Genomic DNA, 70,546 nt, shown 5'->3' on the forward strand with positions numbered 1-70,546 from the left:
AATGGAGAATTGGTAGCTATAGCAGCAGCATTTGAGATGAGATCATCATATACTATGAAAAGGGGTGGTGGAAGAGGAAGATAAGATGCACTGTGATTGTAAACCATGAGATAAAGATTTGGCTGATGACTTGGCTTGGTTCTATTGGATTGTTTTGGATCACAGATATTTTCTGGTTTCTCCCTGTGGTGTTAAATTGTTGACCTTAATCTACAAATTGAATGTCAATGTCTTGGTTTGATATTAGTTTTTGTCAAGTATAATTAACGAGTCATGATATACTCACACTTCACATTCTCTTACAATTCATTTTCATCTTGTTTTCTTTGTCTCTTCTGTTTTCATCACATCATATATCATATCACTCATTTATCTTTCTTATGTTTTTATATTTCTCTAAACGTGTAAGGTGAAGAGGTGTGATGAAAACATAATTCATAATTAAAATCAGTATTGTAGTTCAATTTTCATAAGTATAAACACTCATTAAAAACATATTTTTTTTTCTCTATCCCTCACTTCACATCATATATAACATTCATTATTTATCTCTATTCTCGCTTCACATCATATATAACATTCATTATTTATCTCTATTCTCGTGATATTTCTCCTTCTGAGAGTCTAAACATCTACCAAACACTTTACATGTTTTATTTAGCAACAAGTTAAATTATCATTGAGTCATGGACTTAAAAATGAGTTTATTAAAAAAAATTATTTACACCAGTTATAAGTGGATAAAAAACTTTTTTGTCTCCCTCTCACACATAAACAAGATATAAACCTGCCTAACCGGAAGGCGCCTTTACTTAGAAAAACGATATAATTATATAATTGATAGCTTAAATTAGCATGTGAAAAATTTCACTAACAAATAACATGAATTGAAAGTGGTGAAAACATTATGAAATGAGATGAGAAAGAAAACATGAATATATTTACTATATTGGTGGTCATTTATTCATGCAATTAAAAGGAACTAAACCACTAATATTCATTTAAATAATAGTAGAACTTTTGAAGAAAAAGTTAAGAATTTCACTGAGTTAACAGGGTTTTAATCGGATTGACCCACTTTTTAGGGGGTTTTTAGATACTGGGATTTTTTGTTATTCTGGACCCCAAGGATACCGGTTCCGGTTGAACCGTCCGATTCTAATAATCATAAGCAAAACATGACAGAAACGTTATGATTTATATGATCTCGCCAGAATGAGTTTCCACAAACAGAATTTCTAAATTACATACAGATACAGCATGTCATGATCAACCATTCAAAACATATCTTACTTTCCAGCCCATTTGCAGCGCGCCGCCTTCAAGCCTCTTGATTCTGTACATCCCCCGCTTTCCACACACTGAATGAAGTAAACACACCACCAAATTGCAGGATATACTGTTCAAGTGCACCAACTACCATGATACTCACTACTACTTATACCTCTCCTCGAATATTCAACTAAATCATTGAATCAAGGTATGAATAGTTCTGGCGCCGGCCATACTCAAGAAGGCTGCCATAAGTGCGATCCCAAACCCCAATGAAAAGGGATTCAGTGTCCGGACTGAAAGAGATGCCAGATATCTCACCAAAAAAATCAATTTCCTGTTCTCTCTCGTACCCGCTTTTCACATCATATACATGCACAAAATCTGCTGGCTCGGCCATAGCCAAATACTGGCCATCTGAAGTATACCGGATTGAACGGATAGCTCCGAGGTTTCCCTTCAGCACTGCCACTGACTTTGATAAATTTCTCATGTCCCAAATTCGGCAGGTTTTGTCCTGGTTTCCAGTAGCAAAAGTCATACCATCAGGATGCCATGCTGATGCAAATGAAAAATCCAAGTGCCCACATAAGGAAATAATTGTCTGCAAATAAAGCAATTCAGATTAACAAAATTTCATCAAAAGCTCTCTTAAGATCAAACTAGATACAAAATTGTTCGCCCAAAAAGGGAACAGAGTACACTACCTTTCCAGTTTGGGAGTCTACCAACATGCTTTCAGGATTGTCTCCAACAATTAGAAGTAGCTTACCATTTGGACTGAGAGACGTATGCTGCAGCAAAAGAAGGGAACAAAGACAGGAATATAAATAGAAAGCACAGTAATGATAAGATTACAATAGTATGATCCAGCTGAAAGATTATCCTGATTACTATGGCTGGTAGTGCTCATATTCCAAAGGAAAAATTATAGGCAATCCTATTCTTCCATTATTTCTTAAGATTGTTTAGACATTAATAATAAAAATAGTAAGAGCGCAGTGAAAATAGACAACTAAGATTGCCAATTGCCTCATCCGTACAGCCAATGCATAAGCAATATTTCCCCTAGAAAAAATAGCTCATAATGCAAGACGATAAGGTCAAGTAACAGTAATGCGATTCTGAACAAAGTATCTAATTATCAGTCTTGAGTGGAAAGACAGAAATAAAATCTCAGGGACTCACGTTCACTGGCCAGGGAAAACGAAAATGCTTAGAAAGCTGAAATTTCTCCATATCAAAGTCTCTGACTACAGAATCATTATTTGAGGCTGTGAAATGAACTGCGCCACTGAAAATTACAAAAAGCAAACAAGTGCATTAAACTCGGTACCGATATCCATATACCTAGGAGAAGCAACTGATGAAAAATATATACCTGGGAGAAGCATAAATTTCAAGGGCATTAGTGATAGCATTATCATCATAAGTTGTCCTTGAGCAAAAGCTAACACCAGGTCGGTCTAAGTGCTGCATTCCAGTAACAAAGAAAGTAACAAAATCAAGATATTAGTTGATGGTTCTAATACAAAGAATGAATTCTATGATGTTTCTAAAAACAAGAGCATGTGGAGCACGATGGAACAATATAATACTCCCTCCGTTCCTAAATATAAGCCCTATTCCAAAAAATTGCGCTTATTAAGAAAGCACTTAATGTGACTAATTAGTGTATTGATTTCTTAAAAATGCATACATTCTTCCCTATTTAGCCTTTGTCATTTTCTCTCACTAATAATCATTGCATTCATAGTTAGTTGGATTAGTAGTAATTAATGGTAGGTGGTAACTTTGGAATTGAAAACATACAATTAAGGGTTAAATATGTTTTCCGTCCCTAGACTTTTAGCGAGTGCTGGTTTCCGTCCCTCGCCGGAGTAAAAGCTGACTTTAGCCCTTGAACATAAGGAAAATAGCTGGTTTTCATCCCTGCTGGAGTGGTGGCGCTGACCACCGTGGCCACATGTCACGGGAAGCCTATGTGGCATTGCCACATCAGTTAATGAACATAGCTGGATTTTTTTTCTTTTTTTTTTCTTAATCTCAAATCACTAATAAGTAATAACGATAACTAAATCTTATCTAATCTAATTCTTAAATTATTTAATCTTATTGTTTTTTGTAATGATGAACTTTTACATAAAAATTGTTCAAATTTTTTATCTCTTCCTCTTCAACCTCGTCTGCATCTCATCTTCTTTTTTCTTCTTCTTCTTCTTCTTCTTCTTTTTTATTCTTCTTCTTCCCACCACCCCCCATCTCCCACACTCTCCGTCACCCCAACCCCAGCCCTAATCCTTTTCCCTTCCAGAAATTGAAAACCATCAACCCAAAATCACAAAACTAAAAAACAACCTTAACCCATAACACCCAAAAACCCAAAAAACACTATCTATATCATGTATGATGAAACAACCCAAAATTACCACCCAACCCCAACGTGCACCGCAACCCCCACCCCTTATTCCCCAAAACCCCAATCCTCACCCAATAGCAACCCCAATCCCTAACCCAGACAAAAGTTATGAAACCCAAAAATCCCAGAATCCAGCAAAAGGGGAAGAAGAGACGAAAAATCAAAAATCAGATCTTGATGATGGGTAATTGGAGAAGAAGAAGAGGAGAAGAAGATGAACCATAAGCCCTGCTGTAACACCCCCCACCTAGAACCAACAACCACCGCCCTCCACCAGAAACCGAGCCCCCACCGCTAAAAAACGCAACCACCACCGCCCAAAACGCAACCACCACCACTGCTCATATACCATCAGATCGGCACCACCTTTACCCAGATTCGAAACCCAAATCCAACTAAAGTTCCTTCCTTTTTACAGAAACCAATCATCATCTCCCAAACTTCTTGTATGTTGGCATTCAGATCTGAAAGGGAAATAAACTGAGGTTAGGGATTTGGTGTGTTGTTAAAGATGAAGATGTTGATGATGATGGATGAGGTAGATGTTGATGGTGGGGGAAGATGCTGATGGTGATGGGTGATGAAGATGTTGATGGTGGTTATGAAGATTAGGAAGATGTTAAGCGTTGAAATGAAGATTTTATTTTAAGATGTTGAAGGGTTTTATGTTATAATTATTTTGTTATTTTTATTTAATATTTTTCATAATTTAATAATTAGTTAATTTAATGTGGAATTAAAAAAAATAAAAATCCAATTAGACCTCATTAACTGATGTGGATGTGCCACGTAGGATGGCCGATACATGTGGAGACGGTGGTCAGCGCCACCACTCCGGCGGGGACGAAAACCAGCTATTTTCCTTATGTTCAAGGGTTAAAGTCGGCTTTTACTCCGGCGAGGGACGGAAACCAGCACTCGCTAAAAGTCCAGGGACGGAAAACATATTTTACCCTACAATTAATGTGAGGGGTAAATATGGAAGAGTACAAAACATTTTGCTAGATTATTGTAAGAGGTCTTATATTTAGGAACATGAAAATTTTGAAACTAGGTCTTATAATTAGGAACGGAGGGAGTATAATATAATATGCATTTGCAAATGCATAATTATGAATAACAACTTAACAAGAATGAAAGATAATCCAAATTTCAAACATTGTTTGCAGAGAGGGAAAACAATGCAGACCTAGAACTCCACAAAATTTTGACTACAAAAATTATATTTACGAGCTTTGTAGCTCTTAGAATTTGATCTAGGCTTAACTTTACCCTAAAAGCTAGCTTAGAGGTGAGGAATGCCCTACCAATTGCAAGGGACTTCTTTCTTTGACCATACCTCTAGTCAATGTAGAACCTTAACACATCCACTTAATGCCCAATGTAGGATATCTGGAGTGAAGTTTGCAGGACTAACTGATCTAGGATAGGCCCCGATAACGTCTTAGGATTCAAGCTTGACCTGACTCTACCCCCAAAAGCTATTTTAGAGGAGAGAATTGAGCTACCTTTTTTAAGGACTTCTTTGGCCATATATGCCTATATCTCTAGCCAGTGTGGCAACTTAGCAATAACTATTTCTTTTCACACAGAAATAGGACAAAAATCAATTTCTAATAAGACTATTTGAATTAAGTGACAAATCTCAATGCAGAAATTGCAATGGCTAACAAAATCCTAAAAAGAAACCATAAAATATATATAATCCTCAAAAATTACAATAAACCACCATTTAGACCTCAAAAGGTTATCAGTATGTCAATTCGGTCAAAATTGTTTTTCCAAAAAATTCTCAAGGACCTAATTAGGAGTTAACTATCAAAATTTAAGATAATGTCAAAATTGTGAGAAACTCCTGTCTTCAAAGATGGAAATTAATTTGGAGACAGTCAATTGGTCCTATTATCTACATTGTTTTCTCTTGAATAAATTGTGAACGCTCATAAAACTAGTAAGATAATATTCACAAAATCATTCTTCTACTCAACCAAACAAAGCTTTCAATCGCCCCCATAAATTCAAAATATCTTCTATTCAACTGGGTGCATAGTCGCATTGAAATCTCATCTAAACCATTCTTGCTTGCAACATGTGACTATCCATTTTTACAACAATCTTCAAAAGGCTTAGTTTAATGATGGTGGTAATAACAAAGCCACACCATGCTGAACAGAGTTTGAAGAAAATTATAAAGTGGGTGGTGCAATTGAAATAGCAACGAGAGAGCTAGAGTTATAAAAGAATATGCATGTTATTCACATAGAGGAACAAATATAGCAAATGCACACAAATAAAATAAGAGGACAGTGTACACCTCTACATAATTTATAATATTGTTAACATTTCTAAATTTTCAACATGTAATTGTTCTTGTAGATCCATTAACAGCTATTTGTTGACCTGTTACAATCTATAATATTATGCAAAAAAGATACTCATCACAATATTCAAGTCTATATGTATGCGTGAGTGAGCTGTGCATGCAATTGAAGCATTGCACTTTTAAAGTTTTCTCAAATGTTCCATAAAAAAGCTCAGAGGTCCAGGAGCACAATTTACTGATGTATCCACTACAGATTCCATAAGTTAATATTACTAAAAACACAAGCAAATGATACATTTACCTTACAAATAAGTTCACCCTGAAATCCTCCAGCAACTAGAAGCTTCTCTTTCACTGCAAGTGTACTAACTTGAGTGTGTGTAAACCCCTCCAACAGACTTCCAGGATGTTTCTGATAATAAAAATTGATAACTTGGAAGATAAATACAATGATTGAGGCATTTTCATCATAAATTTACGCAATGAACAATCAGAAGCCAGTGGCATTCACTTGGGGAAAAAACACTATTATTACTATAAGTGACATTATTCACCTCTGATGGTGCAACATGTCCTGAAACGTTGAGCACTTCTGACCTTGTACTAGTCAAAGAAGACCAATGAGTTACTGAAAACTGTGACATAAGATACACATCATGCTTTGATGTAGCCCAAACCAAATTCCTCAACTGCATAATCATTTAAAAAAAGATATCAGAAAAACTGCAAAAGGAAGATGCTATCTCTACAAAGGCCTATGTCATGCCCATTACTGCTCAGGATTTGCATCCTATGAACAGACTTTCATAAGGATGCAAATGATACTACTTTGAAATAATAATTATCACATGTTGCAGCTTTATGGACGTCCAAAGCTCCCTCTTCCAGACTTAGGCTGATTCCTAGACAAGCAACGTAGTGTTTTTACACTCTCCAGCAGTTAGATATCAGAGGTGTGGACTATCTGGCTTATTGACTGTTAAGTTTGAATTTATTCAAAGATTTTGAGTATCTTCTCAATGCATCCATTCCGAGGACTGGAAGGAATAAATAGGTCTACATTGTTTAATTGAAACAAGGGAAACCAAAATGCAACTTTTTGAAACCAGAGCATCCAAAAGTGCAAGCTATTTGTTTTGAAAAACGAACTCTAGTCCAACTAGCCCTAGACCCTTCCTTCTTTCCCTACTCTTGCTACCAACTTTAACATAAGGTGTATCTGGTATCGGCAATCGGTAATACTAGTACTAATAAGCTCATGCTTTGTTCTTGTTTCAAGTCCAGCAGGCTTCCATTGCAGGTGGAGGGTTAAATACACAAGAGCTCTTCTTCAGGCTTCACATATAAGTTTGAACTTTAAGTTTAGTTTTCTTCTGCCAATAATAAGTTGTCCATAACCTCAAATATATGGAATGAACACACCCAAAATGCAGAACATGTCAAAGTTCACCCTTAAAACATCATAAAAACCAGAGTACACTCAGCTTACCTGAAAATGAAGAATTGTTGACTTTACAGATCTTGAATTTTTTTGGAACTCGTAAAATGAGAATCCCTTCTTGGTATTTATGCAATCCTGTTTGTGATAGAAAATAATAGACAGACAGGTCAACATGGTGTTACACTTCTGACAAGTTATAAAATTAAAGAAAATATTCTCTGAAATATCAAAAAGAAAAGATATCAAATAGCTACCTTCCCTGACTTCTCCCCTGAATGGGGGATATTTTCATAATTCTTGTACTGCTCAAGCCTAGTTTGCCGATACCTTTCTCTGGTGATGCTAAGGCTATCCCAAGGAATTCCCTGGATGTCTTGCCCTCTTCTGGCATGAGCAGCTGTAGTGTCTACCACCTTACTACTCTGCAACATAACTACAATATTACTCCTACAAATATAAGCGCAACTGTATACATAGTTGACATTTAATTGATGAATCATTCGAGTAGGAGAAAGACAAACCGAAAACACAACAAATTGCAAATGAGCAATCATAATACAAATACAAAATATGCTGATAAACATCATATCCATATCCATAAAACAGCACAGATCGAAAGATAACAGAAACAGCACATCACTGACCGAGTAATCATATTCATCACCATCAGACTCTAGGTCGTCAGTTTCCCTATTAACAATCACATCATCCATATCATCTTCTACATCTTCCATTTCGTATTCATCCGCCATGTATTCAGCATCACCCTCTTGGTGATAGCACATGTGTTGCCCAACTAACTAAAACCCATCATAACAACAGAGAAAAAATTAGAATATCAGAGCCACAGGTAAACAATAGTCATCCAGTACGTGCAAAAACACCCGCGGCCAAAAAGTTAAATTATAAATAAATAAAACCAACCCCAACAAACAAGACCGCGTAAAGGTGAAAACACAAGCTCGAATCCCCGGAAAGTCATTTACACGGAGGGACCGCAACCATTCTAACCTGCCTATAATTTCAGTATCACTTAACAAGGATCATGATTGACATGTGCAACAATTAGCTATTCCTGTAAAACCTGTGAAAGGAAGCCAAATACTAAAATTGAAAATAATACAACCCAGAAATTAGGGTTTCATTGTTCCAACTTCCAACAGAGAATTCCCTTTAAAATCATACAAATGAAATCAAGGGCATCATTTTAAATAGGAAAAATCATAAAAAAATCCAAATTCATCTAGAATATCAACGATAATTTAGGGTTCCAATAGAATAAAGTCCAAAATTATATAAATAAATTGGGGGCATATTTTACCGATAATTTCTGAAATTCATCGAGAATTTGGCGAAGATTGAATAAGAATTTAACAATGAACACGCAAAAGGCGTTGATAATAAAATAGGATGATAAAAAAATTATGAGAAAACGAAAAGAAAAAATGAAGAGATTGAAGAAACAAAAACATAGAATGAGAATTTGAGATTTCAGATGATGATGCGAACCTTTGTTTGTTTGTTTGTTTGTCGAAAGGAGTCGATCTCGTCCGAGAGAGATGCAAATTAACGAATAAATACAAATAAATATGATCATTACTCATTACCCATTACCCTTATTATTATTATTATTATTATTATTTATTATTTATTTTAATATGAGTTAAGACAAAACTACTCCACTGTACCAACAAACTTGTTCACAACTTTGTCCGCAAAGTTTTAATTCCGAGAAAGACATCTATTTAGAGGGATATGCAACTATTTTTCGAACAGGCGATGACTACTCTATTGTAGCATTGGGTAAACAAAGTAGAATGGGACGGAACATGACATATTGATGATATTATTTGTTTGTTACCCGAACATAACATAATTATGCTCAAACGATATAATTTAGGCTTAAATAACCTTTTGGTCCTTGAAACTGTAAAGGGAATCAAATCTGATCCTTGTAAAATTTTCGCATCAAATTGGGTCCCTAAAATTGTTTTTTTAATCTAATTAACTCCTTTTGCTCAATTTTGACCGGTCAACGGTCCAGTGGCAAGCCTAGTCAGCTAAGGACGGCCACGTGGACTTTTTCACATCAGTTTTAGTCCCTTGAAAAGTATTTTAATCAATTTTAGTCCTTGTTCTTCCACCTTCATCTTCTTCCTCTCCCACCTTCTTCCTCTTCCTCCATAACTCAAATCTCATAAATTCAAAAGTAAGAACAAGGTGAATATGATGAACATATAGTTTTTTTAGGGTTTTGAATTTCTGGATTTAAGGATTTGAGTTATGGAGGAAGAGGAAGAAGGTGGAAGAGGAAAGTGAAAGAACGAGGACTAGAATTGATTAAAATATTTTTCAAGGGACTAAAATTGATGTGAAAAAAGTTCATGTGGCCATCCTTAGCTGACTAGGCTTGCCACTGGACCGTTGACTAGTCAAAATTGAGCAAAATGACTTAATTAGATTAAAAAACAATTTTAGGGACCTTATTTGATGCGAAATTTTTACAGGGATCAGATTTGATTCCCTTTACAATTTCAAGGACCAAAAGAGTATTTAAGCCTATAATTTATTTTGTGAAAAGGGGTGAAATCGATGAGGGCATAATAGAATGCTCATTTAAAACTTCTACTTGGAAAAAGTAGACCTAATTTATATTTGAAATCTTTTAGTTGTATAATTATGACAACGATTAGGGTAGTCTCTTTATTTTTAGGACCATCAGTGATCAACCATTGAACATCATTAAATCTTGGAATCTGTGAATATTCTTTCGATGAGTGGTTATGATTGAGTTAGAGATAAAATTTAATATCTCCTCCCTTGAATTATATCATCACTTCTCTCCTGAATCCTCTCACCATGCTCTCGTTCCCTTCCTCTGCTTCATGAGAAAGGCTTTGCATGTCTCACAAAATTCATTTCTTTCCCCATTTTTCGGACGAACCACCGCCACCAAGGAGAATGATCAAAGGCAAAAGGGAGGTCGTTACGAGCTCCACCACATCCTTCCATTTTTTGGTGAAGCTTCTTATGGAGCCACCAACCTCAGCTCTGGGCGATCTCAACCCAAAATGACTCGAGGATGACGTTATTTGTGGCCATCTCGATGCGTTTTAAGGGAAATAGACACCACCATCGTGGTCTTGACATTATCTATCGCATCTCTGTCGTGAAGCACCATGATCTGATGAGAGAAGTAAGCGACAACGTTGTTCGATGGAGAAGAAGGGATGACGGTGTCTGGGTGGTGGGAAAATGTGGTGCATCAAGCGTTTGATATTGGAATACTTTCAAATTTTGCATATCGTAAATTACCAAATAGGCATGGGACCACTGGTGATCCCAAAAAAAGATATCAACCTAGTCTTTGCCTCATATTTGGTATGTTACATAAAATTAGTTGTTTTTTTATATATGTAGTGTTACTACATTTATTGTAAATTAAAATAATTGATGGTTTTTGTAAAATAATATATATATATATATTTGAAAAATATATTATGCTTAATTCAATTCTTTATCCTCAATCAAATATTAAATATGCAATTTTATATACATAACTAAATTCATGGTTTTTTTAATGGCATGAAATTACCAAACACAATACACAAAACATTATTGTCTTGTTCCATTTTGGTACGTTATGTTCCTTTTTTATTATGTCACTAAACGTTTCTCATCTGTTCCTAATTTCGTTGATTTAGTTTTTCACATATTTTCCAAACTTGTGTTGTTTTAGAAATTTAAAACTATTTTCTCATCATAAATGTTAGGAACACATTCCAACATAAAGTCTTGTTATTGGTTTATTTTTTGAGGTCAACCAATCAAAGTGGGTGTTTTGGAGAGCGTGTTTGCTGCTAGCATATATCTTATCTTATTTTCTTTCATTTATATTATCATTTAATATTGAATTTTCACATTGGGTATCTTGTAACAACTAGAAGTTGTTCGGTTGATAAAACATGAGTCAAGTTTAATAAAAGGCTACTAGTCGTAGCTGATTGGAAAAGGTTGGTCATTGTACTAAACAAAGCCCTATCTAGAGAAGATAACATATTCAATACATTTTCCCAGATTCTAGGGTTTCACACATTGAAAATTAGAAATAGGTCAACCCATTAATATTAAGAGTACTTGCCACAACGTTGGAACCCGTGGATACTTAAAGAAGACCTTGTGTTCAAGTTGACTAGGAAAGAAAGACACGAACCAAGTCAAGATCTTAAATGGAAGCACGATTTGATGACGTGGGCAAGTGGTTAAGCGTATTGTAACCATTGTAGTTAGTTGAGATTCTCCCTATAAATAAGGGATAAAGCCACTTGTACAAAAAGACATTCAAACAATCAAATCAAAATATAAATTTCTCGTACTTATCTCTTTTTACATCGTTTTTTGTTTATTTCCTGCCTTTTAATTTACCTTTAAGCCTTTTATCTTAAACTTTTTACTTTGAGTGCACAATTGTTTTTTAATATTACTTTTTTTAGTTGTTTTCTTGTTACCTTAGTTACTATCCAGAGGTCATACATTTTCCCACTTCTCAATAGTGAAAAATAATAGCTTTATGGAGTGTCTTAGTTACCTATATTGAGTAACATAATCAATTCCTCGAGTAATCTTTCGATTAGGAAATCATTGCGTTGGTTTCTTTGCCGACTCGCACAGTTATCCTTAGTCCTATTTATTTGAACCAACAAATTAGCACGCTCAGTGGGACTCACATTATTGTTGAGAAATTTCCATATCCCAATCATGATCAAAGTTTTCATATGCAATTAAAGGTCTAAAAGAAAATGAATTCTTCAAAAAATCGCAAGACTAGCAATAGTTGTGTGCCTACTTCTACAACCTCAAACAGTGACTTAAGGGTCACTATATGTTGAAGTTGCATGCAGTGTCGTAACAATAGTAACCGCCACAACCGTACTTGTTTCCACGGTGGAAGCCGGGTACTCGATTGATGAGATTGGAGACCGGGGGAGGTCTACCACAACAACAACCACCTCATTCACACGACAAAAAAATAACATTGGGATTAGTGATTTATTTTCCAAGTTTCTAAGAACTTGGTTGAGATTGTGAATCCATTGGTTCATAAAACAACTCAACACAACACAGAACAAAGCTCCGCCAAGATAATGTTTAAAGAACTAATGTTTTTGGAGAAATCAAAGACCCATCTCCCACCTGAATCGTGACACACACCACCACAACCTGTGGAAGACAAGGGTCCCTTGATTGAACCATATGTGTTGCACTTGAACCAGGAAAGTGAAGGAGGAGACCAACTCACTTGGATATGCCGATACACAGAGTTGGAGGACATCATAGAGTTTTGGAGCACATTGCGACTTTGAATAAAATCTAGGTGAGCACGCAAAAGTGAGATAGACATTTCTCAAAGATCTTAAAAGATGAGGTAACGATAAGCTACATTATTGTCAAAGTACACATATTAAATTGTTTTTATATTTCAAACAATAAATATTATTTTTGTATTACGATATAAACTTTAATTTCTATGCACCGTCAACTAATCAGATTTCAAGGATGTGAGAAAATCTTTTTTTTTTCTTAATTTCATTAGTTGACGTGACACATCCTTACAATCTGATTGGTTGACGGTGTAAACAAAACTTTACACTGTCAGTGCATCATCCATTTTCTCTATAATATATTAAAGAGAAAAAGGTAAATACATCGTGAGTGTAATTTTTTTTACAGAGACACCCAATTATCTTTCGTCACATCATAACATACAATTTTAATTTAATTTAAATAAAATATGACTGTAAAACTTTGCCATATATGACACAAAATGATTGGATGTTAGTGTAAAACTCTTTTACACTAAAAACGCATATCCATTAAACTCTATATTAAAAATGTTTAATTTATATGCAGTAGTAGTATAAAATGTTTAACACATGCTTTTAATTATTGGCTGTCTACAACTCTTCTAGTGTTGGAGGAGGCAAGATTCGGGTGGTTCTTACTTGGCCATGGTGGTCAAAGATTGTCGTCGTTTGCTTTCAGCGTTTAATGTTGTTTCTATTCTTTTGTTGGAAGGAGCTATAATTGTGTTGTTGATTTCTTGACAACGAATACCGCCACCTATCCTGATTCAATTTAGGTGGAGGACGTGCCCGCCGGAACTCATATCATTAGTTAATACTGATGTACTTACTTCTATGCCTTCCGTTTAGTGAATTCAAGCTCTCTTTAAAAAAAAAATTCATCTCTCCATTTTTTGTTTCTAAATGATATTTGCCTAAATGACGTAGACAAAGTTTGGTTAACTCGATCACCCTAGAAACAGGTGTATACATGATAATTAAAGATGAAAAATTGATGGATTGTAATATTCTATGATGACTACATAAACTTTAGTAATAAATAGATTTTTCTCATCCACCCAAAAAAACCTTGAATAAATAGTAGTTAAACTCATATTAAAATACTAGAAAAAAAAAAAGATAGCAGCAGCGCGCACCAAACGTGGAAAATTGATGGCTGATTATAACGGCTCATTATCATCATGTGTTCATTTTCATGATGCTCCAACTCAACTCACTTCTTGTCTTTGTTGAACCAGTTGTTGAAGTTCAACCAACAACAACAACCGACGAGTTCATAGGATGTCTTTTGTTCTGAGGAAACTGTGGGAAATGATGATGCTGCCGGCAAACAACAACAACAACCCATCATCATCATGGACCACCGGAGGAGGAGTTTTGTCGCGTGCGGATTTGGGTGTGTTGGAGAAGCTGCCATGGGACGTGTTGATGCAGATTCTGAAGCTTCTGGATCCCAAAGAGGCTGCGAAAGTGTGCGTGGTTTGCAAGGTTTTGAGATCTTTGGTTTCTGATGATAATCGCCTCTGGCTTCACTTCCTTCAGACCCATCAGGCTGATCCTTCTTGGGATTCTGTCTTCTTTGCTGAGACCACTTTGGCTTCTGGCTACCCTCTTCCGTGAGTATTCGATTTTTGTTCTCAGTTTCATGTGGGCTTGTAAGTGAATTTTCATGGGTTTTGCTAGTGATTGCTATGCTTTTGATGGGTGTTGTTTGGTGAATTTCTGTGCTTTTTATTTGGGTTGTGCAAGTGATTGTTAGTGGATGTTGTTTGAGTGAATTGATGGGTTGTGCAAGTGATTGGTATTGTCATATTGTGTGCTTTGATGGTTTGTGCTAGTGATTGGTATTCTGTGCTTCTGATGTTGTTGGTTGAATGGGTTTAATGGGTTGTACATGTGATTGGTATTGTGTGCTTTGATTACTTTTGTCAGTGATTGTTATTTTTGTACTTTAAGTGTATGGAATTCCTAAGTTCCAATTTATTTTCCAGAGCTTGAGTAGTATGTACTGTACTACTTGTAACATTGCCGCTGCTTTGTTTGGCTATATATTCCTATTTTAATTTTTTTAGAACAAAAATGAAAAAAAGATTATATGTATTTGAGATAGGGTGTGATAAGTCTGTTGTGTTACAGTTGTACTGAAGATTTGCTCCTCAATTACAGTTCCTTCATTGGCCACAGGCCCCAGCTGTCATTCAAGCATATATATGGCCAGAGAGCACAAGTTCCTGGTGCTATTATCATCGATGGTTAGTCTTGCAATTTTGTTGTGGGATCTTATTTTCCAGTTGCTCGTGATGGTTTGATTATATTTTGATGTTTGAACATTTATTTTTTGTGCGCTCAAGGTGGTTCTGGTTATTGCAAATTTGGCTGGAGCAAATATGCTTGTCCATCAGGGCGATCAGCCACATTTTTGGTAATGATTTTGGTTGGAAGTAGTAGTAACTTCGGCTATGTTTGGTTTCAATGAAGATAGTAAAATGATGTGTGCCTAGTTTTTGCTGTGTTCATACATTGTTATTTCCCCGTATGGTTTTGATTTCCACCAAGGAGAGCCTCAAACTGCAGAAGAGACTCCTTGCAGATACTAGGCATTGTGGTTTCTGTTTTTTCAGTTTCCTTTCACTTATGCTGCGCTGCAATCCTGCAACCTTTCTCTTCTTTTTTTATATGCAGGAATTTGGCAACATTGAGTCACCTATGTATACTAGGCTTCGTCATTTTTATGCAACTATTTATAACAGGTATCGTGTCATTTTGATTCTCTCTTCTTGTTGGTTGAACAGTACCTGACTTACAGTTAACGCTTGATAATCTTTTAAGTGAACACCTGTTGGTCTCTCTTTGCACTTGTGTAATTATATATCTATGAACATATAAACGTGAATCGTACTAAAACAATAAGTTTTGGAAAAGGCATTGATTTTTAGTGATTACTTAATTATTGTTACTAAAAAATATTCATTCTTATTATGAGTGAAGGCATAACTGTTTTATGTTGTTTACCTAATTCTTTTATATTGTTCTTGCTATTGGCTGGCTTCTCGGCAGGATGCAGGTGAAACCGAATAAACAACCAGTTATTGTTTCGATACCAATAGTCCATTATGATGGTCAGTTACATTTTATGTTTGCTTCAGTGGTGCTAATAAGAACAGAAAAAGAAGTACATTGACAAGACTTCTTGTTATTATTGTTGTTCTATGGATCAATATGCCACTAGTGTTCAAGCTTTGACTAAGGGGTTTCAATTCACTGATTTCCTTCTGAAGATTTCATTTGGTTATCAATTTTAGTAATTTTGATTAAATACCATTCCAGGTGTTCACTCAACCAACCATCTGCTATAAGTTTTCTGAAAGGCAAAAATTTCATTGTTTAAAATTAAAAATTCTTGGTCTATTTAACTTCTGTAGAATGTAAAATTAATAATGAAAATATACTACCACTTAGTCACTGGTTCTTATTGCGTTTTATACATCTAATGGTTGTGTGTTTGTACTTTGTAAGGTGATGTCTGCCTTGATGATGCACATAGGAGGGAGAAACCTATTTATTAACTCCAAATTTAGCTTGGACCTTTTCACATTACCCACCACTTCCCATGCATATTGTCTTCATGTAATTTAAGTTAATAATACTTAGTTTTCGTACACAAGTAATTCTCAGACTGTACAATATTCTGATTCATTCCAGATACTGAATCAGCCAAAGCATCAAGACGACAACTTAAAGAAGCAATTTATACTTCCTTGTTTGACATGAATGTTCCTGCTGTTTGTGCTGTCAGCCAGGTAATCCATTTTGATATGGAAAAAGGAAAAAAAAAAGACCCCGTCAGTAAGTTGCCATTTTACCAACTATAGTGATAAACTTACATCAGAGGACTGCTTAATGAAAATAAGTCACCCCATATTGGCATATCCTTTTTACTGCTTCTATTGCCTTTATATTTCCATCAGTTTTACTGAAGAGAACATATTTGTCCACTCTCTTTGGGTTTATTTTAGTTCTCTGTTTCTTGTGGTTAAATAAGTATGGATTCTAGCCTCATCTGGATTCTAGATGTTATAGTAATACATTCCTAGCTAACTCCAACTGGGTTCTGATGTAGTACGTCAGTAGGTTTCAACCAATGATTGCTTTGTCATTCATGTTGATGAAAATAAAAAATTTCTGGTGGGGGTTGTTAACGTAGTAAATAATTCTATTACCTGGGTTTGTGGGGCTGGCACTAGGGATGGAAATAGGTCAGGTCACGCATTGGGGGGCCTATGACCTAGCTTACACTATGGCCAGGGCAGACCCATTATTAAAAAGGCTTGAATTTGAGCCATCTAAAAATTCTATTTTGGCCTTTCAGAAAAATGGTCTATATCGGACTAACAAACCACGCTTGGGCCCTAAGTTTGGGAAGTAGGCTATGCTTAGGTCTTAAAAAACTTGGTCTAGCCTAGCCTATTTCCACCCCTAACCAAGGTTGATCAAGACGAATAAAGTAGCATGCCCAAGGTTTTAAAAGTATGTCTAGTTTTTTGAGAATCTGCTGTAACTTTTCCATAACATTTTGTTGCGAGGTTGCTTAAGTAATTTGGTAAAACTAATTTTGATGTTTCTATTCTTTTCTATACTGTATAATCAAGTGTACAAGATGTAAGAAATGTTCTATAAATAAGATTATAAATTTGAATTGGAATGATGGAATTGAGGTTGCAAGAGAAAGCAAAGTCAATTGAGAAAAAAAGCAGACAAAGTGAACTCAAGGGGTATCTAAAATTTTCCATCTATCTGTGATAAATTGGTATCCCAAGGGGTTAACTTGTTAGCAACTTGGCAGCTCCGGAAACCCAGTTATATAGACAGAAACTTTCAAGAACCATATCAATACAAGTAACATCTTTCTGAGACCAAGTTGTATGTTTACTCATTATTTTCTGTCAACTTAAGAGTCTACACCTAGGAGCAAAGACCTTAGTTACAGCTATTCAAATCATTAAGGTAATAGATAAATGTAGTCGTGCATGTCTTTTGGCTAGTGAAGCTTGAGTACTTTGTCTATTTCTTGTTATTTCCATATTTACTTACATATTTTGTAAAATGTAGGCAACTCTAGCTCTGTACGCTGCAAAACGAACTTCTGGAATAGCTGTTAATATAGGCTTTCAAGTCATATCGGTAGTTCCAAGTATGTCCTTTAGTTCTCTCGCTCTTTCCTTGCATAAACATAATTCGTAATTTATGCATGAATTTAAATTTCTTGCATGAAGTATCTCAATTTGTTGTTGGAAGTCGGTTTAGTTGTAATCAATGTTCAAACATCATTTCTTTGTTTTAATGTATAAATCGTTTGTAAATCAGAATAAAGTGCCTATAAGTATCTATTTATTTTATTTTATTTTCCTGGTATGAACGTGACCTGCATTATATTTTTCCAGTTTTAAATGGTAAAGTAATGCGCAAGGTGGGTGTGGAAGTTGTGGGGCTGGGAGCTCTTAAACTTACAGAATTTCTTAAGGAGAAGATGCAACTGAACAACCTGAATTTTCAATCATTGTACACTGTTCGCAAATTGAAAGAGGTGTTGATACTCTCCTTCATGATCTGAAATATTTATAATTTTCTAATACTGAGATTTTTCTCATTGATTTCAATGAGGTAGTATGCTTTGGTGCCTGAGTAGGACAATAGTGGACCCTTTATTGCTTATGAAATGTAGTATACATTAAAAATCTTTCAAATTTTAATAGGATAGTATGTGGTGCTCAAAGGGGTTGGTCATTGACATGAAATCAAAGCTTCAAGCTCAAAGGGTTTGGTCATTGACATGAAATCAAAGCCTCTAGCACTTAGTGATCAAGAGTTTGATCTTTGTTACTTCTATTCTTGATATTTAAGTCCCTTCTTCAAGCAATCAAGCTAAAAATGGATCTTGTGTGAGGGCTAAGGAGGCATGTTAAAGATATAAATCCATCTTTGGCCTTTACCTAATAGCTTTAGGCTTTTAGGGGAGTTTGTACTTGATACCTATTGTTGCGCAATTTCATCTCTGAAACAACTTTCCAATGGAGCACAATAGGACTATCACCAGCAAACCTGTGTTGAAGCCATATGGGCCAAGGCTACTGTGAAAAGTAGCTTCCATGGTGGTGTTAATTGTTCTATTGCTGGCACATGGATAAAGTCTTCAACAATAGCAAGTTAACAACAATTAAAACATTTTTTCACTAGGCGGTGTTGACTAAATAGGTCAAATCCTGCCATTATGTCCTATCACAATTCAAGTCTGATGATAGACCGTTTTACATCTAAATCTTTCTAAATGGTTTAAACTATAGTCTATAGTTCTCCTTGGTCTCTCTTCCTTTAACTATTGAACTGTAGGTTGTCTACGAAATTGTGGGATTCTCTCACGGTAGAAGTTTCTACAGAAAGTACCAAGGAAACTGCTATGTCCTTCGTCAAATCAGTAATTGCTGTCTCATTATCATCCCTGTTATAACATCAACTGTGCCCCTTGCTTTTTCTTCAAGGAAAGACGTCTCAGTGTTCACTTGTAGAAACCTTAGGGCTTGGGGCTCAAATGTCTCGAGATATAGAGAGGGTCCTGAGGTCTGTGTCTAGCATATGCGAATGCTTCAGAGTTGTTAACTTGCTGGCGAGTAGTTTTCGTGCAAGTCTATAGCTTTGTAACAAATGATAGGATCTAGAGACAACCTTGTCCCTTGGTCATTTCAAACACTGATCTTTTGTCAATTCATAATTGTCTAGTACCTTACTTTTTAAGGTTATTTATAATTAAAGACGACAGATGTTTACCAGCTGTAGTACACATTTGAAGTACAACTAAAGCTGCTGTTTACAGTAGATACATTGAATATAAATAAATGAAATAGTATCACATGAGGACCTTGAGAGACTTTTTCACTTTAGTGTGTTGAGAATGATTGGTAAGTATTGAAGTTATAGAGTTAGTCCTTTAGGTATGGATGGATAAAAAGGAATACTTGTAATAATAAAATTTTATTGATATTGATGTGAATGATATCCTGGATATTATTGCATAAGATAAAATATTAACACTGATACTTAATTATACTAAGTCTAGACTCTTAGTCATGATTAAATAGGAAATAAATTATGATATATAAGGAAAAGTGGAAATCAAAATGAAGAAATAATCTACATACTCGGACAGTCGGACGTACTTGTAGAGTTGTAGTTCTTTACTTAAAAAGTCTTATCACTGAAGTTATGTGATGTTCTGACGGTTGCATGACATCAGAACCTATGCTATGTTGCTCTGGATTATGAAGCTGAGCTTTCAAAAGATACAACAGCATCATTTGAAGCTATAGGAGATGGATGGTTTACACTTTCAAAAGAGCGGTTTCAGACGGGAGAGATCTTATTCCAGCCTCATCTCGCTGGAGTGTAAGTTTTTGTTTCTTGCAATATGTTTATGACAAATTGACTGTGCGTATTTGCTTCGACGGTGTAATTACTTGTCTTCCATGATTTTGGCCTGACCTATAAATTAGCATTTCACATTTTCACCTATCTGGACGAACTGATTGCAAAAGTGTATTAAAGGCTTTAAGTTGAAGATAAAATTCCTTTTTTTTTTCCTTTACTCCTAGATCCCGGTGAACATGGAAGTATCCTCTTTGCACTCTATTAGTTTATTAATTAATTTGTTAATATAATATAACAATAAACAAAACAATTCTTTTTTTATTAGTAGTCTCAAACACATGAAAGTGAGGAGGTTTTGTTAAACGCAAATAGAATGGGCATAATGTGAATTATGATAGTCATCTTTCATTGATATCTCTGCTTAAGAATTAAGTAGACCTTTTCTTTTCATTTCAGTTTTATTTTTTTCCCAACTTCCCAACTAATGCCGTGTTACACAGAAAAGCTCTTAACTATGTTTGTATTTGGTTGATGCTACCAATATTTATCTCTATTTTATAGTTTCAACTTACATTCTTCTAGAGGCATTTTAACTTTTAAAAAAATTATTCATATAAAAAACATTTCTATAGAGGGCATCTTTTTAAAGCTTGCACTAAATTGCATCTTCGGCCGAATTGTTACTGAAAGAAATTCAAATCATTGGTTTATGTTCAGTGAGTTTCCATTCTGTTTAGATCTGTAAGTTTAACTGCTTTTAGTTGCATTTAAAGGTCTCTGTAGTTCTAAGTTGAACAGATTGAAATTTATGTCAGTTGATCTTCGATAAACTCTTGAGACTAGGTCAATAATTTAATATTTGATTGAAATGGCGGAAACATTGATGGAGAAGAGAATTATGACAAGAACATTATTAATTATGCTTGTATTAGGGTTAGGGATTATAATGATCTGACGATCTGTACAGCATGATTTTGATTGTTAGGATTTACTGATTTAAGGTGCTAGTAGAAATGTGAGAGGGTACTAATTCTCTTTTAAATTAGAATTAGTTTTTCCTGGGTGTGAGGGTATACCTGTTTAGGTGATCAAGGCTTTTCTCCTAACTATGCATTTCCATGGGCTTTAACCCCTAATATTGTATAGGCTCTTCAACCACTCAAGTCAAACTTGCTTACTATTATGGAAAGAGAAAGAAGGAAAATGTAGAAGAGAGAGAGAGAGAGAGTTTCAGAGAATGATTCTGTAACTGAATTCTGTATTCAATTTTATGCTGGAAGATCAGCCAAAGGTTCATATACAAATGTAGGCTGCATAACTGCAGCTTGATGTGATCAAATAACAAACTCTTAACTAAAACTTAACTACATTACAACTGAAACATTACATGATATAACCAAAACTATAACAGCGGCACAAGCATGTACAACATGTATTCTCACACTAACTACTCAAGGCTCAGACTTTTGATGTACTAGGACTGCTTCGGGTTTATCCATTCAAGTTCTTTTGTCAATAAAATTTAATGTATTGTCAACAAAGTTTACCATTGAACTTCTTACCTCATTCTGAGTTTGTTTTTATATTTTCCCTGAATGGTAGTTAAGCTTATGTTGCGCTTCTTGGTATAGGCAAGCCATGGGTTTGCACCAGGCCATAGCTCTTTGTATGGACCGTTGCCATGCTGCAAACTTACCCGCTGACAGTGATTGGTACAAGACTGTAGTTTTATCAGGGGGGACAGCATGTTTACCAGGCTTGGCAGGTAAATATTTTATGTTTTTCGGGACATGACATTTTATATCTTTGCAACAATGCTAAAAGATGAAATGGAGGGGTTGATGGAGTTCTACTTCTATTTCCTTTGGGACCATTCTTTTACAGAAAGGATAGACAAGGAACTTAATGCCTTACTTCCTCCATACATGTCCAATGGAATTAGAGTCGTACCTCCTCCTTACGGTGCCGATACTCCATGGTTTGGAGCGAAGATTATTGGCAATGTAAGTTCTCCACTACTTCTATGATAAATATTCTAATTTAGCTTGCTGCTTAGGACATTGCTGCTTAGACCTTAAAATTATGTTAATCCATAAGCTCTTCGCTGACGTGGTTTAGAGTGTGTATTCAACACACATCCAAACATGTTATATTGTTTCTGTTTGATCTTTAGTTTCATTATGAAATGGCAAGGCTAAGTGTTTCTAAATTGTGTGCAGTTGAGCACCTTTCCTGGTCCTTGGTGTGTGGAAAAAAAGCTGTTTCGCCAGAAGCCTAGACTCAACCTCATATGGTGAATATTTCATCCATAATTTTATTTTCTCAATAATGTAAATTATTCTGCACCCTCCTCCAAGGGGGCAGGAACTATAGGAGTGAATTTTTATCAATAGTTTTGTATGTATAAAATATGATGATTTGTTAGGTGATAAGAAGGCTACAATAAAATACTGTCTGTAAGAATAATGTAAAAAATAAAAAAAGGCATTATGTTTGGGTCATTATATAATAAAGTGTGAAGAATTTGCTAATTGCTATGAAGAAGAAATAAGCTGAGGGGTTTCATGTTATATAAAATTGCTGAGATTGTAATGCATTCTCTGGTTTGATTTTGTTTGGTAATTCATAGTGATGATCACCGAAGTAGCGTTTTGTCAACTAAAATGAAATCAAATAGAATGAAATGGATTATATTATGTTTTCATCTGTTCGATTATTTTTCAATAGAATTATAATGTATAATTTTAACTTTTTAATTTTGGTAGAAAGGATCTGAGTTAACGAATTAAGATTTTATTTTGCAACTAGGTTTAAATTAAGGTGATTTACTCAAATTTGTTATATATCATTTTATTTAAGAAAGTATAATAAACAAACTCTTTCAGAAAGAAAAAAAACAATAGAAAGTTAAAATTTTTTTTTCGATGGATTGGAAAGAAAAAAGTCAAAATGAAAATTGGTATATATCTAACAATATGAAAATCTAGTTGCAAAATAAAATCTTAATTGTTGAAACTTTGGCAGAAGAAGGTGTGGGAAATTGTTGGTGATGGGTGGTGGGGTTTGAGTTGCAGAGAAAGGGGAAGTTTCAGAATCTGGGTTTGGGTGGGGTTTGTGGATGTGGGTATGGTGGGTTGATGATGATGATGATGAAGGAGAAGATGAATGGTGATGATAAAGATGAAATTATGGATCTGGGTTGTTTTGGGTTGAAGATGATGGAAAGGATAAAGATGAGATTAATTTCTGAAGCAAGGGTAAAAGAGACAATTTTATAGCTGTGCAAGGTTACACAAGCAAAAAACTTGTGTATATTAGGGGGACCCGTATTCTGGTTTTAAAAAAAGTTTCAAAGTGATATTAGTAGTTTCATTTTGACCTAAAAATACAAACACATACATATATATTGTTCAGACCTCTAGCAAGAATGCAGGCCCATGCAAAGAAATAAAAATGGTAAATCAGATTGAGAAGTAATATAAAATTCTTCATCGATCCAAAAATGTTTAGGCAGATACCGTTTTGTTCAATTTTTATGAAAAACTAATACACACATAATACAAAACATTTTTTTTTTATCTAATCCCTCCACCCACAAGTTTATTCTATCACCAAATAAGTAAATATTGGCACATGAATATTTTTCAGGGTGTAACAGAACTGCACCCTATGATAAATAAAAATCCATTTAGAGTGTAAAAAGTTCCAAGAGAACTACCAACCTTTTAAACAAACAAGAATCAAATACAGCATTGAGCTTTAACTATTCTAAGTGTATGCAAATGTTACAGCTCTAGTACAATATCCGCAAAGGCATCAACGAAGAAGATGCATCCAAAAGTGGTCACTGATTATACAACAATGTAATGCAAGCAAAGAATGAAACGTGGGATACTGAGATATCAGAATAATAGGATTAAGAAGCAGGCTGTGAGCACCAGCACTAGAGATGGAAAATGCACAACTTGACTTGAAGTATCATCAGCTAAGGCTGATGGGGGCAATGCAGGACAGGCGAGACCTTCCTTCCCTTCACGACACTCATGAGCAAAGAGGCCGGGAGGGTATTTTCCATAGAGATTAATGTAACTAAACATGGTTGATGCGCAATCGTTTGTTAAATCATTTAACACATCGACATAAGGGCATGCAAATTCCTTAAATGCCCCACAACAATCTTTAGGAGGGTAGCTGGGTCCTTTGCATTTGCTTGTGATTATTGTGTAGTTCAAAAACTCGAAATTCACGGAACAACCTGCAGGTGCAAGGTGAAACAGTATCATCAGACTACGTCAAAATTGGATTTGTGAAATTATGCCCCAAGAAGAAACTAGTAATCAGTGCATCCCTTCCCTCTTACAAACAAACCAGGACACAAGTGGTTACCATGAATATAAATAACATCCTGATTCATGATTCACACATGATACTGGATGGAACCTAAAACAAACAGCATACTATGGTAACATACTTTGTGCATTTGATCAAGTTGATAATAGCAAACTCTTCTTGATATAGATAGACACATGCCAGTTCAAATATTATAATCAAACCACATGCTGCACAACCATGAGTTAAATAAGGAATGTATAATAAAGCATCCTATTAAGCAGAGATAGATGAAATAAATAATAACATGCATGGAGTTAATGTCAATTCCTCAACTGTTATCCATAAAGGATGCGTGATAGGTATAATTAGTTAACTCTTAACAGAATAATAGTTAGATAGTTAGTGGATTAGACTGTTAGAGAGGCCTATAAATAAGAATGAGGATTGTGAGGGATGCCTGTCTGGTCATTTGAGAAAGAATAGGGCCTTCGGGATTTGGGAGGCTTGGCACATCCTCGAGGTTCTGCATTTGTGTAATCAAGGGGAATTCCCCAATTTTCAGCAATGAAGATACTAGTTCATATCAATGTGCCTAATTTTCATCCATATTTGTGTTGCATGTATACAAGAGCTTTCATGATAGTTATCGGCAAGAGTGGCATCTAGTCACGTTGAAGGTTACAGTGCTAGTTTTTGATAAACAATCTGCACCTAAAGTCCGCATTTTTGTTGGATAAAGCTATAGAGCAGCACCATTAAAAAAGCCAGACCTCCTATACTACTGCTAATTTGGAGCCTTACTTCTCTCCATTAGCCTCTTTCCTGATGCTAATGTATGCATGTGAACATACGTAGAAAGCATATTCCTTTGTGGACCAAACTATCATTTTGGTGTTATACCTTGGATCTCAATTTGGTCCTCCAACAATTAGTAACATCAAATTAGTCTTCCACAGATTTGACATGACTTCGAAATTGTCAAAATTGATTTCACATGGAGTTTCATGGAAGAATCCTTTGGGTGTCATTTTAAATATGTGAAGAACTAACTTGATGCCTGGAATCTTTAGAGGACAAATTCAGGTTAAGTGCATAGTGGAGGACCAAAATCCCTGCTTAGCCTTTCCTCAATCCTCCTGGTTTAAAACAAAAGACATTTTGATGGCAAACCAAGCTTCTTACTCTAATTATTGCTTTTCTGAGCAATAGTTATTGTTGCCTAGTCAAACTCACATATTTGAAACTGAAAAGATCTTTCAGTGTTCCCCATCTTCTACTCTTAATTCTAATGAACTCCATTTACTTCAATCACAGTAATAAAAGATGTGACAAAAAAATCCATAACAAATACAAAATTATGCAGATGGATTTAACATACATCCTATACCTACACAACACAAATACATATGAAAAGAACAAATAACAAGAAAATAGTATCAAACATTTGAGATTTTTATAAAAAGTTAAAAAGAGAAAAAAATAAAATAATATGTTGGTAGATCCAAAAGCAAGAGCAGATAAAAGACATAAATTGTTTGAACAGATTATAAACCTTTCTTAGCCTGAAGAAGATTCCGACCAGTATGCGCCTGAGAACCAAAAACAGCATCTGCAAATTAGACAACCCCAGATATAAAAAAACAAACTTTTGATGATTTATGTTACAAACAACAAAAATTGAAACCAGTAAAGACAGTTTCAGCTGAAGTTGGGAAGTTACCTGAAAGAAAAGTGGAAGAAGAAGAAGAAGAAGAAACAGAGAGAGCCAAGATGAGAAGGAGAAGTGAAGAAGATAGCAAGAAGCGTTGATTCAAAGAAAAAGCCATTGCAATATTGGTAGATCCAGTTCAATTCAAGTGTTGCTCTTCCTTTCTTAGAGGAAAAATGGAGTTTTTCCTTTTGAGGAATGAGAAGGAAAATTAATAAATAAATAAATAAATATGGCAGGTGAGGTAGAGCAACAAAAAGATGATGGAGGTGAGCTAAGAAATGGAAATTGTGAGTGACAGGGAGGAATGGATACTTGACAATAATATGTTAATGGTTGCCAGCAAAGAATACGCGCAAAACTGCTATTGTGGGTGTTGAGGTTGATGTCCTTTGCCACTGTCAATGACTTTCCTTACTTTGAATAAATAATGCATTCATACTTCAATTACACACTTAAATTCTTGATTTTTTTTTATGGATGTTATCACCCGTTCGAAATAGTTATTCATTCTAACAAATGATTTTATAGGAATTCTTCGGAGGATATGAGTCTGCTTCCCTTGGCTGATGCAATGGGCATCACCTTTGTGAGACCTTAGTCCCGAGTTTTTCGTCTTTTGTTTATCTTTAATTTCTTTATGAGCTGTACACAAAAAAAAATCTAATTTACTTTACTAGAGTAGACAAACACACAAGAAGATCTAAACAAAATTAGTCAAGCAAGTGAAGCAACAAAATCGCATTTTACTAACCTCTTCTTTTTTTTCCCCTCTTTTCTTTTTTTAACGATTTTTCCCCTCTTTTCAAGGTTTTAGATATTTAATTCTGAATGAATAATTTAATGGAAAAAAAGAGAAATCATATCTATATACTATATATGTGTCCCAACTCGCTTCATATGTTGAAACTTGGTGCTCTCCGGTCGTGACTCCTCACTACACAGTGGTTATCGAGCACCCGAATAAAATATATTTCTTTAATTGTTAACTTATAGTGTTCTTTCTTTTAATATTTACAAATTGTTGTATTTCTCATTTTACACAATACATTTTTAACAATCAATTAATAATTAAATAAGAAAAATATGAAATGAATCAACAAAATAACAACAGGAAACCATGAGGTGTCATGTTTGCCTCGTCCACTAACTATGAGATTGAAGATTCAATCCCCACCCATGAGAAGAAAATATATCTCGTGACTAATCATTTACCATTTAGTACAAGTATCTGCTGTGAGGAAATTAATCACTGTTGCGACTATGATACTCTAGTCTCAACCAAAAATAGTAACAAAATACAAACCAATAAAAATGTTGGAAAGTTACTTTATTTTATCTTAATTATTTTGTTTCAATTTAGTTATCATTATATCATATAAAAAGAAAACCTAGATTTCATAAAAAAATAGTTAAAATGGAATTCATTACTATTACTAATTCATGCTTGAAGCTAAGATCTTACTTACAAATTATTTCAAAAAAAAAAAGATCTTACTTACAAAAATCCATGCCTTTCAAAGTAGCGGTATGATTTAGATTTTGATAAAGTTAACTTTAACAGAGTATAAAAATATGATAATAGGATGGTGACACATGTATGATCACCCTTAATTTTATTCTATTTTTTAGAAAGTGATGAATCTATTATTAACCCAGAAAATTGGCAGTTGCCTCATTTTTATCACATTTTTTTAGCTTAGATCTTAGTGTTATTTCTTGATAAAAATTATCGCTATAAAAAATTCCACAGGCAAATTACAAACAATTGTTGCAAGTGGACTTGAGTTGAGGCAACCGTATCATATTACTAGTGAAGAATGAGATTGTTTAATGCTGACATGCCATTGAGTTGCCTAAAATGTACAACAAATTATAGATGATTTAGATTTCTCATTTTTGGTAGATGAAGATAAAAAAAATCACTCTGCATTGATTCTTTGTGGACACACAACATATATGCCCGATTTCTCACTGCTCAACATAGCACTTATTATTAGCCTAACTTGGTGCACTCATCAATGTCTCTTATTTGTGATAATCAAATCAATTCTTTTGGTCTAATCCACAAATATTCAACATTTAGACAATCTTGTTGATCTACGTAGTAATAGTCAGATCAGTTTGAGTACTAACCAAACCTTACACTTGTGGAGTTGTGGATAGAGAAAATAGACAATTGTCACACACTATCTGCTGATTTATTATTTCAGTGTCAGCCAAATATTTTTCAAAAACCTTTTTCGGCATTATAAACTTTTCTATTATCTTTCTATTCTCTACATTAAAAACATATCGTCCAAGCAAAACTACAAAGTTTTTGTCACCTATTTACTGTGGAATATGAGGGGAAAGCATTTGACATGAAACCTAAATTATATATTTATAATACAAAGTGAACTCTGTACTGTGTATGCTCCCCAGGTCTCTGTGTTATTAGGCTTTGATTTTGTACTCCCTGCCTCAGGCTTCCTTGTGTCCAATCTACGTGTAAGTAAATCTGATATTTAAAGGAAGTATTCTTGTGTGGTGTAAAGAGCTCTTGTCTCTGAAACTCAGATGAGATGATTCAACAGAATAGCCTTCTTTGCTGCAAGAGTAATTGTTGTTAAAATAATTTTAAAAAAGCTAAAGATATGAACTCATGTTAAAAAATAACAAAATTCATTAAGATGAAGTCCTCATAGAATAAGTAGCCTTGATAAAAATCAAATATGTAAAATATCGTACAGTGACCAACTTACTCGACAGTTTGATTTCTGCAAGTTCTCCACCAAGTCAGCAATCTCAAGCTGCTGCTTCACTGCAGAATGCAATACCTGCAGTTAAAGTGCAAATTTTAAACACCATACCATCAGATCAGCATAATCAGAAGTCATAGATGATTGATGAAAGATACCCGCTTTGTTTTTTCAAGGTCAAATTCAACAGATTTGATCCTATCCATGGAATCCATTAGCATTTTCTCCTTTTCCAGGGGCATACCATAAGGTTTGTTGTTCAGTTCCTCAAATACTTTTTCTAGTCTCTGAAGCCGTTGTGCACAAGGAAGAATATGATCTCTTTCAAAAGCTGCTTCAACAGCGGCTGAATGGTTATTAATGTTATGTTCCGTGGTATTTGATGGGTGAACATTGTTCTGTGTTCTCCAAAACTCAAATCTTAAACTGCGGATGAATGTAATGAGTCTTTCCATGAAAGATGCGAGCACTCTAGTCACATATAAATGATTTGTCTTCTCTACTATTTCCTTAATGATGCGGAACAAATTGTTGACTGAAGTACCTGACAAGAAATTGAATTACCTTGAGTTCAGACGATAATACTGAAATACTTGCACCAATAATATCAGTTAAACCTAGCACGGAAAATAGCCAGCATGTGTTTCCAACTTCCTCATCTAAATTTGACGAGGTATATGTGCAACATGGGTTCTAATCAGCATATATAAAAGGAACATTCTACACTACAACTGCCCCAGCAATTTTCTAACAATACCTTCTGAAATCGTCCTATGAGTAACATTCTCCATGTCGTTAGTTTGCAATGATTGCTTCTGAGAAAGGTGAAACTGACCATTTTCTACTACTTTCTCAGTTGTGGGAGCACTATCGTCACAGCTGTAGTAGCCATTTAGATCTGGTACCCTGACCTGAAGAAGGCACAACCTGATGAATGATTACAGGCTCAAGACACAACCACAAATAATGTAAATGCAGTATGTAAAGACAATATTGAGGATTATAAAACAAATTAATAGTCAATGTTTTAAAACTGACTTCTTCATCAACTGGGGCTAAACGAAGATGAGTACTGCTCCTTTGTCTGGTCGGAGAGGAGTAATCATTAATATCAGACCCTGATTCTGCTGTTGATGAATCACTGCATCGACCCTGAGAGATGAGTAGAAGTAAGAAAAATATGAGTGTAAGTATTATCTACAGTAAAGCAGTCAACACTTCTGAAGTGTTAACTTTCTGATATCAAGACGAATAAGACTTGCCTTCAATGAGTGTACTTGAAAGGAGTCAAAATTCTGTTGTTCATTGGACGCTCTAGAGAGTTGCCTAACCAATGTTGCCTCAGCACTATGTACCAGCTATAAGCAGAATATCTACATTAGTTGCCCAAATAATAGGTTGACAAGGTAATTCTATGCCATGTAGGCATGTGTATCTTCAAAACCTGACACATGTGAAGACTACGAAACAAGATAACAAGGAAACATTACCTTAATGATATCAGGATCATTCCATGGACCCTTGCTAGTCTTGAGACATCCACCTTCAGTGGGACATGTACATGAACCACCCAGAAAGTCTGGCAACTGACTGTACATATTCAATTACAAACTCTAAATTGATTAATAAATTGAATAGAAATTACAACTAATATTCCAAATTAATCAATAAATTGGATAGCAAGTACAATGCAGCACGATGAAAGCACAGATGCATACCTAGAGTCAATGACTTCCAGTAATTTATATAAAGACTTAGAGTCAAGAATCTGAGAATTTGGGAAATGAATGTAAATGAAATGAGTACCATCGCAGGAAAAAAGCATGTGAAATATTATTAGCTGTGAATTACATCCTTGACCTGTATCTTTGCAATAGTTTTGGGATCACAAAACTTCTGTGCAGCAGGCCAGAGCATCTTCTTAAAGCCAGAACCAGCATTGACAATATACATTTGATGTAAAGTCTGCAGATATACATGATGAAGTTTAGTAGAGAAAGGAAAAGGGCTGAGAAACAAGTTACTCTGGGCAGGAACGACACCAAACCTCAGGATAGTAATTGGTATCTATTTTTGTCATAGCAGCCAAGAGATTGGCAGCAGTACGAGTGAAATTTTTCATTCCCTGCATCAAACATGAAACATGAAATAACAACTAAAATCAAAGCAGAAAAATGTTTCAACAACTTAAAAACAAGGCAGTTCCTAAAATACAAAAACAACTGAGCAGGATCAACCTCCTCCCCCCCCCCCCCCCCCCCCCTCTTCACTGAATAGATTGGTTATCAAATTATTAAGGCAGATACCATATTTGATAGAATTCTTAAAGGACAAGTACAAAAGGAGTCTACTATCAACAAGATGCAAAGAGAAAAATCAACAGGATTGCACCTGATATTAGTGATGAGGTCCATAACTTATAAAAAAAAATATTCAGTATAATGCAACATACCAACCCCTGTACATCCAATATTGTTGTTGTTGAAAATATCCGTCTCTTTGCTGCAATGGAACATGCAGGAAATTTCTCCTGCAGAGCCCTTTCAAACTCCTGGACATGGTACTTCAAATATCGATCTATTGTGGTGATGCGCATCAGGCGACTTGGATGAGCTTTCCCAAGCCTCTCAATGTAAACTGGTCTACCTTCCTTATCAACTCCATGGTACCCTTGAGGATAATACTGCAATACTTCTTCTAGCTCTTCAAACTCAAATTCCTTCAGAGATAACAATCGCATTAGAGCCAATAAAATATGTGTCAAACATCTTCAAGCACAAAATATACGGACACTGAAATACTCCAAGATTATAAAAGCAAACAATTCTGTTCTCAAGTTCTACCAAGGACCTATAATCCTAAATAAATGCTTAAGCTATCAGATACTTTTGGAGGGTTTACATCTAATATGCCCCTCAAACACGAGTTATTTTGCTTGATATTGTATAGAATGGGGGTAGCGAGCATGGAACTCTTTAAGATATAGAAAGAGGAAAAAGGAATACAATAAATATTACTGAGTGTAATCTTACAACACAAAATACTAACTCTTATTTATAGTAATGGGTAGACTCCTAATTCTAGTTAAATAAGGAAACTAATTAGGATTCCTAGCCCTAACTAAATATAAATAAGAAATTAAAGAAATCAATCTAAAGAAAAATCTAAACTACCTTAATTGCTCTAAGATAAGATCAAGGTATCATTAGATATCATTTTCATATTCTAACAACATCTCAACTCTTGTAAAAGCTTAAGTTGTTTGGTGGAGGCTCATCCATGAATTTATATCTAACACATCTCACATGAGAGCTATTTGGGAGTGTAGACAATGCATACTTTTTAGCTTGCAATGAAATTTAACTTTTATTACATTGAAAATTCTACACTTGCTATCAATTGCTTAACATAACCCTACTCTTCTTTTTCTGGACTTATAACCAACTATGTAATGCACATAGGAAGAGACTCACAAGGTTGAAAAAATAAAATAATAATGGACATGCGTGTTCTTTGAACTCTTAATAGACTTAACACTAGATAGGATCAAAATTAGTCCTACTGTCGAAGAATTCAAGGTTCTATGGTTAAGTGTTGAAGAGCAAGACTAATGGTAACAGAGTTGGACCAGATAATACTCCTCCTTAGGTACTAATTGAGTTAGGAGAAAGGTTTTGGATGGTTAAAAAATTGTTCAAAAACATTATGAGGCCTAAACGGATGCCAAAGGAATGAAGCATTACCTTAATCCCTATCTTTAAGAACGAAGGTGACAAATAAAACTACAAAAATTCTAGAGGAATTAAACTCATGAGTCATGGTATGATGCATTGGGAGAGAGTAATTGTATAGAGATTACAACACGATACCCACATCATGGAAAATCAATTTGGTTTTTATGTCAGAGAGATCAAGCATATAACCTACATACATGGTAGGAAGATTGATGAGGAATCAAGAAGACTAACACATAGTTTTCATTGATTTGGAAAAGACGTAATAATAAACTAGATAGAGAGGTTTGGTGGATGACTCTGGAAAAGAAAGGAGTTTGGATTTCTTACTTCAAGAAATCAGAAAATATACTAGGAGGCCATGACTAGTGTGACTGTGAAGACACAAGATGTCAATAAAGCACACAGGAATTTCCCAATAACTTGAGGTGTGCATCGAGGGTCAACATTGAGCTCTTAACTTTTTATCTTGGTTCTAGACGTGCTTATTGACCATATCCAAGAGACAATGTCACAATGCATACTTTTCCTAGATGATATAGTCTGAATTGGAGAGTTGAGAAAAGAAATAAATGGAAAGTTAAAAATATGGAGACAAGCCTTTAAAAGCACAGATTTTGCCTGGGTAGAAGTAAAACAAAGTACACGGAATGAAACTTTAGCAAAAGACATACAAATCCTAGCCGAGCATAGAGGTGAAACTAGGAGAGCATACCATACCATAAATCTCATGAGTTAAGTAAGTACCTTGGATCTACCATACATAATGATGGGAAGATAAAGCCACAGAGGGAAATGTCAACCATAGGATTCGGGTAGAGTGAATAAATGGAGGAATGCTTCGAGTTTGATTTGCAAGAGAAGAGTGCCTCTCAAGCTCAAAGGAAAATTATTCTCCACAACTATAAGATTAAGACATGCAACGTTATATGAGATTAAATGTTTGATGGTAAAAAGCCAACAAAGTAAGCTCAACGTCGCGGAGACAAGAATGTTACAATGGATGAGTTGTTACAGATGTTCTTAGAATACAATCATTAGAGAGAAGATTGAGATAGCTCATATTGTAGAAAAGATGGTAAAGTCTAATCTTAGGTGGTTTGGGCATGTGAAGAAAAGCCCCATAAAAGAACTGGTTAGGAGGGTTAACCAAACTAATGAGATTAAGGATGGTTAAATAGTTAGAGGTAAAGGGAAACCGATGAAAACTCTGAGTAAAACAATTAAAGGAGATTTAGAGTGAACAGTCTATCTTTGAACTTAATATATGACACTGTATTATGGCATTGTGTGATCTCTGTAGCCAACAAATCCCCCTAGTGGGAAAAGGGCTGGTTGTTGTTGTCAGTGATGATTACGATGAAGAAATTTAACTTTATGGAGATGGAACTTCTGACCACTTGCTTGGTCATTGAGCCTTAATTCCATGTCAAGGACTGGTTCCTTCAAAAGTTTAAGATGCAAGGTGTGGAAGCTCATGAATTTGAATGACTTTATATCTAACTTGTTCAAATTAAAGAGGAAACAAATTTGATTTGTAATCTATGAAAGTGGAATAGAAAAGGAAATACTGATTGTCCTTCTGACACACCTAAGCATTTTGTGGTTTAAACTCTATAGCAAACTATATCTTTTATGGATAAAACATAAATTACAATCCTTACCTCAAGGATGGTATCAGTTCCGTATTCCTTTCGCCACAAAAGCATTTCTTCCCACATCTGAATTGTCTTCTCAATGTTAAAATCCCGAGCTTTAAGAAACCTACAAGGAAGTAGAGTGCAACATGAGTGAGCGTTGGTAAAAAGGAACGCTTGTTTTATATGATAACATACTTGAAATCAGATAGCGTGCTTTAAACCAGAATAGAAAACAAGTGAGCAACAATTCCCCAAGGGTTGAATGAAGTGAGGAAATACCTTAACAATGTATAGTAGTCATCATGCCTAGGTGGTAACAATCCCCTTTCAATAAGTCTTTGGCGCAATTCATGGACCACAGTCTCCTCTCCCTCATCTCTTACATCCTCAATGGATACTGCCGGAACCCTATAATCAATTTTCCTCTTTCCTCTTTTCTTAAGGGAATGGGTGAATTTAGACGAAGCATTCATTGCCTTCTTCCTGAGGGTTCCAATTTTAGACGACCGCCTCTCGTCTTCTGAGTTCTCAACATCCGATCTCCTCTCTCTAATTTCATCAGTACTACATTGCCCTTCATACCCTTTCCCATCACATTTTAAGAACAGTCAGTGAAACACTAGATCAGTTTTCTCACATTCACAAAGCCATGCCAATCAGAAAGCACAGAGACATAGACAGATAGCAGAGCATACCTGACATTATAGGCCAACAGAAAACCAAAGACAGTTGATCCTAATTTCAGAATCAGGGAGTCGAATTCGCAGCAAACTCCCTCATAAACTTCAGCTCCAATAACTATAACACACCAGGCTAAAAATTAATAAACAAATAAATCAAAACTGTATCAATTTAGAAGAAAAAAAGCACTACCTTTAATCATTTCATTTTGCTAAGTAGTGAAAAATAAATAAAAATAAAAATTAACCAACGAAAAATCGCCAAATCGCTAATACACTACTTGTTCATCACCAATTCACCATCAAACTATTTAATTAAGATCAATGCTAATATGCTATTGCCACACAAACTCTTAAAAAAAAAATTAAAAAAAAATTAAAAATTCAGAGTAATTGAATTGAATCAATACAATAGAATCACAATAGAAGAATCAAGATGTAAATTTTCATAGCTGTATCATCATGATCACTGATTCTAACTCTAACCTCAATCAAATGCACAAAATCCAACCTACCCAGAAAGAGAAAACGAAAACAACCTGTCGTTTGAGACAAAAGCAAATCGAAAGTTTCGATCTTTGATGAGAATTACCGAGAAGAAAGCATTTCCGTCCCGATTCAGAAAACGTGAACGATGAAAATTGAATAATTGAATTGAATTGAAACACGCAGGGTTTTTATTTATTTATTGAAGTGAGCTTGAGAGAGATGTGAATGAAGTTAATTAATAATAATAAAAATGAAGATTGAACAAGAGGCATTCGTTATGAATATGAATATGAAAGAGGATCATATTCATATTTCATAGCATAGGTTAAAAATAATAATTAATAGAGTATGGTTTTGGATCCGTGGTTGCATTTATTTGTTCAACTCATTCATTGGATCTAACAGAGAATTGAGTTTGGTGCCCCACCCCTTAGGCTTTGCACCCCACTTTATTAAATACGGAATTTAAAGTTCCGTATCAATACGGAAAATAAAATTCCGTATCTGTTTTAGTATATAATGAGTGGTTGAAAATGTGACACGCATGCTTAAATACAGTACGGAATTTTAAGTCCCGTATTCAATAGGGAGAATACGGAATTTTAAATTCCGTATTTGATAAAGCGGGGTGCCAAGCCCCATAGGTGGGGTGCCAAACCCAACTCCCGATCTAACATAGCATTACATAATAACAACATAGTAACATAACCAAAACTAGCCTTTCAATTTCTGACTATAACGTTTTTGCATTTATTATAGAAACACCAAAACGTAGTACTAGTAAAAGCTTTCATACATACCTTTATGGGTTTTGTGAAGAAGGGAAGAAGAAGAAAGGAGAAAGCTTTGGGTGGCTTTGGATCCCTCTGCTTCCTTCAACTATTCTTCTTCTTCTCTCCACCTTTTTCTCTTTCCTTTATTCTTTTTTATTATTATATTATATTATAATTTTTATTTTTATGTTTTTTTTCTTCTTTTCAAATTAACATAATCTAATAAGCTCCTTTTAAGGGTAGTTTAAAATCTAAATCACGTGATTTTAACCTTTAGGATAGGTAAATAAGTAGTTTCATAACACTTTTTTTATATATAAATGATTGATCTTATTAGCCCACTTAGATGAGGTTTTAATTCAGTTTCATTGGTTGATTTTCGTTAAATTTTATTTAGTGTAAATATGAAGATTTTTTCTTTGATAATCATAAATAATTAATTATTATTAGTTTATGTTTTTTATATAAAAAGATTTATATTTTAAAAACTAACATGTCAAAAGTTTGGTTTAATATAAATGAATTAAGTGTCTGATTGGATTTCTGTTCAATCAATGTGGATTCACGGTAGAGTTAACGTGTTAAAATTCCACTTTTATAAAATTTAATGCGTCAACCTGTAACTTTTTCGATACTGTATTAACATGTGTGAAATCACATTGACATTAGCTCTAACACCAGATCAAACGTGCATTATGAATGTGCAGAAACTCAGTAACCAAGCACATCTAAAATTAAATAAAAATGTTATGATAACACCTACTTTCACCAACAATTAGTGGGAGATAGAAAAAATAGATAAATAAAATGTTTTGTTAGGTGATAGAATAAGAAAAAATACATGAAAACAAAAAAGATAAAAATGAGATAGAAGATAATTAAGATGTGGTGCTTAAATGAATTAAAATTAAATTTTAAAATACTAAAATAATGGATATTTAGGTTACCATGTTTATCCATTTGTTTTGAGGGTTTGTCTTTTTCAACGGATTATTTCCTACCAAAGTCCGAAGGTTTTAATTAGCTTGGGTTTAACTTTTTCCCACCAAGATAATATGATCAAAAAGATTTTAATTTGATGGGCAGTTTGTGTTTGTACTAAGATATGTAGGAGGCTTTTATTGGACGCATATATATTGTTATAAGTTAACTTATGCAATAGTAATAGTAATATTTTAAATTATCAAGGTATTAAATTTTATATAATAATATCATTAATCATAATAATAATATTTTAAAGCTATTATTAGTTTCAACATCTCATTTGAGAAAGTGACTTCATCAGATGTTGGAGTCTCCTCCTTTGACTTCGCACTTTAGAGCTTTGTTTGTCAAGATCATTGTTGATATATTGTTTGTGGAGTGTTTGCTTCCCGCATGTTCCGTGAGAAACTAATACATGTATTGAAAAACTTGCTTTATTGGGGCTTCACTTTCAGTTTGGACTTCAAAATTAGTCATTGTTCCAAAAGAATTGAGTCTGCTTCTTACTTCGGACCAAGAATGTTGTGTTTTGTTTAGTTTTTTTAGTTTCATTGATTCACCAAAAATGTAATATTAATTATGTTGGGGGAGATAGAGGAGCTCATGGGCCGAGGAGCAAGACACCAATAGATATCGACGCCACATCTTAACTCAAAACCTTAAGGCAAAAAGTTTATGGGTCCATCTCCTTATAAACTCTCTCTCTTACCCTGACTTCTCCGATGTAGGACTTGACTCTAACACTTGATTCCAACAATCTCCCCCTCAAGTGTGAGTCCCTCAACCACATCATCCATGGTCCACCTGTCTGCGGAAGTTATCAGCCGTCACTATGGTTACTAACCATCGACCCCTCTGCAGAAGTTACCTGGCTGTTACCATGGTTACTAACCATCGGCCCCTCTGCGAAAGTTATCAAGCCGTTACCATGGTCCCACGAACCATCGACTCTGATACCACTTGTTGGGGCAGACATGGGAGCCCATGGGCCGAGGAGCAAGACACCAAGAGATATCGACGCCACATCTTAACCCAAAACCTTAAGACATTAGGTTTATGGGTCACGTCTCTTATAATGAATTCTCAACAATCTCCCCCTCAAGTGCGAGTCACCACCACATTATCACCGCCCCCTCCGCGGAAGCTATCCACCTTGTACCGACGTTCGCTGCCAACGGAACCCAAACTTTAAGGCAATAAGTTTATGGGTTCATCTCCTTATAAACTCTCCCTCTTACTCTGACTTATCCGATGTGAGACTTGACTCTAACACTTGATTCCAACAAATTACTAACATTATTTTTTATTATGCTAACAATTTCAATCCAATTATGGTAAATATCAAAGACTTTTATAAAAATATGTGACACATAAGGATTGAACTTTCGACCTAAGTTCAAATAGCAAGTTTAACTATCGAGACCGACACTTATCGTGTTGCATATAAAATTATTTCATAATGCATTATTTTTTTTCCTAGTGATATATTAAAAATTAAATTAAGGTGAATTAAAATTTTCATTTATTAAGAGAAACTCTAATATACATAACATATGTACTAATTATATGATCGGGTTTTTTTAATATTACCATATGATTAATTTATGATTTTGGTAAACTTATATTTCAGCCACTTAAACATAATTATAATTGAATTTGTATACCATTAAGTTAGGTCTACAATCAAAATTGAGTCAATCTAAAATTAAAATCAGATAACCAGGAAAAATAAGGTAAAACTCATCCCAATCACCACCCTAGCTTCTAAATGGGTTGAAGGTTGAACAAGAACTCAGCTAACACATTAATTAAAATAGAAAGGGTGAAATTAATTCAAATTGAGTGGAGTGTATGAGTAGAGAAGTAGTGTGATAGTGATGTGAATTTTGAAGGTTCCAGCATCTAATGCAGCATCTAGCACCGAGAATTCGTGTCATAGCATCTTTGCTCGGTGGACTTTATTTTATTATTTGTGGTTCATTATATTTGCTTTCTATTTTTGGTGCTCCTCGTACGTGTCATGCATATGACCCTTTTATTCCTTTCCATTCCTTTTTCTTCGTATTTTTCCTCCCCAATTCCTATGCTATTTTGTATTAACGGATCCATTGCAATTTGTTTGTACTTGAAGCAAGTAGCAACTACGGACAAAACTCTAATCCCACTCCCTAGATTAATATGGATTACACAATGTTATTGTGTTTTATAAAGGCTTAAATATCTTTTTAGTTCGTTTATTTTATAAGAAGAAATCAAATTGAGTCATTGAAAAATAAATTATTTACAAGTTATCTTTGAGAAAAAAATCAAATTAAGTTTTAAATATACATGTCAACAATTTTAACCAATCAAACATCCACACGTAACGAACTTAGTCAACTGATCGTAGCCACGTAAACTTTTTACATCAGTTTAGACCCAAGAATTTACTACACAATGTTATTCAGTTTGATAAAAAGCCATATTTTGACGTATATTATTAATAGTGAGCTCCTTTTTACAATATCATTTAATGCTTAAGTCTTTGATTACCTCCTCACATGAGTAAATACTATGTTATCATTCATATATATTCAGGAGTGCCTCCAAATGTCTTATAGGAATTGTTATTCAGACCTCCCATAACTATTTGGACCCATGAAAAAGTGTAAAAATACTAAAATACCCTTAATGAAAAAAATATAAAAAATTCCCATCCTCTCTCCTCTTTCTTCCACCCACCACCACCACCCACAACCACCGCCGCCCCCACCACTGCCGTTGCCACCACCACCACCACCACCACCTCCGTCTTCTTTCATTTTTGAAAATTTTCAACTGTAGGGAGTTGTTTCTGTCGTTTTTAATTTTTTTCTGAAAATAAACACACTTTAGAAGTGCGTTACGCACACACTTTAAAAGTGTGTCACTCACGCACTTTAAAAGAGCACGCACTGTAAAAGTGCGTATTTGAAAGTGCGAGTGAAAAAATTTTCTAAGGGGTCTTTTCGGATTTTACGAATTTAACATGGTACGAATAGATGTGGGGGGTCCGAATAACAACACCCTTGTTCATATGATTACTTGTACGCTTGATTAATTTTTTATTTTTTTTAATATTCTTTTTTTTGTACATCAGAAAGATAAGTTACACCCTCCCAAATTGATTTCTGGATCTCCCCCACCCAACCCTTATATCCTATAACTCTTATCACTTCAGCTATCATTCTTCTTTAAACATACATTAACATATATTATTTTATGAATATATAAATTTTTTTTGAACTAATGAATATATAAATTTTTTTTGAACTTATGAAATACTTATTAGTTTTTTTATATAACTTAATATTATTGAATTCTTTCACATTAAGGTGGAATAACTTTGTGTCAGTTAACTTAAATGTTTCATAGTTATAATGTAAAATTATAGGACATCATAGTAAAAATTGTATATTCTTGATTTTGTTGATAGGTTGATGCGGTAAATCTTTCTGTGGATGATCGATAATGTTGTTCTAATTTTAACTTGGTTGTCTTAAAAAAATATTATATCAAATTAATTAATATATTGATATTTAAACCAAATTTTAACCAGGATACTTGCATCAAAGCAAGAAACAACGCACACTAATCTAAACATTGGGTCAAGACTCAAAACCAAAGTCGGCCCACCATTTGACAAACTAAAAGCCCAACTTTTCTCTTTAAATTTCTCACTTGCCTTTTCTTACTCCTCACAAACACATAATTAGGGTTCTCTATTGAGCTCTTCACCAGCGCCGCCAGCAGTGAGATTCATTCCACTATCATTCAATCCCTCCAATACATGTGGTGTTATGACTTACTTGGTTTAAGTACTTCTCTTCTCTTACATTTTAATCAACTAATTTCACATGTTTATCATATCTATTTCTATGATTTCATGTATTTGCTTAGGTCAGGTTCTTTTGATCTCTTATTCAAGGTTGGTGTGCTTCCTCATTTGCTTAGATCGATATGTCATGGAACGTTGAATTAGGTTTCTTCTGTAACTATGTGTTGGATTTACGCTATTTCAGAAGAAATCTTTCAACGAATGTGATTGATATTTCCACAATTAGCCACATATTGTGGTTGCGGTAAGTCGTCAATTACTTGTGTTTGTTAATTCTGTTGTATAGTACGAAATAATTGAATTGAAATTATCTTTTGCTGATTAAAAGTATATGATTTCATATTGTGGTTGCGGTAAGTCGTCAAATTTATGATTTCATTGTGATGTGATTTGATCATCATTCTTTATTTCCATGAGTTCGTCTTACACTTTTCCTATTTGATTAGTCAATTTCATTTATATGTTAATAAAAGGTTTTCTCAAGTCAATATGATATGATTTTTCAGTTAACTTGAATTGTCTGAAAAGCTTGGGTATTCTAATAAGTTTTAGATATATCTACTAGAAAACTTCATAACAACACTTAGGTTAATACTCGGCGAGATGTATGACTGCATAGATGTTGAACCTCCAAAGGTAATGCAAGCAAATAGAATCTTTAATAGGTTATGGTTGATTTTCAATTTTGTTAGTGAATAAAAATATGAGCATTTTCACAGCTACCCCTCTCTTTCCCTAGACTTGATAAAAAAAATTATGATATGATATTTAAACGTTGCAATATGTATTGAAAAACCATGTTCATTTTCAATTAATGCAATTTTAGATTTGTCTTCAGGAAAAAATTAAATTTAACTGAAATCACCTTTGGGCTTGGTATGTTATCCCCAGAAGACAAACTTGCTATCTAGTTTGAAGAACCACCTTGAAATGGTGCTTGCTCTTTGTTGTTGTTTCAATGAACTTGGAGCAATGCAAGAAAACCGGCAAAGTTTTAAAGGAAAAAGGTGACATTTTCTTCAAATAGGTTGGAAAAACTCATCAACCAAATAGAAGGGGTTGATAGCTCAAGTTTCACATCAGAGGATTACATGCCCTACTATAAGTATCCTTCACAAATTTTGCTGCTTAATTTTCTTTGATTTTTGTATTTTTTTCTTCCAATTTTACACATTTCTTTTTTCTGTTTATGTTAATTTATTTAGGCATGACTTGCATCAAGAGGGAAACTTTTGTTGTGTCTTGTGCTTGGGGAGAGTTTAAAATATGCAATACTTGAACTTCAAATTTATTCCTAGATCCTTTTATGGTCATGTAGAGTCTATCTGGTTTAATAGTAACCTGAGAGCATCTATAGTAAAAATACATCTAATCAATTAGGATGTTTCTTATATTACATCTAAATAGTTTCTTTTTCATTCAATTTAATTTCACCAATGTTTGATTCAATATCAACATTGATTTTCCTTCTCTGTAGTCATATAAATTGTAAACTTGCATTGAGAATCTGATATTTTCTTGTATATCTCAATGCAAGTTTACAATTTATAAGGCTATATAGAAGGAAAATCGGGCTGACATTGAATTAAACATTGCTGCAATTAAATTGAATGAAAAGAACTATTTAAATGTAATATAAGAAACATCCTAATTGATTGGAGGTATTTCCTTTATAGATGCCTTAAGGTTACTATAAAACCAGATAGACTCTGCATGACCATAAGAGAATATAGGAATAAATTTAAAGTTCAAGTAATGCATTTTTCAAACTCTCCCCAAGCATAAGACATAACAGAAGTTTTCCTCTTGATGCAATCCATGCCTAAAGAAATTGAGACATACACAAAAAAGCAATGGATAAAATTGGAAGAAAAAAAAACAAACAAAAATCAAAGAAAATTATGTAGCAAAATTTGTGAAGGATACTTATAGTAGGGCATGTAATTCTTTGATGTGAAACTTGAGTTGTCAACTCCTTCTATTCGGTTAATGAATTTGTCCACACCTATCTAAAGAAAATGTCATCTTTTTTCCTTAAAAATTTTGCTGGTTTTCTTGCATTGCTCCAAGTTCATTAAAACAACAGCTAAGAGCATGCACCGTTGCAAGAAGCCCAAAGGTGATTTCAGTTAATTTTGTTTTTACTAAAGACAGATTTAAAATTGCACTAATTGAAAGGGAACAAGGTTTTATGATAGAAAGCTAATCTGCATATTGCAACGTTTAAATTTCAGCTCATAATTTTTTTTTATGAAGTCTGGGGAAAAACAGGGGTAGTTGTGGAAATGCTCATATTTTGATTCAGTAAAGAAATTGAAAATCAAGCACAACCTATTAAAGATTCCATTTACATGCATTACCTTTGAAGGCTCAACATCAATTATGTCATACATCTCCTCGAGTATTAACCTAAGTGTTGTTATGGTTCTAGGTTATGAAGTTTTCTAGTAGATAAAATAAATATCTAAAACTTGGCAGAATACCCAAGCATTTCTACAATTCATGAAAACTGAAAAATCATATCATATTGATTTGAAAGTGCGTTACCTACGCACTTTGAAAGTGCGTTATGGTCGCACTTTGAAAGTGCGTAGGTAACACACTTTCAAAGTGCGAGCGAATCGCACATATATTTTTTTTTCCTATTTATTTTCCGGAAGGAATATGCTGTCACTTCTTTGTTAAGGTAATATGACCATTCTGAGCTCAAATATGCCGTCAGAATCTCCAAATTCCTACACTTTCTAGGAGTCGCTTCACAATCAGGAGCAGTGCGGTTTGAAAAATTTGATAATTTTTTTTTGTCTCGGATGTGAAGTCGACCAACTACAAGATTGAAAAAAAAAATAAAGTAAATGGTATCATGTCTCTTGGCACCTGCGGTCCCAAGCTGTGTGTAGTGTAGCCAAATTCCTTCCATCTGGTATTTTATTTTGAATTTTTTAAAAAAATTATTCCACCATAAATCTCCAAATATTCTATCTTGATTTACTGTGGTTAGGGATGGCAATGGGTCGGGTAGGGTGCGGGTTTTGCCAAACCCAAACCCAAACCCGAAATCAAAAACCCACACCCGCACCCGCACCCGAACCCGAAATGGGTGGTGAACTTAAACCCACACCCGAACCCATTGGGTTTCGGGTTCACCCGACCCGTACCCACACCCGCACACAACCTCAAACAAACAGTTGAACTCGGAAACCCGACCTGAAAAAGACTGTGAAGAGAGCTATATTATGTAATGTAACATTGTAATTGCCATGTTACTGTTAAATTAATATGCAAGATGCTGCATATATTGTATTGCACAAGCAGAATACTTAGGTTTCACTTATACAGATCCGGGTTCGGGTAGGGTTCGGGTGCGGGTTTGGCCAAACCCAAACCCGAACCCGAAAGTGATCGGGTAAAACCCGAACCCGAACTCATTTAACTCGGGTTTTCACCCAAGAAATCGGGTCGGGTCGGGTCGGGTGCCCATGGGTTCGGGCTTCTCTGCCATCCCTAACTGTGGTGGTCTCATAATTTTTAAAAATCATCTGGCATCAGTTTTGTTGCAGAAAAAAAAATTAGAAACGATGGTAACAACGACGACGACGGTGATGGAGGAAAGATGAGAGAAGAGAAGATGGAGGTTGTGGTTGTGGCGGCGGCGGTGGTGGTGGTGGTGAGGGAAGAAAGAGGAAGGAGGAAATGAGAGAAGAGAGAGAATGTGAGGATGAGGGTGATAATTTTTTATATTTTTTTCTCATTAAAGACATTTAAATATTTTTTCACTTTAAAGAGGGTTCAAATAGATGTGGGGGGTCGAATAACAACTCTCATATTATATGCTTAAATCTTGTAGTGTCTAACTCTTTAGATTTCACCTGACCCATTTTTTTTCTAAAGGCACAACATGTTAGTCCTTTGCTGATGCATAATGTCCACCACCTCCATAGATTCACCCTTAAAATACAATATTCAAAGAACCAACCTAATCAAGCAACCATAGACTTGATTATGAGCTGCCGACATGTAGCTTTTCTTACCATTTCACTTTTTTCTGAGAGCATCTTTAATGGTGTGATTTATTTTTTTGGTCAAAGGAGGATAGTTTCCAGATTCATTGATAACGGGCAAAATGCCCAGACAAATTACAAGTCGAACATAACCACGAGGCGCTCAAGTGAGCCCAGCCTGATGCCTTTACGGCTCTAAAGGGGGAACTCAAGATAATTCACTTGCAACATCAAGGAGTGATACAACAATGCAAATCATATAAAACAATAAAAACAGAGGATTTAACTCACTTTTTGTGGGCCTAGACATAGGATTTAATACACTCATAAGAGCATCTCCAATGCATGGTGGCTAGTTGGGTTGCTTAACTACTATTCTGGTGGGTCCAGACTGCCACATAGGATTTAAGCAACTCATAAGCAACCCATGCAGAATTCCCTCCAGTGCACGGTTGCTTATTTTACTTTTAATTGGACCCACTATACCTCATATATTTATATTTTTTTATTTTCATTTAAGCATTATTTGAATTTAAATAATGTAATTAAAAATCAACATGGTTTGTACCAAAAAAAACCAACATGGTACGTAAAAAAAAATCAATCCTCACCAATTTAACCCTAATTTTTGTCTATTTTTTTTTAATTGGGCCAAACGGTCACAAAGTGACCAAAAAGACCCAAATTAACCCTAAAATGACATAACCTCATCCTCACCATTTTATTTACTCTCAGCCGTTTCTCTCTCATCAACACCCCATTCTCACTTCTCAGCCGTTTCTCCCTCTCATCAGCACCCCTTCCTTTCTTTCTTTCTCACTTCAATCGATGGTTCCCTTTCCTTCCTCTAAAATGGCATGTCCCTTCCCTTTCTTTCTCACTCTCAATCGAAGGTTCTTCCTCTCTCTCTCTCACTCTCTCAGACTCATGTCCCAGATCGGTGGTTCTGAACACAGATCAGAACACGTTCTTCACCTTCTTCTCAGACCGCGTTCTTCACCTTCGTTTCACCCAGATCAGTGGTTCGGAACACAGATATCGGAGGTTTCCAACCCAGAGGTAGCAAAACCAGAGGTTCATGACCAAATCGGTGACATGCAAGATGCCAAAACACCTCTGTGCACGTGAGTCAGTGCTTCCATGTCTTCCTCCACCCATATCAGAAGTTCAGAAGACCGATCGGAGGTTCCACATGTGTAATTTCATAATTTTTTTGGGGTTTTTTTATTTTATTTTTCAAGTGTAACAAAAAAATTCGTTTCTTACTTTCTCCATGGTTGATTTCGTTTCTGTTTCTCCATGGTTGATTTCATCTCATAATAAAAAATTGATTCAAGTCTGGAATTTGTTTCTGATTCAAGTTTGTAAATTAGTTGATTTCGTTCATGTTTCTAGAATTTGTTTACGTTTTTTATTTGCCTATTCTGTTTGATCATTCTTTCCCTCTTTTTTCTTAACTGCAATCAGTCTTTGAAGGAAAGAGAGAATATGATATTTTATTAAACAAAGAAGCAGATAGAAAGTTAAGCAACGTTGCTTATTTAAGCAACGTTCCTTAACTTTAGAGCATAAGCAACGTCATGTCATCACTCTCCAACCATAGCAAAAAATAAGCAACGTTGCTTATTTTCTCCAACCAGGTTAAGCAACTTGCGTTGGAGTTGCTCTAAGGTCCCCATGCACATTTCACTCTAGTGGTTGAGATCCTATTTTATTTTTGACTGGACCCAAAGTGCCCAATATATTTATTATATTTAATATATTTAAATTATTTATTTCCATCCTTATTTTTCACTTTGGTTTTGGTATTGAAGGAGAGAAAAAAAAATTTATTTTATTTAAGATCCCAGATTTGAGAGTGCATGAGCTAAGGCACGGATCTTAGCAAAAATTAAGATTTCATGTCATGTATGATGGCTCAAATGGTGGGATTTAATAAGATACAGATCTTATTTTAAGATCCGGATCTTATTTTAAGATCCCAAAATAAGAACTCTATTAGAAATGCTCTGATGAGTTTTTTTCTTTTCATTTCTTGCTATCATGAAAGGTGCAGAGGAATCTTCTTTCTTCTCTAACTGTCCCTAAGTTCTTCTCTTGTGCACACTTCACAACCTTTTCCAATTGGAGCTAGAATTTGTTTTGCTCTCATCATTAACATTTTTGGCTGCTTGTATTTGACCATATCACCTTCTTCAGCAAGGTAAGGACCGAAGTCCAAAGCTTCAACAAAAAGGACCAGCATGTTAGAGAAAAAAAAATGAAAGGGCTGAGCTCTCTCTGAACCCAACTTGAGATTGTGGTGTTGGTTTTAATAGTACCCATCTTTTATACAACCAAAACTAACTCACCTGATATTGTGTGGTCGACATTCTACTATGTCTTTTTTTGAGTTTTAATACATTTACACTTCATTTTCTCTTCTATCTCATTTTTATTCATTTTTCATATTTCTCTACATTTTATTTCAGGGGTTGTCTAAATGACTCATGGTGAAATTAAGGTTATATCACTCATTGCTTAGTTGTTCCAATTATATTGTCACATGTGTCACTATATTATCCATCTCACTTTTTATTTTTTATTTTCATAATATTTATTTTATTAACTAATTGAATTGCACAATAGCCCTACCAATTTAGATAATAGCTTAGTACTCCTTTTCTATAAAAAAAAACCCAATCCCCTTTCTTTTACGTTCTTCCCTTCGCCGGCGCCACTTGTACTATTGTCATGCGTGAATTGTCTAAATCGGGCAAGGCAAAAGATCTGTTAGAATTACTCGCAAATGTTGATAGTGGGCAACAATCTTGACATGGAAGCATATTATATCCTTATTAGTAGCATGAGTAAGCAAAACCTTGTAAAGGAATGTGTTTTGTTGTTCAGTATAATGGTCAATCAAGGTCTCATACCTGATCAAGACAAATTATATTGGTCAATCAAGGTGGTGGTGACAGGTAAATTACTCGATCTATGCCGGCGCCGGCGAAGGGAATTAAGAACGTGAAAGAAGGGGGATTGGGGATTTTTTTTTTTTAAAAAAGGAGTACTAAGCTATTATCTAAATTGGTAGGGCTATTGTGCAATTCAATTAATTAATAAAATAAATATGACGAAAATAAAAAATAAAAAGTGAGGTGGATAATATAGTGACACGTGTGACAATATAATTGGAACAACTAAGCAATGAGTGATATAACCCTAATTTCACCATGGGTCATTTAAACAACCCATTTACTTCACATCAAAGTATATCACTCATTTTTCTTTGAACTTCATATTGCGCCAAAAAACACCAAGTTCACACACCACAGCAAATGCAGAGCTGCAAGCATATCTTCATCATCTCTTACAATGATCAAAGGCTCAGTATAATTTCCGCTGCCACATTTTTTACCTCATGCTTCTCCCACATGCATTGAAACCCGGCCCCCGCTGAGCCTTGAGCCTCAAGCCCTCAACAACAACCACTTCCGCTGTCTATGCTTTACCCAGATCAAATGATTTGTAGTCGTTGTATGAGAACTGCTTGGTGTAATTAGATTGAATTTCTCCATAAAAAATCTTTGCGCTCATTCTAACAAAAAAACTCTTTGCATCTCTCCTCTTCACTTTTGAACTTCAACAACACTTTATCTGCACCTAATATTTGACTGTGTGTTAGAAGTTCCACATTGACTAGAGATAGAGCATAGATAACCTTTATAAAGGTAGTGCAAACCTCAACTCTTGAGCTAGCTTTTGAGTTGAGTTAGGCCTCCTTAATTCTAATATTGTGATCAAGCGAATGTAGTTATTGATTAGGAAGTTTTGAATTATCTCAACACTTTTGGACTGGACGGGTGAGATGGAGATTGTGTCATGTCAATCAAGCACTTATTCCCCCTTCATACTTTAGAAGTGAGTCTTGTGGACTAGTAGACTTGGTAGGAGTGATCAGACCTACTCGTCCAGATGCCTTTATAACGCCATTACTGATGGAGGATCAAGATGTTTGGGGCAATTCAATATTTGGCGAGCGATTCCTTATCTAGCGAGTAACTCTTAGATCCGATGAACAACTCTATTTAGCGAGCAACTCACAATCAGGTGAGTCAACTCACTTCCAACGAGCCATGAGCCGCTACATCTTCATCATGCGGGCGTCGAGCGATCTCTTCCATATGTGGGTGATCCCACATTGTTAATGTATATTAGTCGTCTTTTACGGCAATTCATGTATTGATAATTTATGTATTTATCAATCACGATACGTGAGCAGTCCATTATACTTTAGGCCCAAATTATCTTGGGCTTATACCTTTGCGATATTTAAAATTAGGTTTGCACTTTTATTCCTTGAAAATTAAAGGTAAATAACATCATCTTGTAATTAACATGTTCACCATCATAATGAAATAGTTAGGTTTTGACTTCCTCCCATAATCGTAATATAATCAGGTTCACTAGGTGAACAACTTTGCACCCCATATAGTGAAGCCATTGTCGTCTTGTCCAACCATCTCTTATCCTCCTCCGAGGGCAGTAAATAAACCTGAAATCATTCACTTCACTGGTATGTTTTTCTGTTTTGGTCACTCACTTATTAGTCCTAACTTTTAAATTCTGATTAACACCTCCCTAATAGTCTTTCGCATTCTCCTCTTACAATGTTACTATTATTGATCTCGCGCCATGCACGGATGGAATAAGAGTACTATGTCGGCATATAATCGACATTTTCATAATTCCTCCCTCAATTTTTTTTTAAAAAAAAACCTATTTAAGTTTTTTTTCTAATCCTAGTTACATTTTAATTCTTTCTTTTTTCTAATTTTTTATTCTTTGAATCAATAAGCTAAAGTTCTTTTAATCTTTAGATGTATACACGAAAACATAAAATACAAATTTTTGAGTTAATTTCCAAATCAATCTTTTAAAACTATTCGATATCAATTTTTTTTTATGGCATATTTGATATTATATTCAATTTTTTTAAATTTTGTTATATAAAAATAACCATAATCATTAAAAAAAAACTTTGTCAGCATACATCTTAATGGTAGGTAGAAAAGTCAGAATTGACTTTTATTAGTTATTCTAGTGTCATTAAAAACTGTTAAATGTTAAATTAATACCGTAGTTATTTTCGAAAAAGTCACAATTGATTTTTGTTAATTATTCTAAGAGAAAAAGGAAAATACACCGTCAGTGTAAACTTTTTTTACACAGACGTCCAATTGTTTTCCGCCACATCAGAAACTATAATTGTAATTTAATTAAAATAAATGAAGAATATAAGTATTTATCCCACGTGGCATGCAATAATTGGATGACGGTGTAAAACTTCTTTACACCGACAGTGCAATCCATTAAACTCTTATTCTGATGTCATTAATAACTATTAAATGTAATATTAATACATTAATTATTTTTGAAAACCTGAAATTATTTAGTATTTAAATTACTAAAAAATCAGAAATTATAAATATGACATCATCTACCTACAAATTATAGTATGAAAGAGAAAGCTTATGAAGAAAGACATATAATTATAGCTTAGGATTTATTTTTTCAATAGGTTAAGGTGTTTAGACACTTAATTGAATAATTTGCAGGGGAAAAATGCTTATGAAATAAATAGCTTATGAAGAATGCTTATATATGCAAATTCACGCTTGATTTCTAGCGGATTTGATCATTGGAAGTGTGAGACCCCGAATTTAATTCAAGGCATTATAGTCTTTTTGAGGGCTATTATTATTATTATTATTATTATTATTATTATTATTATTATTATTAAATAAATAGTGCTTGAATTAGAGAAATATTGGTTGCTTTGTTTGATTATCTTTTTGGGTTAGTTTATTAGGGGACAAGTAAAGGAAAAAATATATATATAGAAGTTTCTGGTTATGTATCCGATATGGTCAGTTTTAGATGCTTCAGTTTATCTGTTGAGTTGTTGTTAAATAAATAGAAACGTAATATTTTTTAATCATTAAAAAAAATTGGTTTCAGATAAAAGAAATAAAGTTGCTTTTAAATTTGAAAGTTAGTTTCAGTACTTGAGAGGGAGTGAGCTAATCAAAGGACTAGATATAGTTTGTTAAAAAAAACAAAAACAAAAACAAAAGGATAAGATTTTTAAAAAAAGAAGACGCAATCGAGTTGTCGCTGAACTGTGCAAAAGGTTGTTGTTGATGAGAGTTTGTTTCTTTTTATTATTTTTCTTTTGGTTATAAATAGCCCTCTTTTCTTTGGAAAAATTCATCTGTTGTTTCTTCTTTTCTCTGGAAATTAAGTTCAGAACGTACATGCGAATAATTTCTGTAATACTACTTGAATTTTTGCTGTTGGATATGTAAACATGCCAATAACCTTTCATTTTTCAAATCATTTTCGTACATATAGTCTTATTATTATACACTATACCTTAGTTTGTAAAATATATTGTTTCATGTCTAATTATGTGAACTCTCTCATTGAACTCATTCTGGAAATGTATGTATTTCAAAGTTTTAGAGTTTTAGTGGTTTTCTTTTTCCTGGTATTGTATTATGTTAAAGCATATCCATGGTATATACAAAAAAAATAATCATGTGAACTAGGTACTAGCTAGATGTGTCATTACCTCATGAAACCATTATAAACATGGCAAACTATTGAGAATCTATCTCTTCCATTTGTTTGATTGTGGTGTTCAAATTGACACTTCGACACATGATAAACAATCATTATTTTGCATCTGATTGACTAGCAAATAAGAAATTTTGCATTCCCTGCTATTCAAACGCCTGGTTTCTTTTTGTAATCTATTGTGATACTCTTTGCTCACGCCAGAAATCTCACAATCATGACTCTGATTTTCTTGCAGTCTTTTCGAATTTTAAATTCTAGCACTCTAGCAAACAAGTAATTCTGCATACACTGGGATCAGTGGTCTAAGCGTGTTGCTGCCATGAGGAAACGATTATTGTGTAGCTGCTGGTAGATTTAGCCTTACTTCTCTGAAGGAAACTTGTGGGTCGTTCTGTGTTTGATTTAATTCCTGATTTTTTTTTCATGAATTATTATTTCCTTGTGATACTTCCCTCTTAATTGTCGATGTATGCTTCCTGCCATGATAAAGTGTTAAGATAAATTGGATCCTACTTCTTAGATAGACTTGCAAAATTCTCTATTTGGTTTTAATATTTGGAACGGTAGGTGCATAGTATGATTGAAGTGGCAATGTGGTGGCAGTTGTCCCATATGACTGTCCCGCTCCTGTGTGATGTTTGAACCGGTTGTTGGTAGTTTGCATATAGTTTTTAGGAACTGATCCCTAATTCGCTAACTTTTGTTGTAAATTTATTTACTTGAGTTTTGTTAATTGACATATTTTGCAGTTTTTCTTTGGATATCTTAGTTCGAGGTTCTAGACTTGATTTCACTGCTTGTATGGGCACTAACCCTTTCTTGGTTTTTGTTTATTTGGGCGTTTACCGCCATTAGATAAAGACAATGTCTTACTGCGTGAAGTATAATCTCTTCAGATTCACCAAACACGTGGGAAGTGAACCACGACACGCGCATGACAACTTATCGTGGTTCTTTCGCAGTCACTACCGACATCGCTCTTCGGACTGCCATACCGGGAGTTGGAGTTCTCTTTACCCCACCGGATGAACCCTAGGAGGAAGCAATTGCTGACCACATGGTGGTGTTCATCTTGTGGGGGTAAGGAGAACTCCAGCTCCTCGATATGGTAGTCCGAATAGCAACGTCCTTCAGCGGTGACAGTAGTGATTGCGAAAGAACCACAGTAAGTTGCCATGCACGTGTCGTGGTTCACTTCCCACGCGTCTAGTGAATCCTTATGAAAGAGGTTATAGTTCACGCGGTAAAACATCGTCTTTATCTAATGGCGGTAGGCACCTAAATAAACAAAACATCAAATAAGAGAGGGTTAGTGCCCATACATGAATAAAAAAATGAAATCAAGCCTAAAACCTTGGAAAAAGATATGGAAAGAAAGAACTGCACAATAGTGTCAGATAACCAAACCCAATTAAATAAATTTATAACAAAAGTTACTCACTTAGGGGTCATCCCTAAGAAATATATGCAACTACCAACAACCGATTCAAACGCCACACAATGGGGGTGGGACAATCATATGAGACAACTGTCATCACATTTCCAATTCAATCAGGACGTCAACACATCCTGTAATCAACCCTGGTATGCACCTGCCTTGTTTCCAAATTTTAAAACCCAATAGAGAATTTGCAGGTCTCTTTCAATCTCAAGGAGTAGGATCCAATTTATCAACAATTTATCATGGTAGGAAACATACATAGACAATTAAAAGGCAGAAGTATCATAGTTGTCTCATATGATTGTCCCGCCCCTATGCGTGGCGTTTAAACCGGTTGTTGGTAGTTTGCATATAGTTCTTAGGAACTAATCAATTATTAACTAACTTTTGTTGTAAATGTATTTACTTGGGTTTGGTTATCTCACATATTGTCTAGTTCTTTCTTTCGATATCTTATTCCAAGGTTCTAGACTTGATTTCACTATTTTATTCATGTATGGACACTAACCCTCTCTTGTTTGATGCTTGTTTACTTGGACGCCAACCACCTTTAGATAAAGAAGATGTCTTACCTCGTGAAGTATAACCTCTTCCATAAGGATTCACCAAACGCGTGGGAAGTGAACCACGACACGCGCATGGCAACTTACTGTGGTTCTTTCGACGTCCCTCTTCGGACTACCATATCGGGGAGGGAGTTATCTTTACCCCACTGGATGAACTCTAGGAGGAAGCACCTTCTGACCAAATGGCAGACTTGTCCGAGGAGAAGGAGTCGGTGGAAGAATCTATCGCAGAGATGGTGGAGAGACTGATCAACGAGAAGTTGGAACCGTTTGGGAAGCAGTTGCGCAATTTCTTCCTCAAGAATTTGGCTTCTCGTCAAAACTGAAGTACGCTGAAGTTGATGGCGACGTTATGTTTTATTTCGTTTAGTTGGTTGTTTTTTTTTAGCACGGTTTGAGTGCTAAGTACAATCCTTAATTATTTGTTAGATTTCAGTTTGGACCTATTTATTTGCTTAAGAAAATATTTTTTCTAATGGTTATTAAATTTGAAAAGTATTTTGGATGAATGAGTTTTGAGATGTCTTATAAAGTTCAGTTCGGTTACTAATTGATATGGAATAAAATCCTAAGAGAGAGCAAAGAAGCTCAAGGGTATTATTCTGGTAATAGAGTGAACATGGATTATACACCCCATTATATAGTTGGAGAACCAAATATCCTAGTCATAGATACATTACTAAGTTGACTAGGCTACATGAATAGGGGAAATCAAGGCGAAAAATAAGTTGGAGGGCTCTGGAGTGTTGACCATCATGGATATTTTTCCCCTTGATTTCCTCCCCTATTCATGTAGCCTAGTCAACTTAGTAATGTATCTATGATTAAGATTTTTGGTTCACCAACTATATAATAGAGATCCTATGATGTATAATTCATGTTAACTCTATTACCAGAATAATACTCTTGACTAGAATTTTATTCCAGAACACCAATGTAACCCCTAACATGTGGGGCGTTACAGAGAAACAACATAACAAACTATGCAAAACAGTGGAGAAACAACCGGTCATCAATTAGATTTTACATTCATAAGCTTAACATCGTAAAGTGCCGCACCACTATTTCAATACTACAAATCATAGAAACACAAGTTTCTTATATTCATGACAATTCAACCTTATTTATTCACAGCTATGCCATGGAATATGCAAAATACACGTGCACATGAACAAGTAATTAACCCATGGCATATTTCTGGGTCCACAGCTGTGCAGTGCTCTCATACTTGGCCCTATCAGTCTTGTACATATGAGCAATCTCAGGCACCAGAGGATCCTCTGGGTTGGGGTCTGTCAGCAAAGAGCATATAGAAAGGAGGATCTGCAAAATGCCATATTTCGAACTTCTCAAGAGGAAATCTCAATGATCTAGACTAATCTTTTAGGTAAATTAAAGAGCACAAATGTTTATCACTTTCAGGGGATCTGATAGGAAGAAAATTCTACCATGAGACTAAACTCTAGCAGAGCAAAATAATTCCATTAAAAAAACAGAAATAAAACTGATCTCAATTTTCTTGGTACCTTTTCTTATTCATCAACATTAGAATTTATAGTTAGAGTACAAAACCTTGTTTATTGTTATAAGTCATTGAGTAGGATTTGATTAATAGCAATTTGTTATCTCTGCATTGAATTTGTTTTTGTTGCATATGGGTATTTATCCTTCAGTATTTTATTTTCCATCAATCCATAGTGCATATTTAAAAATTCTTTAAGAATTGGTTCTAATGACAAAATAAATTTGGGGAGAAGCTCTTGTGAATAACTTTTGGGTGCTAGAATATTTTTGAAGGAAAGAAAGGTTCATAGTAGAAAATTAAGTAAATTTTCAAAAAGAAGAAACTAACATGTTACCTTGGATATTGTGAGGGCCGGGCTCCACTGGTCTTTGAGAATGTCAAGGCAAATACTACCATTGTTGCTAATGTTGGGGTGGAAAACCTTTGTGCGGAAGGCAACCTGAACATCATGATAAATAATTCATACAAATCTCTCTTGCAATTTTCATATCTGTAAGTTAGTGCCCAAATCCAATCAACAAAGTAAATAGGAAACTTTGAAACAATTATATCTCTATAAGCCTTGAACATACTATGTTATGAACTCCTAGCTAGTCTCTTAAGCTTGAAAAGCAACCAACTAAGCAAATGGGAATGAAGATTGAAATCTTAGATTAGATATCTCAATGATTTTCAAAAGCATTATAAAAAAGTATTCACAAAAACACAAGCAACACATAAAGCAGACATCAAAGCCCGTTTAAATACGGTTTAAAGAATATTTATTGAAGTTTCTCTACTAAAAGATGAAATAGATAAATTTTAATAAGTGATCTTTGATCCGCATCCAAATAAACTTTAAGATTGTTTACCTTGGGTGGTTTGAAAGGGTAATCTGGAGGGAAGCGAATTGATGCAAGAAACACGCCACCAGCAAATGGGCTATCTGCAGGGCCCATAATTGTAGCTTGCCAATTGAACATGTCATTAGCAACTGGTCCTGAACATTGGAATCTCAAGTTATACATTGCTATTGTTTCAAAGTTTCTCCAAGTAAGAAAACTAAAATACCAAGTGTATCATTTGGTGAGTGGTTCAAATCTAATTTTTTTCGGAAACATCTTTGTTTTTCTTAGTAATAGAAGTCCTGACTAATAGAAATGAAAAATTCTCTTGCACATATGATAAAAAGAGCATAGCACATACCAGCACTGCAAGAACCAGGAGGATCTGTTAGTATGTCCTTCAACTCCTTGCTAATCCTTTTGGTGGCCATCTGATCAAGTCACTTTTGTTATTGCACAATCTCACCATAAATGTATTGAGTAAATAGCTTATAGTTAAATCCATTCAGCATTCATGAAGATATATATCAAAGTTTTGGTTGAAATTAGATAAGAATTTCTGAAATAAATTTGTAAAGCAAAAAATATAGAGAGCACTTTACTGACCTTTGGCTTGTTTTCTCTTTTCAAGGTTTAGGTGATGAACAGTTTATTCAAAATGAACAATTTATAGAGGAAAAGGAGAGAAATTATATTTGTGTACGTGTCCGACTCGCTTCATATTCTGAAACTTGGTGCTCTGCGACAGTGACTCCTTCACACACTATAGTTACCTGTCAGCACGCCCTGAATAAAATATTTTTCTTTAATTTTCATTAATCAATTATCTCCTTTAGCATTTGCAAATTATTGCATTTCTCATTTAGTATGATATATTATTCATCAATCAATTCAGAATTCAAAAAGAAAAAAAAAATATCAAATGAATCAGCAAGGTAACAAAACATGAAGAGTGGCTCACTAACCTCATGATTGTCTTCTCTTATCAAGGTTTAGGAGTTTATAGAGTTCACTAAAATGAACAATTTATGGAGGAGAAAAGAGACGTGGTATATGTGTACGTGTCAGAATACACTTCATAGATTGAAACCTGGTGCTCTCCCTCAACGACTCCTCATTACTCTATGGTTATCTGTCTGGTTGCTATGTATGCCCAAATAAAATGTTTCTTCAATTTTCAGGGAAATAAAGACGTGTTATCTATGTGTGCGTGTCAGAACACACTCCATATTTTGAAACATGGTTCTCTCCAGCCAGTGGTTACTTGGATGTTAGCTACGCCCGAATATAACTTTTCTTCAATCTTCAATAACCTCATGAAGAGTCACAAAACATGAAGAGTAACTCACTAATCTCATAATTGTCTTCTCTTATAAATGTTTAGGAGTTTATAGAGTTCACTAAAATGAACAATTTATGGAGGAGAAAAGAGACATGGTATATGTGTACGTGTCAGAACGCACTTCATAGATTGAAACCTGGTGCTCTCCAGTAATGACTCCTCATTACTTTGTGGTTATCTGTCTGATTTCTACGTACACCCAAATAGAACGTTTCTACAGTTTTCAAGGAAATAAATACATGTTGTTATCTGTGTGTGTGCGTGTCAGAACACACTTCATATTTTGAAACGTGGTTCTCTCCAGCCAATGGTTAATTACTTGGATGGTTAACTACGCTTGAATATAACTTTTCTTCAATCTTCAATAATCTCATGAAGAGTAATCCACTAACCTCATAATTGTCTTCCCTTATCAAGGTTTAGGAGTTTATAGAGTTTATTAATATGAACAATTTATAGAGAAGAAAAGAGACATGATATATGTGTGCGTGTCAGAATACACTTCATAAACTGAAACCTGGTGTTCTCCTACCATGACTCCTCATTACTTAGTGGTTATTTGTTTGGTACTCTATGTACGCCCAAATAAAACATTTCATCAATTTTCAGAGAAATAAAAACATGTTATCTATATGTATGCGTGTCACAACATACTTCATATTTTGAAATCTGGTGCTCTCCATCAAGTGGTTACTTGGGGGGGAAGGGTAGCTCACTTGGTGAGCTAAGGGAATGAAGGGGTTTGCAGGGTGAAGGGTCAGGGTTCGAACCCTGGTGAATGAACTAATTTACTACTCCCTCTGTTTCTATTTATAAGTCAAAAATAACTAATTCTCTTAAATTAAGAAAAGTAGTTAGTAACAATAAATTTGTAAAGGAAATGATTAGCTTTCCTATACTACCCTTATTTACTTTCCTATGATTTTCTCTCTCCAAGTTAATATTCAAAAAAGTTCATAATCTCTTTCATATTAAATATGAGGGTGAATCTGGAAAAAATTATTTAATGCTTCCTAGATATTAGAAAGTGACTTATATTTACAAACAAATTTTTTTCAAAAAATGTGACTTATATTAAGGAACGGAGGGAGTAATAATTAACAACTAACATTGGCCTATAAAAAAAAATAATCAAGTGGTTACTTGGATGATAGCTACACCTAAATATAATTTTTCTTCAATCTTAAATTATGAATTCTCTTTCTTATCAATGGGAAATTATTGCATTTCTCATTTAGTAGAATATATTATTCATCAGTTAATTAAGAAATAAATAAGAAAATCAGGAAAGTAACAAAATGAGAGTAACTTTCTAACCTCTTGGTTGCCTTCTCTTCATTAGGTTTAGGTGTTTATATAGTCGACTAAAATGAACAGAACAATTTATGGAGGATAAAAGAGACATGATATTTGTGGACGTGTCGGAACATTACTTCTTATAATGAAACCTAGTGTTATTCAACCATGACTCTCAGCACCTAGTGGTTACTCAGCTAGTAGCTAAGACCAGATCTTATCCAACATATCTCATTGCATTGTTTGCGTATGTATATATTACCTTTTAAAAATTTGAATTTTTTTTACTAACTAATTTGAATGATTTTCTGCTTAGCCTTAATAAAATAACATATTATTGGTCTAGTGGTAAGCAAGTCAGACTTTCATAAAAATGAGAATATAAGTTTGAATTCTGATAAAGACATTTATTTATTGGGAGGGGCATGCAATCATTTTCCGATCGAGTAATGACATTCGTCAAAGACAGAAAAAGAAAAGACAAAACATTCAATTTTTAAAATAAAGAATTACTTGAATATGTTAAATCTTATGATTAAAAAAGTTCACTATCGTATTCACCAAGACTTAATCAAACACACTTTTCAGGCTTATAACCTAATAAAATCATAGAGTTCAAAAAAAAAACTAATAAAATCATACGTTCAAAAAAAACCTAATTAAATCATTAATCATTTTGATATTGATATTTTAAGAAGAGTAAAGAGATCACAATCATGAGATTATTCAAACACGTTGGTAGATTTGGTATTCTTAGCTATGGATATAAAATAAGACTTCCATGAGAGGTGAAAGAAACAATCCTCATTCCTATGGATGGATGTAGTCTAACAATCAAAAGGGGTCTATGACCTAGTCTACATCAGCTAGATCATACTAAATTAATAAATAGATAAAGTGATTTTTTTAAAGTCCATTTAGTTAAAAATGTTAGACTTAGACCACTAAAAAAGTCTTATAAATCAAACATGTCGACCCATTTAAAAAATACAATTAATAAAAAATTATTTCATTATTTCACATTGAACTTTATTAATGCCTTAAGATTATGTACTTATTGACTTATTTATATGATTAGATATATAAAACTATATAATGATTTAACTATAGTTTTATTATTTTGACTTAGACAAGATAATTATTTTAAGATATTTTAGCTTGTTAACCTATAAGTTTGTTGACATGTCTTATAAATAGATTTGTCAATCTACTTGAATTCTTATTATAAAACGGACTTTTAAATTGACTACCAAGTCATATTAGACTTTCAAAAAAATCATGTTCAAACCTAAAAAAAAAAGAGTTTATGACAAGTAATAGTTAGGCTCAAGAGACATTTTTAATAGATCGCCTATTTAAGTAAAGTCTTGCTTAACCTAGCCTATTTCTACGCTTACCCAAGCCTCATAAAACATGTTTTCCAATGTGTCTTATGAGATGAAGACATATTGATGGACACAAAAAATGATAAAATCACAATTTGTTATATAAATTACTCCTTACAATATTCATGATAAACCCAAAACGAATAAGAGTTTTAGTATAATTACACTTATTTTTTGTTTTATTTTATTTCCACTCATCACCTATTATATCATTTATTTATTTCTTCCTCAAATTCAAAGAGAAAAAAAAAGTCAAGGCAGCATTTGCCATTGCTTTAAAAGTCAGGCGCATTACAGGTCACAAGAGGCAACGACCACGGATTTACCTAGGGTGCACCACTTTTTTGTTGTGTAAAGTTATACAAGGGGAATCTCACTTGCTAAGGTGGGTTCCCCGGTTTTTTTTTTTGAAAAATATAAAATTTCAAATAATATTTTCTAAAAATTATATTTTATTAGATTAACTTTTGACCCCAATTCATCAAGCCTCTTCATCGAAAAAAAAATCAAAACTCTTCATCTTCATCCTCTTATTCAAAAGATGTGCCACCATTCATCAAACATCAAACCTCTTCAATCTTCATCATCATCATCTTAGTTTATGGTGTGCATATCTCTCTTCTGAGATCCAAATTCCTAGCCCAAGATTACCACCGTACTCATCATAAATATATAAAAAAACTGAGCTACATGTCAGATCCACTTCCTTCGGTTTCCTTCACCATTTGATTTTCAATCAACCATGGCTTCATGACCATCTTGTCGGAGGGTAATCTGGATAAACCCGATCCAAATCAGCGATTAAAGTACTACAATCACAATCAAATCAGAAATTTGAAACACACAATTAAAGATGAAAATCTGGTTTATGAGTATGAATAGATGAATAAAATAGCACAGCAGAAACACGTTGAATCTTGGGACGAAAATAGAAAATAGAAACACGTTGAATCTTGATACAACCCCAACTGGACAGAACCAAAACCCCCCACATAACGAGCCACACATCACCGCCGTCCGCCGCCAAATATAACGACACAGTTTATTTTTTGGACCCCACTATAGGGGGTCAGATCCACTTTGTGTACATTTGCACAACTTTTTCCTTGTGTACCATAGGGGACCCAACGATCACAAACTCAAAGTGGCCAACATGCATTCAACACACAATCTTTGATACTTGCAGTCCACACAAATCACAACTTTTCTCACGTACCAGAATAGTAAAGGAAGCTTGAAACCAAGGGTATAAGGTACCAGACCTGTTTTTTGGAAACTAAAGATGAAGAAGCTTCCAGTGGAAACAAATTCAGTTCCCCGCTCTGAGATATAAAATTTCCCATAATAAATTGCTAAGAACTAACTTAACAATTTTTTTTCTATTAGTAACAGTCATACTCACAATAATTAAAAAAAAAAAACCTTACAATATCAGGAGTTTCAACTCTGAAATTGATACTCAGATGAGAAATTTTCTTAACTAACACATAATCCCACAACTGAAGTAGTGAAAATTTCTGATATAAAACAAGAGTACATGGAACAACCCTGTCTCTATGACTCTATTGAATTGAAAAATTCAAGGTCAAGTTCACATGATTGGAAATAATCGAGAAGGAAAATTGTCACCTTCCTCATGGTCACCTGTTTGAACCTCCAAGGAGACATCTAAAATCTCTTTCGGAGGGCATCACCCCCCTGAAGAGATCTCATGGCGCCTTTGAGCTAGTAGAGTAGCTGCAACTAAATAAACTACTTACAATTTGGACCTGTGTAGTAATCATCTAGATTGGCGCATTAGGCCTCTACTAGTCTCCTCAGCATACCACTAAAACCTTGTCTTGGAGAATTGGATGACCCACTTCGCACCATTTACTAGACAAAAAGAAAGGCATTAATCAATGGCAAAGAAAATATCACTGCCAGGATGAAGTCTTCACACTAAGAAATCCTTCTACAATTGATTCTGAAGCAAGAATCAATTATGGAAAGGAACTTTTGTGAGTAGCTTATGGATTCCAAAGTTGATCCTGGTGAAAGGGAAGCTGATACAAACATGCTATAATGTACTTTGGAAAAGAATCGGCCAGTAAGGAAAGGCAATTCGGAACATGCATATTAAGCTGACTGTTTGGGAGGAAAAAATCCACAAATCTATAATCTACATTTGATACTATAAAATGTCACCCATACACGCATTGAAGCAGATAATACATCTGCCTCAATCTGGGAACAAACCATACATCATCATCATCAGTTCCCGAAACCATATCAAAACTATCGATGCAAGCTGAAATATAACCCATAATAATATGAAAGATTTGGTGATAATCTAACCAAACCACCTAACCAACATAAAAAAGGTAAATTCACCAAATTCAACTGGACCTTTACTACGCGCTACCATCTTTAAACCTTCCCAAACTGAATATAAACACACTGCACATAGAACAGGTCTGAACTGGCAATATGTTGCCAGGATGGGAGTTTAGGGCATTCACTGACAACATCACCGGTGGCAAGTGCTGTTGTAGAAACTGAAGACAACCACAAAAACCCTTTCACCCTTCAGGACAAATTACCCCCTGGTCTTGGCCCTTTTCATACCAAGGCTGTTGTGAAAGGGTGAAACAGAACCAGACATAGGAGAACCCTCCTCGCGAAGAGTGCCATTGAGCAGTGCTAGTTCCCGAAGCTGCTGCTTCTTGTAGTAGTCCTGAGATTCGTCCTGGAAGATAAAACTTCAAATAGTTAGCACAAACAGTATCCCTATGAAGTTGCGTATGCTGCCAAATCTTAATTGAATGCACAAGAACATACCACAGGTTTAAGCAAATCTTCAAGTATTTCACGTGCTTGCATCAAGCGGGCATCTATGATTTCAGCTGGAAATTCTGCTTCAACTAGAACATGGAGAGGTTCATTCAGATGCTCATACCCAGGTTTCCCTCTCATCATTTCCTCCTACAAATTAGATTAAAATTTGTTAACTAGAACCTAAATTTCCAACTAAAATATACTGAACATTAAGCAATATAGGCAATAACATTGGATTCACTGAGCTGATTGGATAAACCACAAGCATTACCGCTCATACATTCAGAAAATATAGAATGCAATACAAATTAATATAATTGTTCTGACAAGAACCAGAAGAAAGTCATAGATCTCTGAATAAATAAATAGAAAAACATTCACCCAAGGATAGGGTAAACACTTTGATCTGATAATGTGCAACACAGTACAATAACAATGTCAAACAGCTTTTAAGGTTACAGTACAGTAACTTTATCTTCATCAAAATGATCATGTAGACTTGCTACAAATTAAATTAAAAATCATATTTTTATTCTTACCTTAGCTGGATCCTTTATGCTACCTCGGCCCCTGATCAAGACACGACAATCAGTACTTGCTTCTACGCGCTTTAGAGAGTTTCCTCTAGGGCCTAGGAGGCGACCAACAAAGTTAAACTGCAATAAAATAATGTTGATATTATATTATTTCTGGATATGGAAAATAGTTGAGTATATACAGAAGCAGGATATGATCATTCATACATTAGGATATACTTCCACAGGTATGTCGACTCTCATAGTCTTTTTAACAACAAGACCGGATGAGCTACCTTGTGGACTCAGCCAACTTGGTGTTGCCGAGGACTGTAACAAACTTGGCATCTGCATGTTTTCATTCCAATGTCAATTGCATTTACAGATATGACAGTCTATTTATTGGCATGAAAATGAACATTAAATTTATTACTCTATCAAAGGCCACAGAGATCACCAAAAAGGGATACACTGGCTTCTCAAATTCAAAAGAAGTTCAAAACACATAACAAGGAAAGTGTACAAACATATCCTGAGTCCTGACTATGTCAATCAAAGAGGATCAAGGTCTCAGAAAATAATGTGTTAACTGAAGTTTGGAATTACAGCTGAACTCAAACCAGAAAGGTATTAGGAAAATAAGACTGATTTGAGCAACTTAGCCAACAAGTTAGTTCCTCAATCCTCATAGAACTTCCTGTCTCACATTTCACAGGCAAACACTTCATGTAGCTAGTGTTAGCATTCTATTTCTACCATAAATAAATCAAGATTCCCATGTGATTGCATTCAGATTTATCCATCTGACACTATTCATCACATCTGTAATTTTGTAGAAAATTGCAATGCCATCAAGTATTGACATCTGCTTTATCTTAATACAGAGAAGAAATCAACATTAGATCCATAATCAGGGTTCCTGTAGAAACTAAGCTATAGATTAATTGTCAGGGCCTGTTGTTAGCTTTTCACTACCTGCCAAAAACAATTAGAACTACAATCACTCGAATAAATGTCATGAGTTAGCAAAAATTGTCAGAAATACTTCTAAAATACAGAATTAGAACGAAATGAAGTTATGTTAATGGTTAGTATCCATACTTCTGATTGAAATCTTGATGCCCAACCGTTCACATCTGCACCTCCATTTGAAAATATTCCTCCAGTAGCCAGGGGGCTCGCATGTTCAAGCCTACTTTGACCTAAAACTGATGCATTCCCCAACAGCGTGGTTACACGCAAAATTTCTGCTCCAAAAATGTCAATTTTCAAGAATAACATGTACCAGTCAGCATTTGTTAACAAGTTAGCAGTCACTATATAATCGATAGACAACACGGATGTTTGCTGAGTCAGTAAAAAATAAATGCTATCTCAATTAGATATGTTCCAACTTTTTATGGTAGTACTCTAATAGTAAAGAAAACAAATACAGTCAAGTGTCATCTTGTAAATATTTAAATAGGTAGACATTCACATTTCACATTAACAGAAAAGTCACTTCAAAAAGATTTGGTTAGCAAACCATTGAAACATGTACTTCCAACATAATAAAAATAAAACATGTACTTCCATTGAAACTTCAGGGCTTGTTTATACATAGAAACTCTCAAGAGTATAAACAATTATATCAAACCATAACAATACCATAAAGCAGCAATCACATACAACAGCTGGAAAATTTTCCTTTCATTACTTTCATATAAGAAAAACTAACAACTCAAATCCTAGAACCTTTACACACAAACTAACTCCATAGAAAGAACATGAATGAACCCTCTATTGGTATATCAAGTTCAGATAAGAAAAAGACTAATAGCATCTAATATTGTCAATTGCTTAACCACTGATTTATCAATAAAACATTCCACTCAAGTAAAAAAGGAAGTATTATAAAAACATTTACTTAGTCAATTCACAAAGATTATAATAACCATGCAATTACTATCCAACTGGAAGTTCTGGGGGGAAAGAGAAAGAAAATGTGGGGAAAGATAGGGAAGAGAACGAGGTATTAAGTTATAGTTTCTTTAAGAGAATGAGGGATTAAGTAGTAGTTTCCTTCTCTTTGTGGATGTTAAAATCCTCACAGAACTCTAAAATGTTCATTGATATTAATACAGGAAGGTTTTAGTGCTACACGAAATCCCTGTTTCTTCTTCACATAACAAAAAAAATTGCAAAAGAGGTAAATGTCAACTTGAATCATCCTTCATTCGTCCTCCCTTTCTATCAAATCTCCTCCATCCAAACACACTCATTATAATAGAAAAGGATCATGGATTATAAGGTGAATGAGACAACTTACCATGATCGTTAAGTGCCTTAGTTTCAGCACCAATTAATTCACTCCAATAAGAACTTACAAGTTTTTTCTTCAAATTTAGAGCACTCGTGTCATAAACTTTTGGTAGACTCCAAAATATTGACACCCTGTCGCTAGTTTTATTGAGTAAATTAAAAAGTCATCTGATTTTGAGAACTTGACTGACTATGATTTAACTAAACTAAGCCTTATATGATGAATGGTTATGATTTTATGTTTGTTGAGACCTTTTAATAGGCCCTTAGAAGAAAATAAGCAGTTTTTCCATCAAACACAACCGTAAAGTAAGGTTGGAAGCTAGGGTTCTTGACCTGGACTTTCAATATTATTCCATTTACAATCTTCACCCCTTCTAAATAACTACATTATGTTATAGCTGGTGAAAATGTTTCTGCTAAACCATGTAGAGGAAACAACAAGCTAACATGTTTCCTTAACTTAAAACCCATCTCCACCCCCCCTCCCTTAATAAAAAAATCTCATCAAATACTTCAAACTAATTCCCAGTCACACCACTGCTTCAGAATCCTATGTATGATACATACTCAACACTTCTCAGTCTAAACAAACTCAAAGATTTATCAACAAATGCAAAAGTTAATAAGTGATCAAATATGCACACACATCTATAAACGGTAACTGCATAAAACTCTTCACAACTCAGTGCAATTTTGTAAAACAACGTGGAAAATATGTATATTTATCCTCTTCTATTACTTTTCTAGTATAAAGCATTCTGCAGTCTGCACATTAACCGATTTCAAAAAATAAATTAATGCAGGTTACTTACTGCTGCAGTCAAGTGAAGTGATTATCATAAATTAGTTTACATATTTGATTAGGATTATGAGCGTAGTATTGGAAAATAAGGGTTAATGTTTTGCCTTCTTTATCATATAATAAAAATCTAACAATAATAAGGAGTTGATATTTCTTCCCTTTCCTCCTACCTTATATCACTCTTTTAGTCACTATTCTGCTGCTAAGTTTCCTAATGTTTGGGATTTTACTACAATAATGTCACTATCACCCAAAATCTCTCTTCTTAAGTGGCCCTTCTTTCCCTCTGCCGCTGTGACACCTTCAGCAAGCCCTTACCACCATGAAAATATCCATCACGAATTCTCCCGAGTCCCAACCATAACAGCCTAATCAGGCACTTTTCCCAGTCATTCAAAAACTTCTCGCCCACCACCAGAACTTTTTCAGCCAAGTTTTTAACATTCATACCGTACTTAATTACAATCAAGTGTTGAGTACTTATCCTGATTATTTTCCGTATTTGATTAGAATTAGGAGTTCGGTATCTACCTAGGATTGGGAGGGGTAAAAAACCTTAAATAACACAGCCTGTAAGACCTGTATTTTAATTAAAAAATTATTATAACTAATATCATACTTGTCAATGGCGCGCGAAAGCAGTGCAATCGCAGTGGTGCGGGGTGGAGCGGAGGTAGCGATCACGGCAGTCTCAGCCGCTTTATCGGCCAAAATCGCAGCCGTCGCTATTTTGCTGCTACAGGGATTAGGGTTTTTTGAAAGAGAAGACGGTTCATAAAGTCATAATTGCCCTAGCAATTAGAATGTTGGAGCTATTAGTTGATGGCATTTTTTTGTTTATCAGTTCTATCAGTTGGGGGTATTATTGATTTTTCAGTTCTAGTAGTTGGGGTATTATTGATAATTCAATTTTTATAACCTAGGAGACAAAACACACAGCCGCCTTCTACCTTTTTCTCCCTTAGACCCTTACTCCTGCACCTCCGCCACTTGGACAAAGACGGGCAGCAAAGGAACCTAGCAGAAGCCGCAGAGAGAGAGGGGTTTGAAGGCCAAGGAAAAATCAGAACAGAGAGATCAAAGATGGTGGAGAGTGTTGACAGTAGTGCAAAAGCTTCAAGCTGAAGCGCCGAGACAGCAGAGATGGGGAGTTTAGTGCGTGATTGGGAGAGATTCAGAAAGCGCCTCTCAGAAAAACTTGCACGAAGAGAGACAGAATTGATGGAATGAACAAATGAGAAGAGTGGTCAGGTTAGGTATGATTTGGGGAGGAATCAAGGGTTTTTTCAACGCAGGTCGAGAAACCTACCCAGTCAAACACAGAGTCATAGGTCATGAGCTCGGAAAAAACGCAGATCACACGATCTAACAATCTTACTTGGTCGCAAATGTAATTGCAGATGGATGCAAAACTCGTAAAACGCCAAATCCTACGACATGAGGTGACTCACAATTTTGACATGGTAAATAAGGGTTAGTGTTATGTCTTTTGCATCATATCATAATTCTAAGCCTTTCTTCTTTATTTTTCCTTCTTCATTATCCAAAACTATAATCCAATCATTCAACTAAAAACTTAAAATATCTTCTGGTCTTATGAAAAAGTACACTCAATAACATTTTTAAAAAATCCTAAACTTACGTCACTAATAACCGCGTAGTTATCTTAAGCCTTCATCATTTCCCTCACTTTTTTAGACTATACGTTGAAAGCAGTTAAGAATCTAGCTCTTCATATTATATATGGGAAGAAGCTCAGATCAAGATGCAACTTCTCCTTAGAGACTCTTCCCAGTCACAAGTATGAGGGATCTGAGATCTTTTCAAACAATAAGAATGGTTGCAAGTTTGATGTAGAAGTGGCTATGGTAGCAAAGAGCAGAAGAAATGTCTTATTTTAAGATAATAGTTGAGAGACCTGCTAGAAAGTAAATATGGAGATAAGAGATTTGTTCTGTCAGAGGGAGAAGATAAAGTCGAAGATACAGAAAGAATCGTCTCCAGCACACTGATGGGAGATGGGGGGCCCACATGGGTAAGTGCGGCTCTCATAATATATTCTTCAAATTTACACCTCAGGAGAGGTTTGAAGATCTCACTTGTAAGGAGAGGGGTTTGCTCATGGATAAGACAAGATATACAACACTTACATGAAACAAAGAAAAATGATAAAAAAAATCAAATGTAAAAAATGAAACTTACGGCGCAAGAGCCCAAGAGTTAAGCCATTTGATTCTATCATACAAAAACTAAAGAATGAGAAGATGGGGGGAGTGGCTAATTCACCTCTGTTTAGAGAAACGAATCTTACCTTGATTGATCAATCGATAGCAGTGTGGAAGTACAGCCATGAAGGGACCAAGAATATGACGTTCTCCCAATAACTCAGTTAAATACCTGAAAATAAAGGAAAACAAAACAATTGGAGTACGACATTGTAGCCATTCGTTAATCACAAGAGCAAATGTAAATGTAATAAAATTCTGAGTATCGACATCCACATACATAGTAGTAAACCAAGAATTAGCAAAAATAGTCTGATCATGACCAGAAACTACAAAAGGGCAAGGATAGTGCTTTGACATATGATGAATTAGCAATGAAGTCAATTCATCTACAAGTTCTCATTTCTCAGGAGAAAAGCACAGCAACAACAAGATCAACTTGTTTCCCACAATGATCAGTCAGCTAAAACAATCAAATGACCAAATGGACTCAAACACAACAATCATACACTATCAAATTTGACAAGCATTGAAATCTGAATCAATGCCCAACCATTGTTCATCAAGAACTAATTACCACATTAGTTTTCAATCAGATTTGCATCACAACAGATCTGCTTGCATGATCAAATTCAGTCAACAGGCAGATCAGGTCATAAAGATCAAACCTTTATGCAATCAGTCAACAAACCCAACTACAGAAAACACAAGTGAAGAGTGCATGACCCATTTGACCATTCAAACAAATACCCAGATAAATAAAAAATACCCACCAAGAGCAAAGCATGGAAATCAGTCAATCAAAGTTCAAAGACAAAAAAAATGAAGAGAAAGGAAGAAACTTTAACAGTAATTTGAGAAATGAAACACAGGAAGTGAAAATTGGAGTGAAGATCCAGCTCCTAGAGGAATAGGAAGAGAGAAAGAGATAGAGGGGGGTACTTGTCCTGTTCAGCAAGAGCAGAGGAGGCAGCAGAACGAAGACCGGAGAGGTGAGGGGATGGAGGAGCTGACGGTGACGGCGGGAAGGCCATGTACCTGCCGGCGCCGGAGGAAGACATCATGGTGGATCGATCTCTCTCTCAGGGCCAACACCGCCTCGTACAGCAAGTAGGCTTTTGAGGTTGGTGTGTGTGTGTGTGTGTTTGAGAGAGAGAGAGAGAGAGAGAGGGTTTAGAGTTTGAGAATGAGAAGGGTCATCTTTTAAATCTTCAAGAATCAATATTTTGGGTTTATTCTTTTTTTTATGAACATTAAATATGTAGGATTTTATTAGATAAATGCTAAGAGGTAAGGTTTATACTTTTGTTCACATTAAAAAACTAAAGTAAATAGAAAGTGGGTAATTGAGTTTTTCATGGGATAAGAGTATAAATTGCATGTAAGTGTTTTGTCGATGTGAAATTGATTCTTTGGACGCGTTATCTTTACTAAAGGAAGCACCATTGAATGTCATGTTTATGATTTGTTTACTTGGGATATCAAGGATTTGTTTAGTCGACCCTGGACAGTGAATATTCGGCATATCTTGAGGGAAGGAAATTAATATGTAAATTTCCTAGCAAAGTATGGATCACGTTATGATGAACATCTAATTGTCATTCTTAGCCCTTGGAAATGAGTGAACTTCTTGTTTTGCCTTGTTGGTTGACGTCCTCGTGGGTATTTCCTTTGTGAAGCTTTAATTTTGGGTGTTCTTGTTTTC

At 34.8% G+C, this 70,546-nt stretch overlaps 7 protein-coding genes across 16 annotated transcripts in view; 1 reads left to right on the forward strand and 6 right to left on the reverse strand.

The window, feature by feature from the left end:
- Nucleotides 1-64, reverse strand: part of LOC130745555 (photosystem I reaction center subunit V, chloroplastic) — a 733-nt gene extending 669 nt beyond the window's left edge. The window contains exon 1 of the mRNA XM_057597867.1: nt 1-64. This exon is cut by the window's left edge and continues 669 nt beyond it. The gene's annotated coding sequence lies outside the window, so the exon portion shown is untranslated.
- A 1,115-nt stretch (nt 65-1,179) lies between these two features.
- LOC130745554 (uncharacterized WD repeat-containing protein C2A9.03-like) lies at nt 1,180-9,064 on the reverse strand. Of its 6 annotated transcripts, none has more exons than XM_057597861.1 (11): nt 8,965-9,047; nt 8,380-8,539; nt 8,100-8,255; nt 7,710-7,877; nt 7,504-7,590; nt 6,569-6,703; nt 6,316-6,426; nt 2,654-2,745; nt 2,461-2,566; nt 1,980-2,066; nt 1,180-1,876 (listed from the first exon to the last, which is right to left on the reverse strand). In XM_057597861.1, the coding sequence occupies exons 3-11, from the start codon at nt 8,238-8,240 to the stop codon at nt 1,463-1,465; spliced, it is 1,341 nt and encodes a 446-aa protein (XP_057453844.1). In that variant the 5' UTR covers nt 8,241-8,255; nt 8,380-8,539; nt 8,965-9,047; the 3' UTR covers nt 1,180-1,462. The 6 variants fall into 6 exon arrangements, with proteins under 6 accessions (XP_057453844.1, XP_057453847.1, XP_057453848.1 ...); XM_057597864.1 differs by having other exon boundaries at nt 8,467-8,539; nt 8,965-9,039; XM_057597865.1 differs by lacking the exon at nt 8,965-9,047 and adding an exon at nt 8,777-8,791 and having other exon boundaries at nt 8,467-8,539.
- A 4,881-nt stretch (nt 9,065-13,945) lies between these two features.
- Nucleotides 13,946-22,768, forward strand: LOC130745557 (actin-related protein 8-like). 3 transcript variants are annotated; one of them, XM_057597868.1, is made up of 12 exons: nt 13,946-14,434; nt 14,955-15,070; nt 15,170-15,240; nt 15,501-15,568; nt 15,876-15,937; nt 16,521-16,618; nt 17,928-18,009; nt 18,260-18,402; nt 20,107-20,255; nt 21,869-22,002; nt 22,122-22,240; nt 22,457-22,768. In XM_057597868.1, the coding sequence occupies exons 1-12, from the start codon at nt 14,100-14,102 to the stop codon at nt 22,532-22,534; spliced, it is 1,455 nt and encodes a 484-aa protein (XP_057453851.1). In that variant the 5' UTR covers nt 13,946-14,099; the 3' UTR covers nt 22,535-22,768. The 3 variants fall into 3 exon arrangements, with proteins under 3 accessions (XP_057453851.1, XP_057453852.1, XP_057453853.1); XM_057597869.1 differs by having other exon boundaries at nt 13,947-14,434; nt 14,985-15,070; XM_057597870.1 differs by lacking the exon at nt 15,876-15,937 and having other exon boundaries at nt 13,956-14,434.
- Nucleotides 22,769-23,907: 1,139 nt separating this feature from the next.
- LOC130745559 (GPI-anchored protein LLG1) lies at nt 23,908-26,678 on the reverse strand. Its single transcript, XM_057597875.1, has 3 exons — nt 26,290-26,678; nt 26,122-26,178; nt 23,908-24,492 (listed from the first exon to the last, which is right to left on the reverse strand). The coding sequence occupies exons 1-3, from the start codon at nt 26,393-26,395 to the stop codon at nt 24,140-24,142; spliced, it is 516 nt and encodes a 171-aa protein (XP_057453858.1). The 5' UTR covers nt 26,396-26,678; the 3' UTR covers nt 23,908-24,139.
- Nucleotides 26,679-28,440: 1,762 nt separating this feature from the next.
- On the reverse strand, nt 28,441-35,869 carry LOC130745558 (phosphatidylinositol/phosphatidylcholine transfer protein SFH13). Of its 3 annotated transcripts, none has more exons than XM_057597873.1 (15): nt 35,665-35,869; nt 35,088-35,190; nt 34,672-34,975; nt 34,417-34,516; nt 31,471-31,737; nt 31,066-31,143; nt 30,879-30,983; nt 30,737-30,786; nt 30,509-30,608; nt 30,281-30,376; nt 30,057-30,170; nt 29,776-29,929; nt 29,177-29,562; nt 29,022-29,096; nt 28,441-28,867 (listed from the first exon to the last, which is right to left on the reverse strand). In XM_057597873.1, exons 2-15 carry the CDS (start codon nt 35,092-35,094, stop codon nt 28,847-28,849), a joined length of 1,857 nt encoding a protein of 618 aa, XP_057453856.1. In that variant the 5' UTR covers nt 35,095-35,190; nt 35,665-35,869; the 3' UTR covers nt 28,441-28,846. The 3 variants fall into 3 exon arrangements, with proteins under 3 accessions (XP_057453856.1, XP_057453857.1, XP_057453854.1); XM_057597874.1 differs by having other exon boundaries at nt 35,612-35,869; XM_057597871.1 differs by having other exon boundaries at nt 35,588-35,869.
- An 18,951-nt stretch (nt 35,870-54,820) lies between these two features.
- LOC130742439 (ubiquitin-conjugating enzyme E2-17 kDa-like) lies at nt 54,821-56,818 on the reverse strand. The gene is made up of 5 exons (XM_057594548.1): nt 56,762-56,818; nt 56,517-56,586; nt 56,183-56,310; nt 55,666-55,770; nt 54,821-55,129 (listed from the first exon to the last, which is right to left on the reverse strand). The coding sequence occupies exons 2-5, from the start codon at nt 56,584-56,586 to the stop codon at nt 54,986-54,988; spliced, it is 447 nt and encodes a 148-aa protein (XP_057450531.1). The 5' UTR covers nt 56,762-56,818; the 3' UTR covers nt 54,821-54,985.
- Nucleotides 56,819-62,321: 5,503 nt separating this feature from the next.
- LOC130745561 (KH domain-containing protein At5g56140-like) lies at nt 62,322-70,046 on the reverse strand. Its single transcript, XM_057597877.1, has 7 exons — nt 69,784-70,046; nt 68,928-69,013; nt 64,612-64,757; nt 63,739-63,858; nt 63,535-63,651; nt 62,999-63,142; nt 62,322-62,906 (listed from the first exon to the last, which is right to left on the reverse strand). The coding sequence occupies exons 1-7, from the start codon at nt 69,903-69,905 to the stop codon at nt 62,757-62,759; spliced, it is 885 nt and encodes a 294-aa protein (XP_057453860.1). The 5' UTR covers nt 69,906-70,046; the 3' UTR covers nt 62,322-62,756.
- Between the last annotated feature and the right edge of the window lie 500 nt (nt 70,047-70,546).

The sequence above is a fragment of the Lotus japonicus genome, chromosome 3 (assembly GCF_012489685.1).
Source record: "Lotus japonicus ecotype B-129 chromosome 3, LjGifu_v1.2".
In the NCBI taxonomy this organism is placed as follows: domain Eukaryota; kingdom Viridiplantae; phylum Streptophyta; class Magnoliopsida; order Fabales; family Fabaceae; genus Lotus; species Lotus japonicus.

What these genes read in the sequence shown, in the direction of transcription:
- LOC130745557 (XM_057597868.1), top strand. Translation starts at nt 14,100, where the DNA reads ATGTCTTTTGTTCTGAGGAAACTGTGGGAAATGATGATGCTGCCGGCA. An exon ending in GCTTCTGGCTACCCTCTTCC is followed by an intron (nt 14,435 to 14,954) that starts GTGAGTATTCGA and finishes GTTGTGTTACAG; the next exon opens with TTGTACTGAAGATTTGCTCC. An exon ending in TATGCAACTATTTATAACAG is followed by an intron (nt 15,569 to 15,875) that starts GTATCGTGTCAT and finishes GCTTCTCGGCAG; the next exon opens with GATGCAGGTGAAACCGAATA.
- LOC130745561 (XM_057597877.1), bottom strand. Translation starts at nt 69,905, where the DNA reads ATGATGTCTTCCTCCGGCGCCGGCAGGTACATGGCCTTCCCGCCGTCA. An exon ending in CATCAAGATTTCAATCAGAA is followed by an intron (nt 63,859 to 64,611) that starts GTATGGATACTA and finishes GAAAACATGCAG; the next exon opens with ATGCCAAGTTTGTTACAGTC. An exon ending in GCATAAAGGATCCAGCTAAG is followed by an intron (nt 63,143 to 63,534) that starts GTAAGAATAAAA and finishes TCTAATTTGTAG; the next exon opens with GAGGAAATGATGAGAGGGAA.
- LOC130745554 (XM_057597863.1), bottom strand. Translation starts at nt 8,240, where the DNA reads ATGTGCTATCACCAAGAGGGTGATGCTGAATACATGGCGGATGAATAC. An exon ending in GTTTTCCCTGGCCAGTGAAC is followed by an intron (nt 2,067 to 2,460) that starts GTGAGTCCCTGA and finishes CTTTTGCTGCAG; the next exon opens with CATACGTCTCTCAGTCCAAA. An exon ending in TAGACTCCCAAACTGGAAAG is followed by an intron (nt 1,877 to 1,979) that starts GTAGTGTACTCT and finishes CTTTATTTGCAG; the next exon opens with ACAATTATTTCCTTATGTGG.
- LOC130742439 (XM_057594548.1), bottom strand. Translation starts at nt 56,586, where the DNA reads ATGGCCACCAAAAGGATTAGCAAGGAGTTGAAGGACATACTAACAGAT. An exon ending in TCCTGGTTCTTGCAGTGCTG is followed by an intron (nt 56,311 to 56,516) that starts GTATGTGCTATG and finishes TCCAATGTTCAG; the next exon opens with GACCAGTTGCTAATGACATG. An exon ending in ACCCTTTCAAACCACCCAAG is followed by an intron (nt 55,771 to 56,182) that starts GTAAACAATCTT and finishes CATGATGTTCAG; the next exon opens with GTTGCCTTCCGCACAAAGGT.
- LOC130745558 (XM_057597873.1), bottom strand. An exon ending in AAACTATTGCAAAGATACAG is followed by an intron (nt 30,787 to 30,878) that starts GTCAAGGATGTA and finishes CCAAATTCTCAG; the next exon opens with ATTCTTGACTCTAAGTCTTT. An exon ending in ACCTTGAAAAAACAAAGCGG is followed by an intron (nt 29,097 to 29,176) that starts GTATCTTTCATC and finishes CTTTAACTGCAG; the next exon opens with GTATTGCATTCTGCAGTGAA.
- LOC130745559 (XM_057597875.1), bottom strand. Translation starts at nt 26,395, where the DNA reads ATGGCTTTTTCTTTGAATCAACGCTTCTTGCTATCTTCTTCACTTCTC. An exon ending in TTCTTCCACTTTTCTTTCAG is followed by an intron (nt 26,179 to 26,289) that starts GTAACTTCCCAA and finishes TCTAATTTGCAG; the next exon opens with ATGCTGTTTTTGGTTCTCAG. An exon ending in TCTTCTTCAGGCTAAGAAAG is followed by an intron (nt 24,493 to 26,121) that starts GTTTATAATCTG and finishes TTGCACCTGCAG; the next exon opens with GTTGTTCCGTGAATTTCGAG.